Genomic DNA, 72,089 nt, shown 5'->3' with positions numbered 1-72,089 from the left:
CGGATGTGACGTGCATGCGCGCTCCCGAGCCTCTCTCCTTATATACAGTCTATTGTAGACGGTCAGGGAGTTACGTCCGGTTAAAGGCGCGCGTTTTTCGGCTTATATCTCAGTCAATCTTTGATCAATATTCCCAAGACTCTAATCGTTCGTAGTGCTGGACGGGGCCTTTCGAACGAGCCCACCCCCGAGGTCCAACTCGCCCGGCTCCCCGAGTTATAGCCGTTCGAAATCGGGGGTCCCAGCGAACGGTGATCCGGTAGGGGGCATCCCCGAGGCGTTCGGGCAAGGGTTCCCCTGGGACCTCCTCCCCCGAATTTGAGCTCTCTGGGTCTTTGCGTTCCAGAGATACGAGCGATTTTTTTCTGAGATCGTGACGTCACCGGCGTCCGCAATTTTGCAGCACGCGCCAGATGGTTTTCTGCTAATATCTCCGCGAAAACACCACCAAAAACTATGGAACTTATATGGTTCTTTTCAGCTCGACTAGATGGTCCCAACGAGCTCGGTGCTCGCCGAATCCGTCTAGTATTCGCCGAGATATTTGCGTAATAGACGGTATTGTCTATGAGTTCGAGCACGAGCGCTCTTGTAAAATTTGGTTGCAATCTGAAACATCACCACTAGAGGCCGCTAAAAGTTACATAGAGCACCTTTAATTACTGTAATTTAATTACTTTTCCCTTGAAAAAGTAAAGTAAGGGATTACTCTTAGTTTTTCTGTAATTGAATTAGTTACTTCTGGTGTAATTGCATTAAATATGTTAAATACCAACAACTCTATTTAAAACACTAGTGGATTTAACATCAAAATTTAATATCTAATGATAAAATGTATGTTTTTAATGTAAACTTTGTTTAAATACTTTGGTCAGTTCAAGAATAATTTATTTTATATTTATTTGAAAGAATTAAAATAGCATTTCATGTCTATCTTTGTATTGTACTGGTCAAAGTTGATGTGGGATTTAGAATATAATAAGTGCCATACTTTTTGAGAGCAATTAGTACAATAAACTAATTACACTGCTAAAGATGTAATTAGTAGCTAGTAATTAATTTGTTTTCTTCCCCAACTTTGATCACCATTACTGTTTCAAAGTTTAGTGTGCTGCCTTTTTGTCAACTATATAGTGTAGAATACGTACAGTAGCATCCAACACAACATCCTAAACAAAATAAAACATCATAAATTACCGATTTGGAACATGTGCATCCTACAAATAGCACTTCTCACATAAAGTGCACGTTTCTTTATGTTATATATACATATGCCTGAGGGCTTTACTGGGTGCCTGAACATCAGGGAGAGCTTTAGAAAAGAATTAGCTGTGTGAGTTTAAGACATCCAGCGGCCTCATTGTCTCTCTGAAGCTGCTTCTATCAGGCAAGCCATGTAATCCCAGGAATTAGGCCGAGATGAACTATGGAAAGATGGATCACTGTGACCAGTACTACTGGCCAATCCTAAAACATCTGGACACAAATATCCCTCAATTCTACACTTACATTTTGTGCAGAACTAAACTTAAAGAAAAGCCATCAGCACCTCAGCCAGTAGCAATTCAACCATCATACTATCTGTTTGACCAACCAATGAAAGTGTTCAGGAAACTAGTTCAAACTAGAGTTGGCAACAAAAATAAATAAATTGTGACACTTTGAGCAGAATTGTAAACACCTCTAATTGGCCATTGTGTTCACGAGCTCATCGGATATGTCTATGATTGGCTACAATGATCAAGGCACAGGAGCGTTTGAGAGCAGACGGAAGTGTTTGAAAGTGTTTTTAAAAAACAGGAGCTGGAGCACACGCTCCCGTCTGGATCTGTGCAAGCGCTCGCTGAAGAGCGTCATTGATGTACTTTTACGATATGTTTTTGAAGCGCTGATCGTTGTAACCAATCACAAATATATTCGATGAGCGCATGAACACAATGGGCAATCAGAGGGGTTTACGATTCCGCTCAACAGCGCTCAAACGAGTCATATTTTTTTTTAAATTTCAGTACCAACTTGGTACCGAAGTCGGGACTTTTTGACAACTCTAGTTCAAACATTCATTATTTTGCTATTGTTAGTGGGGCAGAAACTACTCAATTTAAATGGCTAGATAGGCCTATAGCAAGAGGAAACCTGTAAGGCAGCATTCAATAAAAAAAAAACTGTCTGACCTGAGAGAGTTTCTTTAAGGAAATGTACCATTTATGAGAGAAGCTCTGAGTTCTTATTATTAACTGAAACTATTAAAGGGTTAGTTCACCCCAAAATAAAAATTGTGTCATTAATTACTCACCCTCATGTCAATCAAACCCGTAAGACATTCGTTCATCTTCGGAACACAAATTAAGATAATCTTTTTAATGAAATCTGAGAGCTTTCTGTCCCTCCACTAACAGTCTAAGGCACAACTACCACTTTCAAGTCCCAGAAAGGTAGTAAAGACATCATAAAAATAACCGTGACCCAACTGGTTTAACCTCAATTTGATGAACGACACGAGTACTTTGTTTGTGCCAAAAAAACTATTTACCACTTTATTTACAAAATATTCATCTTCAACGCTCGTTCATGAGAGCACCACAACGCATGGGTGTTGCGAAAGCAGACATTGTTGTGTGAACGTGTGTTTAAAATAAAGTGGTAAATTATGTTTTTTGGGGGGGTTGTAGCAAACAACGTTTTCGTGTCACTTCATAAAATTGAGGTTAAACCACTGACTGGAGTCACATGGATTACTTTTAATGTATACCTTTCTGGGGCTTAAAAGTGGTAGTTGCGTAGCTGTCAATGGAGGGACAGAAAGCGCTCAGATTTCATTCAAAAAATCCTCTTAATTTGTGTTCCGAAGATTAACGAAAGTCTAACGGGTTTGGAACGACATGAGGGTGAGTAATTAATGACAGAATTTTCATTTTTGAGTGAACAAACCCTTTAAAAATACGTTTTCGTTAATTAAAATAAAACTGAAAGAAAATATAAATATTACATGAAAATTTTGAAATGTTGCCTTGGCAACTAACTGAAATAAAAAAATTGGACTAAAGTACGAAGTACTAAAATTACTACAAGATAGACATTTAAAGCCAAGTAGACGTTTATTAAAAATCTGAAACTAATTTTAAAAAATGACAAAAGCACAAAATTACTGAAACCTAAACTAAAAACAAAACAAGTATAAAAAATAAAAGCCATTTCAAAATATTAATAAATACTATTAAAAAAAAAATTTTATAACAACATTCTAAAATAAGACCAGAGCAGCTCACCACACACAAAACAGCATTGTACAGTCTCACAGCTACATATTAACATACATGTTAACGCTTGAAATCATTAGTTTGTGTAAACAGTACGACGCCCACAAGGCTGACTGAATAAAAGACAGATGGAAGCATTACACGACGAGAGACATTCATTTACCAATTAAGGCGTTTTTCATTGTGACGCAGACATGATGGAGTGCGAGAAAATTCCTACACTGATGTTCACAGACCACATCCTACTCATAATATTTGTACATAGACACCTTTCTTCCACTGACAACATTTTTCCATCGATTTTTCACCATGTGGGCGACTACATTTCCAAGCTGAAGAAACATTTTCAAGCATCCTAAATATTCAAACACCCAGACAACACAAATTAAAACGTGATTAAGATTGAGAAAAGATGACAATATATGCTACTTTTGCTATCACTGACAGAACATTGTAACTATGACACAAACGCGAACAACCAGCAAAAGATACACGTAAGTCGTGTCATTAAGCCGTTAAACCCCAAAAAAAACATGTTATATTTCAACTGGACCTGTACTACTAGATGTTTTGAGATAAACACACAAAGTAGTAAGGCAGAAACATACTTTACACAAGTCCACAAAAACGTAATGGTAATAACCGTCAGTACTCTTGCTCAACTAAATACACGTCAAGTACCAAACACTTAAAAAATAAAGCGTTACGATTAGCAATTTCTTGTTGAGGGATTGAGAGTTGGCTTAACTTTAAGTGCATTTTAATATTTTGAAACAATGATATTATCATATCAAAGAAGATTCAATGTTTTAGAGTGCTATAAACACAGCAAACCACAGCTCATACTCACAGAGGCTTGTGCTGTTGCTTTCCCTCCAAAATGAAGTCACTTCCTGTAGGATGACGTCATGAGGGAAGTGACTGTTGTTATTTAAAAGGATAAAAGACAAACAGGATGGAAAGTAATATTGAGGACGGGAAAAAAATTAAAAATAGATGAACAATTATGACAACATTTCTGAGAAGGTATGAACATATTATTTCAAGCATATTGATTTGAGAAAGAAACACTTGAATGAAAAAAATAATTCTTAATGATTTTTACTAAATAAATTGTCAGTTTTTCATGTTAAAAGTTAATCTGCTCAGACCAAAATAAAATAATTTATGTGAAATACAGTGCATCAGTCACTTAAAGCAGCACTAAGTAGGAATTCCGTTTTTGTCAAACAGCGACCCCTAGAGTAGCTGTGGAGTACTTGTACTGTCGTGAATATCAGTCACGCAGAGATGGCTCGCACTCACGGCCGGATCCCCTCCCCCTGTACACCGGTACCTGTTCAGTAGGATGGACGCTGTAACGAGTGGAAATAAGGTATGGCCCCTTTAAGAGCTGCGCGCGCCCTGTTTAACTGTCGGCAGTCTGTATTGTATGTGCGCCTCGAACACCACATGTATACGGCGCCGGGTTATTTCTGTTTGATGCTCATTTTATCAGAATTTTCCGTAAAGCAATTCGTTACCTCGCGAGACCTGATATCACACGATACTTCCTAACACTGAGGCCGGCGGCCCGCCGGCCCAAAGTTGCAAGGATGGTTTTGCGCCTCACAGGCACCAGGGGGGTGCGAGACGACCACCATTCAACAGGAAATCAGTAATATAAACATTACAATGACTCCAAAGCTGCTCGGTTAAGGTAAAAAAGTTACTTAGTTCACCTTTAACTGTGTCATTGTGATAAACAACAATATTGTTTATTGTATTACATTTAATAACATTGTACATATTATCTTTATACAATATAAAAATAGATTTACAATTCATAAAATAATGTTTTTAATATATTGTAAAAAGACAATATATTAATAGTATAATAGTTAATAGTTAATAAGAAAATAGTTTTTATAATATTTGTAAAATAAAAAATTGTTTTAGTTTGTAAAAAAATATTTTTTATATATTTTTTAAAAATATGACTTATTTTTGAGACAATACTTATCCTTTACATTAAAACATATGCACAATATTTTTTAAAAAAATTAAAAAATAGTTTTCAAATGTATAAAATTTTTATATCTTTTCAAATAAAAATATGACTTCTTTTTTAGATAATATTTTATCCAATATATTAAAACATTATAAGCACGAGAAAAAAGAGCTGCCTAACATAAATGACTCAATATCATCAACCATAAACCACATCCACGTGATACTGTGGCGGTTAGTAGTGTTCACACCAGTAATTTGCAACAGTTTATCTCCTCATTAGTGAGCGTATAACAGTTCCAGCTTGTTTCCAGTAACTTGTGCACTCTGCATCCATTAAGTTTGTTTTATATCCAGGCAGGCATAAATACACTGTGAGTGAACCGGGGCAATCTGATATCTTATACGACTGGAAAACAGTCCCGGTTCAGGTCCAGAATGGTAGATCATACAGGAACTAAAATGAAAACAGGCATAATTCAATGAACAGCAAAACATCCTTGCGGACACCATGAGCAACCAATGCCAGGAAGACGGGCACTGTGGACGCATTAGAGTAAAGATGACATCAGTCAAACAATTCAGACTTATTTGAAATATGATTATCATAACAATAGCCTATAGGCCTATACAGATAATGTTTTCTAAACATGCATACAGAGACAACAGGGCACTAAACTTCACGTATCAAAACAGCATGTGCATTCTTGACGGCTGATGTTTGTCTCTTCGACTCCAGAGTGTGAGATGTGTACAGCAGCACTGTGTAATCTCTGGTAATGAAACATCAGCGTCTGCGGGCCGGCGTTCATTCCACGGCGAGCCTCTTACCATTGCTAACAGCTCCTTCTAGTGGTCAAAATCTCAGAGGTGAAGTAAATCCAACAGCAAGGCCCATACCGACACTCAGCCTTGTACAGCTGGGCAAAACAAGAGACACCATGCATGTATGAAAAACACAGAACAATCAAAAGAAATAAAATATCATGTCCAGTCCTTTAAACTTGGTATCACACATATGACAAAGCAATTTTTAAGCAAAACAGAGCAACTCATTTCGCCACAGTGATGAACTTTACATATGGGACATGTGCAAATGCCATTTTGGAGCACTCTATAAGGCAAACAGGGACATGTAAACAGCAGAGAGACACTTGGGACACCGAGCGAGAACAATCGTGTCTGTTAAATCTCATCTTTTTCAAAGTGTGGTTTCAGTAGTTCAAAGTTTGGAACAGGTGGGTGTAGATTGCCTATTCTTCAACTACCACCAAGACCACTGTAATTAAAGCTCAAACGAGACTTGGCAACTCAACGAAAGCCTCTCTGCATGAGAGAAAAGAGACTCTAAGCATTTACCACAGTTTTTACCACACACCTCAGCTGGTTTTAATTTTGCACTGCAGTGATTTGTCTTCATGGTTGCAGTCAGTAGCTATTCCTGCACATGTGAATGTTGCTTATAGGTTTCTAGGGGAGACCAAGGTGAACTGTAACCCCGTTAGTTTAACCATTTAGAAACAATACGTGGATGGAATCACTATTGATGATTGCCACTCTAATGAGAATAGTTGGAACTTGGTTAGATACTTTCACATCTGGCTTTTTATTCGATTTGTGATCACGTCGATGAAGATTACATGACATTTTATCTGAATCAGCAGCTTCTCTTGTCAAATTTGATTTAGCATTCAAACAAACTCTCTACCTTTGGAGAGTTGTGACACAACTACTCTAAAAGATTTCCTGTGTGACTGACACTTGTTAGCATTTTATCTATGTTGTATATTTAGAATGAAAATATGTATATGTTCACTGTTTTGAATTAAAATGCTTCAAATGAGGGTGCGGTGGTGATTGAAAAATGGCATAGTCGTTATATAAGTAGGCTATTTGATTAGTTTTCTATTAGTGCTACCGGTAGGTTGTATAAACAGCACACTTTGTACTTCACACTAATTTGAACAGTTTGAGGATAAGTAATAGATTTCAAAACGACTTGAATTTGTAGAAGCCAAACATGGGAATGATATAAAACAGTTTGAGACACATACAGCAAAACAATACAGAGTTACAGACGTTGAAACAAAACACTCCCCGTTCTCCCCTACTCGTACATGTTCTCTGCGCTCACTAATATACGGGTGGTGCCTGCAGCAGAGCGCTTTAATCGTGCTCTTTTGTGTGTATACTCCATAAGGCATGTAAATGTGAGGAAGCGTCTTTATCATGTCACATCCATGTTGCCTTTAGTCGCGTTTTGTCTTGAATCTGTTGGAAAGCCGCTGAGCTTCGCGCACGAATCTGACGCTATACCAGCCACAAAGTGCACGGACGATCTCAGAGGATCATATCTACGATTTTGCATGGATTTGTGTTTTGCTCTGCGCTCTTGGCATCACTGCGTAAAAGACTGATCCTATTGCCGAGGGGGGGAAAGGCGCTGGCGCTGCGCCACGATCTGGCAAGTGCGCCTCCCTTCACCGCTGTTTGGCTTATTCATAGTTAGGGGTTTGGGTTTGGCTGTTTTTAAAAAGGCAAGCACTGCTGTGAAGTTGATCAGTCTGCTCAGAAAACTTCCAGAGGGGAAAGTGTTTTGGAATCGGAAAGTCCAGAATTTCAGTGCGCAACCAATTGCGCACAAACTGGACTATTGGAGAATACCTATGTGATTCATTTATTTTATATGTATTTATATGAAAATCCACCGGATTGTTCTTTATCACCTTTTTAAGAGACTATTTTTAATTGAATAATTTTTAAAACACCACAACCAGTGCTTTCACTTTGCATGCGGACTTTTCCTTTGAGTCGAATCTGAGCCAAACGTTCATGCGTTCTCATATCTAGTTTTTTTTTTTTTTTTGTTTTTTTTTTTGCCATCGGACCTCATTCACTTTGACACGAAGTATGGCTCTTCTTGTGCTGGGTACATTTCTGACGGCGTTGTCCATCAGCGGAGGCTCTTATGTGCCGTGCGAGCCGTGCGATCAGAAGGCGCTCTCCATGTGTCCTCCGGTCCCGGTGGGCTGTCAGCTGGTGAAGGAGCCCGGCTGCGGCTGCTGCTTGACTTGCGCTCTGGCGGAGGGGCAGGCATGCGGGGTGTACACCGGTACATGCACGCACGGGCTGCGATGCCTGCCGCGCAACGGTGAGGAGAAGCCGCTTCACGCCCTGCTACACGGCAGGGGAGTGTGTACGAACGAGAAGGGATACAAACCACCGCACCCACCTATTGGTAAGTTAACTGGAAAGCAGTGCGCTTTTGTTGCACGGAGGCATTGTTGCGTTGAGATCGTGTATCTGGTGGGAACTTTGTGGCTTGGGCTGATCCAGTTTTATTGCGTGCGCATGTTTCTGCATGAGCTTTTCTGTTGTGGCCGGTCTGTGCTGCTCACTGCTGTTTTCCATCATATTCCAGCACTGCATATTGTTAGGATTAGTGAAACCTGTTTGTGTTTCATCCAAAGCCAATCATTAACAAACGATTTTCAATGCAATCTTTACGCTGCAAAGGCATTTACAAAAATAGTACCGCGTTTTATGGAAATGTACCATGGTATTAATGTACGTATAATGTAAATAGTCAACCATTCCGTTACCATTGTATTATAATCTGGTACTTCCACATTTGAGTGCTGCGCATTATAAGTATTAGTGTAGATTATTTTATTCAAAGCCAATATCAACAAACACTAGCCTACAACTAAAAGTACCATGTTTTTGGTCATGTACTATGGTACTACCATGTTTTTTGGCATCTACCATAGTATCATTATTGTTTTGGACGTACTTGGAGTTCCAAATAAATGCCATGGTTGGAGTCTCAAATAATGGCATTACTGCCACAGTACTTTTTGTAAGAAATATTGTAAAAACAAAAATCGTACTGAAGCTACTTATGTATATAATGTATGTGCACAGAAATAATTTGTGGCGAAATGTATGAAAAATCTGATTGTGATTAAAAACATTAAACTATAAAAGATAAACTAATATATATATTCTATCTTAACAAAGTTCAAGGCTGCTCTGATGCTGCATTTCATTGGCACAGAAGCAAAGCAGCATCAGACTCACCAGAACTGCATAATTTAGTATGTTGCTCAGAACTGTGTAAAGAGCCACAAGAAAGATGCATAACTCCATACAGTCTTGCTTTGTGCATAGTTAGTGTTTGATTTGGCAGTGGTGCTCTATTGACATTAGTGACTCCTCCATTGTTATGATCACACCTCTCATCATTGTACGGTGTACCCACGTCTCATGATATTCTTGATTGAGATTCTAGGTTGCTCTGAATTTAGGTCTAAAGTCTGTGGGTGGTGTTGAGGGATGGATTACCGTTCAAAGATTAAATCCATGGGAAGGAGGGTAACTGTAGTGTGTCTACAAGCCCTCCTATCTGCAAAAATCGCATGTTTATGAAGAATAACCGTCCACAGCATGCATATTTATTTATATTTATGTATTTGGCAAATGCTTTTATTCAGTGCATTCAAGTCATGCTTTTCCCTGGAATCGAACCCCCAACCTTGGCGTTGTTAGTGCAAAACTCTACCAGTTGAGCTACAGGAACAAAAATGGACTATGTGGTTTCAGAATTATATATTTTAGACAACAGCAATGCATGAAACGGAGACAATTTGCTTTATTCTACAAGACAGCACATATTTCGTAAAACAGATGAGGTTTAATTCAGCCGTGGGTGTTTGTACACAAATACAACCCCCTCACACACAGGTGCACATCAGAAACCCGTTTGTCGCTATCTGAAGTCCTCTGATGAGTGCGGTTGCTGGTTTACCCCTTCTGTGATTGCAGTGGGCACACAGTCGAGCCCTTGTGATTCAGCAAAATGTCTGTGGAGCCGATCTATCAAGAGCTGTTCGTCAAGCATGGGGATGAATTTAGAGGAACGGTTCTAGCCTCCCGTGGTATTCGGTTTCAGCCTGGTTTTACTAGCTGGGCAGGACGGACAGAGAGAGAGAGAGAGAGAGAGAGAGGAGAGGGGTGGGGTGGTGTGTGTGTGTGTGTGTGTGTGTGTGTGTGTGTGTGTGGGGGGGGGGGGGGGGGGGTCAAGCGTCCTTGCCCGCATTAGGATTCAGAGCTTTTTGGCTCGTGTCTTCCTGATCCATTTTTATTCCCCCTCAGTTTCACAGTTATGCAAACATAAAATTGAAATACAAGTTTAAAACGGAATCATTTCTCACTCAAGGAACATAACATGTGAATAGTCTCGTACCTCCATGGCCTTGAATGCTGGCACTCACGATTTAAAGATTGAATGTTTTGAGCCAAGTACAAAAGGTTATGCGTCGCCATTGATGGATTGGCAAATTCTGCAATTGTGTCAATGATCACATGGGAGACTTTCTGTTTTGACATGCCATGTGGATCTTGGATGCAGTTGCCAACAGATATGACTACAGGCTACTTTTCCGTTAAGTCTGTGTTAGCAACGATTGCACACCACGGTCTGAATCTAAGAGCGTGCAAATAAACAAACGTATAGAATCGGGCCAAAAGAAGTTGGCTGTTGTATTCGGTTACTTCTGCATCTCTGATTTATGCGTTTTATTTACCCACCAGAGACGTAGCCATAACTAAACAACGATTACAAGGGAATGGAACGCAGTTGTTCTTCTATTGCCTGTCTGTCATCAAATTTTTATATTATGCCACTGGCCAAACTCACAGAAACGTAGACTTGCTTGTATACGTATACCCATACTGACATTGACAGATATATGGATCGCTTCACTGAAAAGGATCTGAATAGATCTCTTGCACTTTTTGAAAGTGATGCCTAGCTTTTGAAACTTTGTATAATCTGCACATTGGTTACTTTTAACCATTTTTTTTTGTTTTACCATAAGTCTACAGCGCTCGTATATCAAGTGCCCTGTCATCCTTTGCAGAGGTATGCAAGCAGGGAACCTATTTAGCATGCTTGAATGACTTCTTCCAGTAAAGTTTAACAGCAATCTGCCCAGCGTGTATTTGTCATTGGCACCTGGAAAGCTAGTGAGTAACAGCTGTGAAGAAAATCAGCTTGCACAGTAGTCTCGTCTCTGTCAGAAACGTGATTCCCAGGCTGCGACATCCTCACGCTGGGCCCTGCTTAAATAAGAACACATGTTAGGCTGACCAAAACAGTGAACGCACAAAAACAATCTATTTAATCTATGGGTTTACAGCTCACATTTAGAAAATTAAACATACAGAATGTAAGCAGACAGCAGGGCTGTAACCATGTGGTTTAGCAGAAGACGCCGACCTGTTGAAACCTCCTGTCATGTGCTTCGGGGTGGTGGAGGGGGAGCCGCAGTGTCACGTTTCTTTAGGGAAGGAGAACAAAAGGTGCCTAATTTCTTGCCTGCAGCACAGGTTCAGATGTGGTTCCAAAGTGCTGCCTCAAATTTTGTGCCCTGCAGGATTCTTGAGAGGATAGATAAGATACAGCACAAGACAATCGTTACTTTGCTGTAGCTCTGTTACAGTTGTTACATTTGGTTGTTGAGGATCATGGGAAAGGTGATTTGGAGCTTGGACCCAAAATTTTGCTTGCTCAGAATAGCCGATTTATTTGAAAATGATTTGAGAAAGCTCATTCTATGAGTAACACACACTTGTTGTGTGTGCATAGGTCTACATACTACTGTACATATACGTACAGTGTACGTATACATACAGTACATATTATACTGAACGTATAAGTGGGTGAAATTACCCCCAAGTTTGATATTATGTTCATTTATATCACGCTAACACTCTAACTGCTGTGTACTATAATGTGTACTATAGTAGTCTCACATCATATAACACTCCATGCGTACTATTACTTACTAAACGAATACAACGAGTAGTTATGACGCTAAATTCTGAGCCGCAAATGAAGCCAAGGCACTCGAGAGTTGAAGTAAATGTATGCAAAAAGCATTTATTTTATTATACTTTCTTGACTTGTTTGGGACACGTCTCGCGCCGCATTTTCACATTACTGCTTGTTTCTTTGTCGCTCTCATGTGTAAACAATGTAAAGCAGTCCTGTCCACTGATAGTCATGCAAATATATCTACCACAGTTTAAATGGTATAGCAAAATCTCTGGCTGACACAGTTCTACCATCATAACAACCAGTCGTACTTCCTACAGTTTAAAACCTTCAATATATCCTACAATGAATCCTTCTCATGGGCATTTTATGATTTGGGGCTTTTCAGTGTCAGTTAAAAATCTTTTTTTTAAGGCCCATTTTACCTGTAGAAAATCCGAAGGTGTTTTTCCACTTTAAGCCGCACATGAACAATTGCATATCCCCTTTAAATGATTATATAGAAAATGAAGAATAAACAAGTTAATAAATAAAAGATAGTTTAGAAGAGGAAAGATTGATACTCTTGACGGAAAGATGCCTTGAGCTTATAGACAGTATCGCTCTCTTGCCATTGTCTGAGCTAATTGAAATCAGCGACTTCGAGTGATCCACTGATGTCCTGAAGAGCACCTCTTGAGTTCATGTTTCGGAGTGTTGATGACATGAGACACGGTCAGGCGATGAAGAGGTGCGCACATTTGCTTCAGCCTTAAAGGCATCGACAGGTGTCATCACTTTGCATTGTCCTCCTGAATTACAGGGGACTTGTTTGAATAGTAAGTTATATGACGACTTTCTTGGTTGTAACTGATAGCATATTGCAACATGGAAACTTTTATCCCAAAGTGTAGCTTTTAATGTTACTTTGCACTTTGCAATTACCCCGACTTTAACTCGCATTAGTGCACAGTTGCATTTCTTGGTATTCTTTCTGGTAATATAGCATGCTTATCTGCTACAGCGGCCCAAGCATGTTGTGGACACGGTCCAGGCTTTAAATATTTAGCAGTGGAGTCTTGCCAGGGATGCCATGGTTGGTCTGTGACAATGAATGCAAGACAAAGACAAGCCCAGCAGAAGGGCCTGCTTCAAGAACGACTTTCAAAGGAGAGCTAGTCTGAATATTTAACAATAGCAAGACCTAATTCTAACCGTGCATGCTAATAAGAGACTAAAGGACATGGTTTGAGGCCCCTAAGGATTTCAGAAGCACCTTGTATTTGCATTTCTCGGCTTGTTTGGCTGCACATTCTGAAAAAGAAATCAGACTAGGTGACAACGCAGCTCAAACGGGGATCTGCTTTCATCATTAGCCCCCAAGCTGTAAGAAACTGTGGATATTCATGAAGTATAATTGCCCAACGCACATGTAAATTATTAAACAGAGCCCTATCAGATGCATCTCTTTTGGCCAGGCTCGGGTCCCTTTATCTTAATGAAAAGTTTTGCAAGACCAAGAGGAGAGACACCAATACCTCTTGAGCATTCTTTCCAAAGCTCATTTGAATAGACAGGCTACACGTGATACGTCTGGTTTGGCCTGGCTCCAGGATCTTGGCTGTGTGTCAGATGTTAAACACAGACCCGCTAAACCTTTACAAGCTGGGGACCACGAGCATGGAAAAAGTGATTTTGGTCCTCACTCCGAAAAGCCTGCAACTGAAAAGACGAATTTAGTGGTTTACAAACTCTATAGTCATCGCTGATTTCTTAAACGCGATGCTTTTGGACCGTGCGCAAGGAGTAAAGTCACGAAAACAACCGTAAGGAATTGTTTTTGCCAACCCAGTCATCCTGCACCCTCCCTTTTAAGTCTACATTTCTAAGCCATGTAAATCTCCCTCTAGGCAAACTTCCCTATGACATTTCCATGAGGTGATCTCAAATTCGGTGGCTTCGGGAGCCCAAACCTGCGGGGAAATCTGTACAGAAATTTCAGTCTGCCAAGTCATGGGTTGCAGGATTGATTTCAAAGAGAAAGTACCATGCTCTGATTGTAACTTCAGAAGCCAGGAAACCAATTCCTGTAATGACCAGGCACCCGCCCCATGCGTCTCCAGGTCAGACAGACTCTTTCACCACCGGCCCGCTCCAGAACACCCTGCCCCAGTCCGCAGCAATGTGAAGCACTGGAGCTCAGAGGGACTGCGAGGGCAGTTATCTCAGTCATTTCTGCTGGCTGCCTCAGCTGTCTGATAATGCCCTCTTGGCTGTGTGCGCAAAAAAAATACTTGGCACCCCCAACAGCCTTGATGTTCAGGACTGAATCCGTATGTCCATTTCCATTCGGATTGATTCTCGAATGAAGCCACAATCAGATGCGATATCAAAAAAAATACTTATAATACCAATCTATATGCTTTAATAATCGCTTCGTGTTGTGCCTAACACGATCCTTTACTCAAGTATTGAGTACAATGAAATACTCTACCAATGCATAAAACAATTTGCAATTTGAATAAAACAGCTTGGTGTGTTCATATAGAACGTGCAAAAACAGGAGGGCATTAATCAGAATTTAGAATTGCTACATAAATTTGCATCGCATGCTGGCATCAGGTTTAGTCTGAAAGAAAACAATATAATATTCACTAAATTATATAATTAAACCACAACCATAAACAAATACACCTCCTATTTGGTATTGCAAATATGATAAATATTCATTTATTAGTTGATTTTACTGGTTTGGATGACTAAATGTCAATGTAATGTTATCTCCTGATATTGTATGCTTAGCGTTAATGATCTGTTAATCTCCTCTGGATGTACTATGTTTGGCTTCGCTCTGCATCCAAAGTATTTGACTTCAGTGGAAAGACAATTTATAAGTAGAGGCATGTATCCTGTGGAGTTTTACTATCAAGCTATACGTGCTTGAATGACTTGTTCTGCAATATCTCCACATTTCCCCTGGACACATGTTGGACACAGCCTTAGATTCTTGAAGAAGAAGGTTGTGGTTGTCATGGTGTTATGGTTATTGTGACTTCAAAGTTCCTCTCTGAGCTGTTAAGGGTCCTTTGAAAAGCCGTTTCTGTTCTCACTCATGCACATGCGCTACAATGTAATCAAAGGAATTATTCAGCTGTAAAAACAGAAGCGCATTCAATGTTTAGGCAGTACACCTAAGTGAATTTTAGAAAAATCCCATCAAATAGCATTAGAATTTTGAGGATTTTGTTTCAAGTTGTATAGGGTGTGATAGGTTTGGGGGGGATGGTCATCAGCTGTTGATCCTGCCCCCTCCCTCTGTAAACAAATGCATAGGAAACATTTGGTGAAAAAACAGTTGCTTTAATGTTTACACTCTAGACACTCATTAGCAACCAGGATGTGTAAGAAAAAAGTGTTGCTTTGCAACCTAACCTAAAATACAACATATCACAATAGTCGACCAGTTGTCTGACCACCGACTCCATTACACACCACTTTGTCTGTTGTTAGGATGACAAAAAGTTTTGGTAACAATTTATTTTAAGGTGACGTAGTTACTACATGTACTTATTATAGTAATAACTGTAAATTATCCATAATTACAACAAGTAACTAACCCTAAACCAAACCCTAACCATAACTCTATAGTAAGTACATGTAGTTAATTCATATTAATCAGTTCTTATCTGAGTAAGTACAATGCAACTACATCACCTTAAAATAAAATGTAACCAAAGTTTTAAAAGTAAAATTTCTATGTGTCTCAGTGGTCTTACAGCGCTCGTCACTGTCAAAATAACTGAAATGTCCAATCAAGCAAGGTTGGTACTATAATTTGAATGATACCAAATTGTGCGACTTATTAAGGTTTGCTAATGCATTTTTTAGCTGGGCGGATGATAAAGCGAGTGAAAAAATCCCATAGATTTACATCAAAAGACCTCAGAGACGAGAATATAACAGAGAATAATATTGCTACTAAAAACAATAGCAACGCCCCGGCAAGCACTTTAGCATCATGGCTGTGAGTTTTGCACTTGCACTCACATTTTCTTGCAGTAAAAGCCTAGTTAACGCTTATTGTTTGATTCTCTTTGTCTTAGATCGTGAATCAATAGAGCATGATGATACAGTGAAGCCAGACACGACTGAAGACCAGAGTCCTAAAATTCCCCTTAAAATTCCAGATGTAATCAACAGCAAGAAGCATGCTGCCGTGCGCAAGGACAAGAAGAAACAACAGGAGAAGCTTCGCTCAGTGGGGACGATGGATTACTCCCCCCTTCCCATTGACAAGCATGAGCCTGAATTTGTAAGTTGTGTGACGCAGCAGCTGCAGTAAAATGATAGCTAGCCGTAAACACTGAGGTGATGATGTAACTCACAATGTGTTGGTCTGACGCAGGGTCCCTGCAGAAGGAAGCTGGATGGAGTCATTCAAAATATGAAAGACACCTCACGCGTCATGGCTCTTTCCCTCTACCTGCCTAACTGTGACAGGAAGGGCTTCTTCAAGCGCAAGCAGGTAAGACTGTTGTTTCTTTTATTGTATAACATGGATATTTCAATTTAATATGATCGATTTTTTTTATCATTAAAGTCAGTCGATTTTAATGCCGTCAACGGAAATGGTTAGAAACAAACTCACTGCAGAACCACTGCGCGTCTCTCGTCAACCTTTCCTGAATATATCTGTTTTGAACAAATCGGATCATTCAATAAATCAAATGACTCACACAGATAGTCACTGTCACCACCAACTGGTGTATTGGTGTAATTTGCATACAGTCACTGAAAAATCCCTATCACTAAAAAAAATAAATATATATATATCTCATTGTCTCTTGAATACCATGTGATTCTTTTTATTTTTGGGCTACATGAACCCAAACCAAATGATCAGATTATTTAAAGGGTAACTAAACCCCTGGTCAGAGCCTGACTCCACCCACTGGCAATATTTGAAAAATGCTGGAAAAGTGGGTGGAGCCCAGCGGAGATAGAGGGGATGAACGGATACTCTATCCTGATCGTTTTCAATATTTGCAATTCCAACTCCTGACTCGCTACAGTGGTTTTGACGAAACAAGGTTTTTATACTGCCATGGACGTGGTAGCTCGTACCAAAGGGCGTGGTAAGCTGAAACCTGCTTACGTCAGCTCTCACCGCTACCGTCACGAACTACCGCAAACATCCAATAGGAAAATTCAACTGCAGTAGCCACTGTTCAACCTGAAGAGGGCAGCACTCAGACGTTTTTACACCATATATTGTAGAATTAAAACACTTTATACCCAAATGTCAAAAAAGTTACTCGAATCAATGAACAGCATTAATAAAGCCCCAGTCTTACAGATCATTAACTAAAAAAAGTTGGTTTAGTGTTTAGTTACCCTTTAACAAATTTGTAAAATATTCATACATGTGACCATCACCATCCATCAGTTGAATTCTATAATAATGCAGTGATTTGCAACCTAAAATACACCATATCACACCAGTCGTCTAATCAAGTCTATTCGTGAGGTCCACTCGTTTATTTACATTTTCTGCTCTGCTGGGCTACATTATGCACAGCTTCTGCTTGTTGTGAGGGTGATAAAAAGATTTAAAAGTTACAGTTTTTAGGCTGGTCTACCTCAGTGGTCTTACAGTCTTCACCAATTTCAAAATGACTGAGATGGCCAATCAAATCAAAGAAGGAGGGCGTTACGGTTTACAGAACTTAAACTTGAATTGAAGTGAAACGCTTCAGTTTTAGTGGGGAGAAATTGTGAGGTAGAATGTAATTAGTGATGCAAACTACTCAACCTTTTTGTCAAATGTCACCCTTTTAATTCGAAGGAATAGGCTATCATTTACGTGATTCATGTTAATCATACTTGAATATGACGAAAACAAAAACGAAGCCATTTTCGGCATATTATTAAGAGTGAATGCATGCATATATAAAATAATATATAATATTTGTAAAAAGTTCAAACTAAATTTTAGCTCTTTTTTCCCTTAAATCCCCTTTAAGGGATAGTTCACCCACAAATAAAAATTCTGTCATTTATTACTCACCCAACGTTCCAAATCAAAATCTTTGGAAAACTAATGAGCGGCTTAGTCCAAATTTTCTAAAGAGACACGATTGCTTTTTATGATAAACAGATTGAATTTCGGTTTTTATATTTGCATTTAAACATTCATAAGCTCACACATCAGTTGTGGAAAAACGGAAGCTCAAGCATGTTTCACGTTTGACCTGCGAGAACCAATGAGGTTCATTCTCGTGTTACGCAGGACGTTTGAGCTTCTGCAAGAACCAATGAGGTTTGTTCTCGCGCGTCAAGCGAGCTTCTGTTTATTTTCACTGATCAATGTTTATATGTGATTAAAAGCCTAAATTCTATCTGTTCATCATATAAAGCGATCGAGTCTTTTCAGAAAATTTGGACTAAACCACTCAATTCATATGGATAAGTTTTACAATCTCTTTATGAACTTTTTGAAGCGTCTAAGTGGTAGTTGCGTAGCTGTCAATGGAGGGATAGAAAGCTCTCCGATTTCATCAGAAAGATCTTCATTTGTGTTCTGAAGATGAACAAAAGTCTTACGGGTTCAGACCGACATGAGAGTGAGTAATTGATGACAGAATTTTCATTTTTGGGTGAACTAACCCTTTAAATACTTTAATAAATAAGTAAATAATTAAAAAGACCATTACTACTACCCCCATGTTCATACATCTTTACAGCTGTAGCTGTAATGTTTTTTTATTTATTTAAAGTCTACTGAAGAAAATTAGTTAAATAGTTGCGTTCAAAAAAATGTAGTTTCAAAACTAAATCACTCCCATTATAATCAACACAGTCATGTACACTTGAATTGTACACTCGAATTGACTGTCTTTTTCTAATTACATCACACCACAGATATTTTGTGAATGCATGCCGGTCCTAGTTGAGGCATTCTCATTGAGTTGGACTGCTTGCAGTTATATGACCCTTTGTCCCTTGTCCACCCTGCAGTGCAAGCCCTCCCGCGGCCGGAAACGAGGCATCTGCTGGTGCGTGGACAAATATGGCGTGCAGCTGCCCGGCACTGACTACAGCGGCGGTAACATCCAGTGCAAGGATTTGGAGAACAGTAACAACAACGAGTGAGAATCAACCCACCCTGATCACCAGACCTAGGGCCCACCCTCCTTGTCCTGTCCCACCAGTCTACCCGCCAGTCACTTTGAGATTTTGATGCAAAACGACAAAGAAACACAACAGCTATTACAAATATGAACAATCAGACTAAAAAGAAAATGTTAAAGTGAGATAATCCACAGGAATCGTTTTGACTGATCGCTCATCTCTATCTCACTGGACTCAGCCAATCAGAGGAGCCCCCTGCTAGGGCTGAGTCCCGGCAACAACAACAACAAAAAAAATTGTTAAAAATATATACATACAATTATATATTTTTATAGAAGCTGGGGTTTGAGCACCATACTGTTTTGTTTAAAGTTAACATAAAACAAAAAACTACAAAAAAAAAAAAAAGAATATATGGCATGTTGAATATTAACAGGGCTATCTTGGTCTTTTACATCTTTTGTTGTCAAGGTATCAAAGGAGATAGCAGGAACTCTTACTATTTGAAAAAACAAACAAAAAAAAACATTTGTTTTCCAAAAGAAAAAAAAAGGAAAACACGTGTTAGAGATCTGCTGATACAGTCATCTCTATCTGGCTTTTTTGGTCATGTCAGAGCACTTATTCATTGGGAAACCTGCTTGGAAATGTGTAACTTCACCAAGTTCAGTGTATGCGTGTGTGTGTACGAGTGTGCGTTTGCGTGCACACCTGCGTGAGCAATGAAATACGGCGATAGCTTTCAAAAAAGGAATGTTTTTTTTTTTTGTCTTTGTGGCATATCCCTCCCAGAACGTAGTGAAAACAAGGATCCCATTAGACAAATCTGTTTCAGTGGCTCCAGACTTTGTAGCTTACCTAACATGCCAACCGTGCCTATGTAAACAGACGCTGCCACGCAGTTTTACACGGGTGAGCAGAGCAATCCCGAACGAGAAATAAAGTCCACACAGAGAATCAATCGGTGTCCACGCCTAGAAAAGAAAGGGCCACTCTGGAATAGTTTCGTATCAGATATTGTGGCATCTGGGCCGAGTTAAAATCGAGACAGATGCTGTAACCCTTAAACGCTCCCAGCATTTGCGTTTGAACTTTGACGGACGTTCGCCGTGCAGAGCGGTAGTTTCTTTCTGTCTGTAATGTTTTATTATATTACTTTTTTGCGGAATAACTTTTGTTATGTGCTGTTTCCTTTGACTTCATGGAGGTAATGAAAGTCCACTTATGAGCCATGTTCCTCGACCATGTGGTTTCACTGAAAATAGGTGTAACCTTGGTATATTACCTTTAACTCTAGATTATTGAATGTTTTCTTTTTTGTTTTGTTGTCCTTAACAAACAACCACAACGATCTGGTGCTCAGCAAAGGAGTTTTAGCATTATCAATTTGCATATTTCCATCTGACCTGTCACAGTGACAACTTGCTCATTTGAATGCAGGTCGGACCACTTTTTAAGATCCGCCCACTTTGACTGTTCACAAATCGGTAATAGCTCTTTTGGTTAGCATGATGACACATTTCATTTGTATTTCTGTATTTCATCTAACCACAAGGCACGGTGGAAACAGAAGGTGTGTTTCACTACAGTGACGTTCAGTGTGAGTTTCTGTGTGCGAGTCTCAGTGCCTTCCTACATGCAAATACATTTGAATGGTGACGTGAACGTTACACAATAGCCAAGGGGAACGAAACAACCTTTTCATATTGACGAAGGACCTCAATTGCGTTCAAATATTGCATCAGATCAGATACGAAATCCGTTACACTACATTGTATGTCAAGCAGCTATCAGAAATCGCTCCCTGCACCGAGGCTAAGATAGGGAGATCGTAGTCCAGCTAGCGCTAGCTCATTTACTGTTATTTCTCTTACGAATAAGCTGACGATTGATTTGACAGAGACTGCAAATGTGTGTAATTGCTGACGAGAGTATTTTCAATCAAGCTATACATCAAACAGGGATACTCACCAGTCAGCTCTTGAAGAGTAAGTGAAGCCATTCCCTGCCACAATGGGTCCGTCCGGATCTTATTTCAGGGCCCGAATGATCATAGTTTCACTGCTGGGAGGGGGCTGTAAAAGTAGTCACTAATCTATCCAGATCTCAGTCATATAAATAGGCTACCCATCATAACCAGGCCCAGACGGAATCCGCCCGTCTGCATATTCCATATTTCAGACCATGGAGTTGAGAGAACTACGTTCTTATTGGTAGCTGAAAGCACAATCAAATTAGCCAGAGAACGTCGCATAGAATTCCATGCACAAAGATTCCGTGTGGGCCTGGCTGGAATTTTAAATAACCACGGGTTCGCAGAATGCAACCCTTGCATGTCAAAAAAGAATTGCGAATGACAATTGGCTCTCAGATAGGAGGAGGTGGTGGTGAGTGAGAGAAAGAGTGAGTTCAGGGCGTGCGGGTTAACCAGACTTTCGCAGGTGTCTCGAGTACGTCGTGGAGGCGTAGTCGCCGCAGTTATTGCACAATTCGCCTGGTAGGTGTCTTTACCACAGGGCGAAATCAGTAATCAGAGTAATCCAGGTCCTGATCCATGCCGAAAGCCCCCTCCCCCATTTAAAGAAAGCAGCTTGCACTTAATTCCTTACCTTGCCACACGTTTAGTGCCGTCTCAAAGTGAATCTCAGTTCAGGTACAGGAGCAGGAGCAGGCCTCGGACAGATACCCTGCCTGAGTACCTTTGACAGGGGCTTCGCAAGCCCAAGCCTGAGACCCACATCATCATTCAGTGGGTTTACCAGTAATACAACTCTACCAATCACAGTCTATTCTCCATCTACTCTTAATAGACTTTGCGTCTCAGTGATATCCAGGGAGAAGGAGAGCGGGTGAGAGCCTTAAGCGGTGATCTTGTGCTGGGCCTCCCTTCACAACACATACTGCAAAAATCATTAATCAGTATCTCTGTCTTGTTTTCCTGGTAAAATCATCTGAACGACTTTATAAGTAGTTGAATTTACTTGAAAAGCAAAATCATATCTTGAATTGCATTCATAAAACGAACAACTTTTAGGGAAAGAAAAACAAACTAGTGTGGCCAAAAACCAAAATTTGTGTACTCTTATGTTTCAAACCATTTTTACTCACTTTCTTCCGTGGAACACCAAAGGAGAAGTTTAGCATGATGTCCGAGCTGCTCACTTCTATAGTTTGTCAAGCTTCAAAATGAACAAACGAAGCACCATACAAGTCATAGTCAGTTGTACGAGAGCTTTGTGCAAAAAAAAATAGTTGTTAATTTAAAAATCCTGCCTTGAAAATCTTGCTTGACTGCCGTGTTCACCATTCACTTGTTCATAACGCAGCTGCAAATATCTTCTTTTGTGTTCCATTGAAGAAATAACGTTATGAAGGTGATAATTCAAGACATATTCAATGAGAATAAGCATTATTTTATTCCAAAGTGTTGCTTCTCAAGTCAATTGATCTTGTTTTAAAAACGTCTAGATATTTTTTTACTGAAAAACCAGACAAAAATACACATTTTTGCAGTGCTTCACACTTCATAGTACAATTTTTAGATAGACAGTCTCGGAATCTGATAAGCAGGCACGCAACGGCTTTGGTCACGAGTAAAAAAAAAAAAAAAAAGTGTTTATCTGAAAACCCTGAATGTTATAAGACGATGCACTGTGGCTGAAATTAAGTTGTACCTTGTTTCCCCAGGCCGTAGAATCCATCTGGGTGTCATTGTGAGAATGGGAAAGAAATGTCATTAATGTGATTTTGATCCGTTCTGATTTGTAATTAGAGGTAAAAGACTATCGATTGCCAGGACGCAGCATGTTGCTTTTGTGCTTATCTGCTTTCATCAGATTCCGAATCTCCTACTTGGGTAGACAGCAGTGTTCATAACTTACACTACAGTAGAAACGACAGGTTTTCTTTCTCTGAATGCATAACAGTTTTTTTCTTTATTGATTTTTTTTTTTTTTTTTGTGGATGAGAAAAGACTTGATGATTGACCACCTAAATGTGGCTTAAACTGGCATGTGAAAAAGACCCATTAGTGGCTGGAGGACTCTAAAAATGTTCAGCATTTGGAACTCTTATTAAAAACCAATAAAATGAAAAAAAAAAAACTCAAATTATTAAGAAAGTGAATATCACTGTGTAATATTTATTCAACTTGTAATTTATGTACTCTTTTAACCTTTGTCTTTTTTTTTTGTTATGACAAAGCATTTATTTAAATAAAGTTATGTATTCATTTAAGCTTGTGCAATAAATTTATTTGTACATGACAGGAATTTGATCTCGTTTATGAGAACAATTTAAATAAAGTTTTATCACTAGCCATGGCGGTAACCACAGGATTTTTCCAGATGTCACACCATTATCACACACTGCATGCAAATATAAAGGCAACAAACACTGTGACATTTCAATAGCGCAATCTTGATATGATCATAACACTTACCAAGCACATACACTGCTGCTTATAAATCATCATGTTGGCATATGTTAATTTTCCAAGTGCTATATTTTTTACACTGATCGGTCTGCGCAGCGCCACTTCAAGACGAACACACCTATTGTCAATCTTCCATCATCAATGTCATCATGAGAATATAATGCCAGTAACTTTAGCATGATACATTTTCCACATTTTATAATAATATTGAAGTCATCAAAACTACAGCATAAATGGAAGTATGGGAATTATTTAGTAACCAAAATGTTAAACAAATCAAATTGAAATATCAGAGATATTTAGCTACACTCCACACTTCAGGTTATTTTAGCTTCATGAGATGCAGGACGTTTAAACATTATTAAAGGGGTTCACAAATATGCTGTACATTTGAATGAATGCATAACCAGATTATCATTCACCTAGAAATGTAGTTACAAAAAAAAAAATCATCTGAAAAATGATGATTTAGAGATTTTAACAGATGAAACAAACATGATTTCACTGATTAATTCATACGCTTAAAAAACACATTCTTAATATTTTTTCATTTAAACCCATGCTGGCCCAAATTACTTCGATGCTGAGTGCTATACTGTAATCATTAAAATAAAATTATATATATATATATATATATATATATATATACTGTATATAGTGTAGGGGTGTAACGATACCCTCATGCCACGATTCGATACATATCACGATACTGAACTCACGATACGATATTATTGCGATACTCCAAGACATATGGTAAAAGGTTAACAAAAAATGTACGGTTGATTAAAATCCTAAATTTGTTTTTTACATTGTGGGTGTAAATGAACAGGGTTGAACTTGGTGCTGGTAACCCAATGCACAGGACAATGGTGACACCATAATAAAAATATTGATGATTCTGAAGCTGAAAATACAGAATTATTTTAGACGAATATGCTAGCATTCTGTCACTGGCTAGATATATTTAAAATAATATATGACCTTTTTACTGGTAACAACATAAGACATTTGGCATTATCAGGACCCACAAATATTCCCCCATTGCATTATTATACATTATATTTCAACATTATATATAGTAGTTTAATGTAGTACTGACACTAAAACTCTGTAAACTTGAATTTTCTTCTCACACGGATTTTGGGTGAATTATACACAATACATATTGTCACTATATCCACGATACATATTGATGCATTTTTGTATTGCGATACATTGTGACACTATTGTTACACCCCTATATATACAGTATAATACACACACAGAGTCACACCAATCCATCGGGAATCTGTGACACATGCAGATATTGTTCATCTGCTAATTCAATTGTCTTCATTGTTGAACCAGGATTTGGGTGATTAACAGAGGAGCCCAGAGGAACAGAGCGTTACAGGATACAGGTTTATTTTGGGTGAAGACTTGCTGCATTTAAACTCTGCCCAGAGGCAAGGCACCTGGCTTTCCACAGAAGTCAAAGAGATTGCTCAGGAACAAGGAAGTCATTTACCAAGAGCCCCAACATCAAGGGGGGATCTCTGACCGACAGAAAGGAGTCCCAACTTCTCCATTCAAATAAGTGGGGAAACCAACAGTACGGATAGATTATGTGGAGCCATGTTTTATCACAAAGCTCCAGGGCAAGTAAGCACATTTCATGACTGCTTGGACTCGAGCATCAAGCCAAAGAGGCAAAAGTGCCACTGATAAGAGCCTATATTGCAAAACATTGTTGATAAATGGATTAAGTGGGCATTTCTAACATGTTTTCTTGTGAGTTCAGAGCCAAACCTCTAGCAGCGGCGCTGCTTCTATGCAAATGGCTGGCAAAATTACAAAATATGTGGATTTTATTTAAATATATGGTGTGAAATAAGTACTGGATAGTGTTTGGGGTCTAATGAGACTTTAGTCGCCTCAAGGTAATGGCTAATGCAGACATACAGGTGAAGTTCTTCCTGAGATAACTCAGGTTTACGGATTCCAGATGTGATGGATCAGGACTTTGTCCGCAGCGTTTGTAAGAGACAGATCAAGGATGGGGAAACGAAGCAGACCCGGAGAAGGAACACGTGTCGGCGATTTGATTTGTGGGGCAGTGAACATGACAATTACTATAGCCTTCAAAGAAACTGACAACTGCGTTTTAGACTTCAAAGCACTCACGTCCCTTTTATCGCGCAATTAGTTGAACAACTATAGATGGCTGCATCTTATCACAACATGTGGCTCTCCACACCGCTCTTTCGCCTGAGAACACAATGATTAGAGTTTAGCTTTTCATCCTCGGCCGGTCCCTGCGTGAGGCGCACCGCTGCTGTTCGCTCCTGTGATATTTTTGAGATTCACATTCTGCTTTCTGTTTTAAAGAAGGAATGCCAGCACAGATGTGATAAACGCAGATAAACTACACCAGGGGAAGCTTAAGGTGGATCTCTTACCTTACAATCTCTCCGTAGACCAAATAGAACTGAAATCATGTGCCCTGCCAAAGTACATAAGTTTATACAGATAAAATGAAAAGAAGAGATAAAAATAAATAAACATAGAGAGACAATGACCTTGATAATACTCACAGTCATCACAAGGATAATCTGGCCAATGAATTTCCAAACCTTTTCCATTTGCTTGCTTTTACTGAATAAAGCTCTTTAAAAAAATCATTTTACTTACATCAATTTCCAGCTGAAAAAAATATTGTATATCTATATAATTATACATTTAAAAAATCAAAGACATAAAACACTGTAGTAACATCAATTCAATGAATTTCTTGTCTACCATAATAACGTTTTCGAATCATTTTAATTTGTGGTCTAATTCTATAAATACAAATTAATTTTAAATATATATTAAAAAAAATATGATTTCATAGTATTTGGGATGTGCTGGAGTCGACTTTACAGAGTGCTTGACTCTTGCATAGTCAAACCAAGATCTTGACTTCTTTTTCATTCCTTGGCCTTTTCATGCTTGGAAATCACCAATTTAAAATTCCATAATATTATTGAATGCTTTATGACCATGGGAACCCTGAAAAGGTAATCACCACTTAAAAAAAAACAAAAAAACACTTCAGGACGGGCTTATGATTCATGTGCATGGAAAACGTGAACAAGACAACTCAAAACCCAACAAAGAAATCATTAAAAAAAATGAATCATGTGTCTGAAAGATAATACATTTAATCATGCTGGATTTTATTACAAGAATTTAAAACCAATGTCTATTTTTGCATGCATTTATGGCTTTTTCCATTGCAGTTGTACAGAAAACTCAGTTCCATGCACCATTCGCATGACAGTGGACACAAAGAGCATGCTTTGAGTAATGTACGTTATTTAAAACCACCGCATCTCGTGACACACAGGATACTCAATGAAATACAGAAAAAGAAAAACACGTGAGATGCTGGCATGGTACATGGCTTTGGATTTGCTCAAGAAATTCCCCCTGTCATTTGTGTAAGACTCTCCAAATGCAGAGACCGGCTCTGACAGTTTTACACTGCACCAGATGGCAAGCAATCCTTCCCACCGTCACACTGGCTCCAGGCATGGCACAGCATCGAAACGTTCACACAAGTACACACAAACACACACACATACATGAACACTTCCATCCCATTGCAACCGCTCTGGCAAATCAATATGCCCGAAAACCACAGGGATTGGTTTCGCACTGTTTTCAAACTAGGCCAAACTCGAGCTACCGTAAAAATTTACTGTACCACCGGAGGGTTGGCAGCAATCTATTTTGGAAACAAACCAAAACGGAAAACTCGTAACCCGTGTCTCAGCAAATCTATCTGTGAGGCACCAAAATCACACGAGGGGCAGTCTGTAGCGGTAGTTAGCACAATGCTAACTAGTTAAAGTAAATACATGTAAGCTACTACTAAAGGCGAGCGAGATGTGGTAATACTGTGAAAGTTACTGGAGGTTAATGTGTTAATATATCATAAAGACTAAGCTACAAAAGCAAACGCTGGGCTGAACACTGTCTAACACGTCAGGATCAATGCTAAAGCGCAATCGACTTCTATTTCTGGATTGAGCTGTTCAATTCAACTCTCACAGCAAGGGAGATGATGGGAAAGAGAGAGACAGATGGGGAAGAGATAAAATGAGTAAGAGATATGGGTACTAAATGAAAATATAACTTAATCAAGGGACGTTACAGCTGCCGCCCTTTAACAACCCTTAAATGTCGTTCACATTGATAACGATGCCAGTTTCCAGCGACATGACAATAAGGTCACATACAGTGGCACACAAAAGTCTGATGCGAGGCTACATTGACAATGTTTTACATTGACAAGTACCACGTGGATACTTGTTTAATTTGTGATCAGATTTTCAAAAGCTATGGCTATTTACACAGGCCACCAATGACGTCCGAACATGCAGCAGTAGGAACGTCCTGGACAATCATTGATCTGGGGACCTCCAGCAATAAAACCACTGTTCGTGTGAACAGCCTGTTACAGATCACACCTGCTAACAGAGCAATTTAATCCATTAAATCCCACTGCCCCTATCCATTTAGTTTTGATTTGAAAAAAGCTTGGGGTCATTAAGATTTTTTTTTTTTTAAAGAAATATGATACTTTTATTCAGCGAGGATGCATTATATTGATGAAAAGTGACAAGATTTCAATTTTAAATAAATGCATTTTTTGTTTTGTTTGTTTTTACTTTTTATTCATCAAATAAGTCTGAAAAAAACGTATCACGGTTTCCAGAAACATATTAAGCAGCACAACTGTTTTCAACATTGATAATAATGAATGATTATTGAGCAGCAAATCAGCATATTAGAATGATTTCTGAAGGATCATGTGACACTGACGACTGGTGTAATGGCGTAAATAAAAACAAGTAAAATTCAGCTTGTCCATCACAGAAATAATTCATTTATAATATATTAAAATGGAAAACCGTTATTTTAAATTGTAATAATATTTCACAATAGTTTTATACTGTTTTTTTAATCAAATCACTTATTTGTTCACCCCAGAATCCTAAAACATTCATTTTTTTCAGATTTTAATTAGATTTTGAATTGGATAGGGTCAAGGTTCAGACTTTTGTACACAATTGTATGTTACTTTATTGTTTGCAATTTTCTATTGGACCAACTGAGCCTAACCCTGCAGTTCCCCACAGGTTACAATTGTGACCCAAGAATAAATCATATACTTTCACTAACTTCAAGCTTTTGCAAATGTGTTGCATTGGGCTATCCAAAGAGTAAAAAAATTATGTTTTTTCACATTCCTTCAGAGAACTCTTCAACTCCACATTCAAACATTACACTGGGCAAAATACAACCCTCTGCAGACGAGAGTGAAGCAAAGTGAGGCACAGCCCACTAGCACTGCAGGCAGTCCTGTGTTTATTTATAGGCACTTATCCCACTTTATATCACATTTGTCAATGTCAGCCCTGTGTCCAAATCAAGCCCTCTGTCAGCACATCATTAGTAAACTCTGATCCCCACTCTACAAACACACACATACACCACCTGCATTCTAGCACATGTTCGAAAGACCATGAGAACAGAAGTCTATCAGCCGCCAGGAGCAGGGATGGCCAGATATTGAGTACCTGGAAGCGACAGCAATTATCGATTATGAAAATACACTTAATTGCGTGAACTTCAAAACCTATGATGCTGATTGAAGTTCAGTAATATGTGCCAAAATGGAGCCTCTTTTTCAATTTCTCCTTTGTTTCTGTCACATTTTAGGCCTTTAGTACTTCGCACTCTGATTGGTTAGAGGGATGGCGATTTGCGGTGACCCCGCTTAGCAACTTGCGTACATGGTGACTTTCAGCCCGAGGCAACTGAATGGAAACAAAAGTAGTGGTTTAGAAACACATTTTTAAAATGTTTTGAATGCATGGTCTTAATGCAACACTCATGCGGAAAAGACGCCAGTTTGATGCATATCTACAAACGGCACTTGAGTACTCAAGGTTGATTTATCAGTCGGGTACTCAAGTAGTCAAAATGGCCTCCAGCCTCTCAAGCACAGGTCCTCTCAAATCAGGCAACAAATCACGACCCCTCCGCTTTCTCTGTCAACGAGTCACAATTTTTGGTTTCATAATTTGGGAAGTCAAACTCCTACTTTTGTTCATTTGCAGTTTCTATAATCCGTTTCTGGTGACCAACGGTGCTATAAATGCGCAACCATTTTTATTGGGTCTCCAAAAACAAAAGAGAGAATTAAACGGACACATCTTCACACCGAACAGCTGCAAATGCTGTACAAGCGACTCCCCGCAACCAGATTCAGTCACAAGATTAAAAGGCACCAGATGAGCCTATAAATAGGCAGAAAAAAACAATAACTCAGGGTTAAATTTGGAGTACAGTTATCTGGATTTGAGAAGTTTAACTACCTGTCCTTGAATTGTCTTTGCTGGCATGTGACTTTCCACACTCCTATTGACAATGCAGATCATACTATTTCAAAAATACACACACATACATGTACAGAATTACACACATGCACACCACTCTTGTACTCGCTTTTAACTATCCTTGTTTGTGACCCGGTGCATCTCCCTGATGGAGCGTCTATTTCTGCTGGGCGGTGGGCGGTTCCAGCTCGGGACCGCCATAGAATTGGCTGCAGTTGGGGTCCCCCCTCACTTTGGGGGACGAGGATATCTGGACACCAGTGTAGGGGTTGACGCACCAACACTCGCCCCTCTGTCCGTGGTTGGACATGTGGCACTGGAATACAAGAGAGGGAAGATGATGAGAGGGGTGGGGAAACGGTGGGTGTTGGGGGCTTAATGAAGCTCTTGGGCGAGTACGGGGTGGAGGCACTGGCCCAAAACAGCCCTCCCGCCTCATTTGGCCCAGCACGTCTCATTGACCCCTACTGAGCACTCCCAAAATGAGGTCATAATTGAACTGGACATAGCTGACGCTGAGACCCAAAATAGGCAAAAAACAGATTCTCAATTTTGTCCTCCAATGGCAAAGAACAAAAACTGACAGTTACAGTAATCGCAAGAGGAACAGGATGATTACAAAACAATTAAGTGTGGTGAGGTACACTGTTTTGAGCCCTGGGAACAGGGTTTGCATGTCAAAACAACATACCAATTTACATCTCTGGGACATGTTTGTCCTGGTTTAAGCTGCAACGTGTTATGTCAGGACATAGAAATATTATACCATAATTGTTAACTCACAAAGTTCTCAGTTATCAACTCTGTCAGCAAAATGTCAACTTTGTCTACAAAATGTTTCTCTTAAAATTCCTTTGTTTGGGCTGTCAGTAGATTAAAATTGTAATCTAATAAAGTACATGACATGCTGAATAACTAATCAATAACTGCATACATATTGCAAAGTATACATAAAAGCCAATTATAAAAAAACATAATATAAAATTATATTATATACAATTAAAATGATATAAAAAAGAGCCTAGACAATAGACAAAACAATAGCTTTGTATATATATATATATATATATATATATATTTGTGTGTGTGTCAACGCCTTCTCACGACCAGTAAAAGCTAGGCTAGTAAAAGGCTAATTTGTACGACCTCACTCGTACGAATTCGTACGAAATGTCTAAACCCAGTGATGGGTCGGTTTAGGAGCGGGGTAAGGAGTAGGTAATTCGTACGAATTCATCCGAATTGAGCAACTCGTAAAATATGTACGATTTAGCAAAAATCGCATGAATTCGTACGAGTGAGGTCGCATGAATTTGAACGATTTAGCCACCTCGTAAAATTCGTAAGAATTGCCGTGAGATCGGGTTGGTGTGTGTGTGTGTGTGTGTGTATGAGTGTGTATGTATAAATATATAGATATATAAACTCTATGGTAACTATACAGTATACATTAAGAGTTAGAGCTAAATAATGTATGTATGTAGGTAGGTGGATCAGATCATTTGTTCATCACTTTTAATAGCAGACTTTGGCATCTCATTTGGTATGACATTTTTTCTCAAGAACCTAAGAACCTTCAACAGTATCCATCTATTTGCTTCTCATTTTATCTCATCAGGCTGTAAGGGATGTGTAAGAGAGGTCATTAAGATATAAAAGAGATTACAAAAGAGTTCTCATTAGTGATTCTCTTTCCTCTGAGAACGTCACTACAAAGAAGGGCAAGCCACCCCACAGACAGGTTAGTCATTCAACAAAATTTTCATTAGCTTGTAACTCTCAGCTCAGATACGGTTGCCTTGGCTTTGATAAAACAGCCTTCTGTAGAGAATGTGGGAATGTTTTATACACAGTTTCTCGTTGGCTCCATCTTTGTGTCATTATTGAACCTTCCATGTGGAATTGGATAATAAAACAGCAGGCTGCTGCAGATTGAAAGGTTGTGCAATGTCTCATATTCCTATTGCCCTATAGTGAAATTAACACCCGCCGCCATTCAAATGTGGGTACGTGTTGTTCTAATCTACTGGCCAATGTACCAGGTGACCTGTAAAACATTTCAAACTGACAAAGGACAAAAAGACTTCATAAACTACTTTAATTTCATTTACAGCTTTCCTGTAGCTCAAACAGTAGAGCGTTGGCGCTTGCAACGCCAAGGTCATGGGTTTGATTCCCAGGGAAAGCATGTAAATAATAAGAATGTAAATGTGTACCTTGGAATGCAATGCAAGTCGCTTTGGATAAAAGCGTCTGCCAAATGCATAAATGTAAATGTACATAGTAACTTATCTGATGCATTTCAATTGGTATATTAAAATTGGGCATTGACAAGCTACCACTGTCTTCGAAATATTGAGGTAAGTGTAGATCATCTCACCTGCTTAAGGTTGTACTGTCCTGTCTTGTCACAGTTGGGAAACTTCAGGTCATACAGATTTTCCAGAGGCCCCTTGTTGTCATGGAACGTCATTCGGGAGATGTTCTCTAACACTTTATCCAGCTCCTGCTGACACTGGCTCTGTAAGACAACACAGACATACAAACATATATTTGAGTGTTTCTTTAACTCTTAAAACAGCCTAAAACACTTTTTTAGACTCTCACTAGTTTAATTTGTATACTAACAATGTCCAGAAATGGACATACAAAAATACAGAGCAACTCTGTCATTTTCATATATTTTCTAATTTAACATTTCCACCACATCTCAAATTGTTTAATAGCATTCTATGATGAAAATGACGTTTTTGGAATAAAATGGCAATCTCTTTTGTCTTGCCAAGGCTAATTTCATAGTTAGCATTGTATGTATCCTAAATACACACAATTAAGTAATATGTTCACACTTTTTATATTAAATGCACAAGATTACAGCTTGAGATGCAAAAAAAAAAAAAAATTGTGAGTTTATGCTATTACCGGGCAGTGTTTTAGACATCAGAAATCTCCTTTGTAAGTCGTAAAACAAATGTAAATGTAAAAAAGAATATGCTGTTGATGTGTGATATTTACCTTGATTAAAAGTTTTCTTCACACATTACATCTTTACAATCTTTATCATTTTCAAGCAATTCATATTGAAATGGTTTATGATGATTTCACTCTATTTAAATGATTCTAGTTTAAAAACTATAATTCATATTTTTTATGATATAATAAAATATTAACATAACAGGCATTCACAAAAATAACTATCAAAGTAGCAAACATGTGATGAAGGGACAGAGTTCATTTGACCTTCATATAAAAAAAAAAGAGTTAGTTTTAATAAAAATTCTCGAAGAAACACTCATATAAGGAGAGTGAGATAAACAGCAAGCCGGCGGCTTCATGAAACATTTATGTGGCTGATATTAATCTCGTACTCCAGCTAATTTTCTGGCCTGGTTCTACCTCCCCACCTCTCAACAAGGACAGGCATCAGCATCAAAGACCATTCTTGTCTCCCGTTCCTTCTCTTTTTCCCTGTATCTCTCATGATGGCTGCTCCCTGCTTGGCCCGGGATAAGAGGGCACTGGGGGAAGAGGGCCTGCCAGGGATCTTATCCGTACCGTGCGGATGAAAAGTGTTCCATCACAAAGCAGTGAACAGTCCCCTGCTGTCATCGAACATGCCGTCACCCTGACATTCTCCTTGAATGTCTGCTTTTCATTGGGATATGTAATGGTTACACTACTGATTTATGACCCCCACAGAAAAGTTGTTTATTCGGTTTGGCTTTTATTACCCTACCATTATCACTGGTTTGAATTTTTATTGCCTTGGCTTCTTCTTTTTATTGCATCTACCTTATTTTAGTACTTTCCAACATCCATTTGCTTTATCAACATATCATTTAGCCGTTTTTATTGTAGTTACTATAGCTTTCAGGTCAGCAAAACCAGAACCAGAGTGCTTCATAGTACAGATAAATGTTGTCTCAGCTGTTGTTTGTTGATGGTCACATCGATTGTCTTTTCCCAAACTATTTCTTGCACAATAGAATACGAAAATATGAGTGGACATAGGGCTGTTTTCATCAATGCGCTTAAGGCGTCCTTTAAATAGTGAGGATATGCTAATATGACAATGTAAAATGGGGAAGCTCGATCTAAATAAGTTGTCATGCAAAACCAGGGCGTAAAACTACATTTTTGCCACACCTGCAAATGGCCGGTGACTTCAGAAAATGTACTGGCCACAAATATTTGTTTTTACCAGCCACGAAACAGATTAATCCTAATAAATGTTACAAATTATTTAATCTAGAGCAGAGAGTGATTTTATTAGCCTTTTGTTGTTTGATTAACATTAACAGAAGGACTATTAGGCTGCTGTCACTTTAAGAGCTAATGCACAGATCCAATATATCCTAACTGAATACACATGCGTTTTCTTTCTCAATTATTTACAAAAACTTAAGTCATAACTATGTATACGAGCATACTTGTCAGGTGTTTTAACATAATTTGTCTGTTCAAGCGCAAGAAGATGTGAAAGAGAGCTCAATTCAGTTTTTGCACGCTGTCTGAGACGTGACTTTCTGAGCGCACTTCGGATGTTTGCGCACAGAAAACTTCAAAATGCAGGCACCAGTAATGAATTGAGTTCCCTTTCGCGTCTTCTTGCGGTCGAATATTTAAATTGGCAAGGCTTAAACTTTCAGTGCTGGTCCTTCAACTGTCTTGAGCGTTGTTCACACAATATTGCATTGTTAGAATTCATAAAAATGTTACCAGCCAACTGGCAATTGACACTGTGTCATACCTGTCAATGCCGATTTTAAATCGCATTTGGAAAATTACGAAAACTAACAGACCTACCATTTACTTCAGCAAGTTTTACTTAAAACATTTTTTTGAAGTCAAGTCAAGTCAAGTGAAGGCCAAGTATGGGAACCCATACTTGGAATTTGTCCTCTGCATTTAACCCACCCAAGTTAGTACACACAGATTAGGAACAGTGAACACACACACACTGCAAACCGTGGACACACACACCCGGAGCAGTGGGCAGCCATTCACTGCGGCGCCCGGGGAGCAATTGGGGGTTAGATGCCTTGCTCAAGGGCACCTCAGTCGTTTCCTGCCGGTATTGAGAATTGAACCCATGAACTTCTGGTTACAAGTCTGACTCTCTAACCATTAGCCCACAACTGCCTAAAAAGGTATGAAAAAAGAAAAACGACTTTCCAACTAAAGTAAATTAGCAAGAAAATGTGTCTATTGGCTAAGAGCAGTAGATGATGCCTGATAGAGATGCTGATTGGGGTGAGGTCCTGTTGTAGTGGTCACTTGGCTAAGGATTTAAGGGTCCAGGTAAAGCATGGTACAATTCCAAGAAAAGTTAATTAACTCAGTGGATTTGTGTGATGGCCAAATTCGACAAGCACTGGCCCATTCCTTGTTTCAGCAGAGGCGGGAGCCGTTTGTTCTGTCTTGGCAATCCGATTGTGACTGTTTGCTATCACCGGGTAGTGTTTTAGACATCAGAAATCGCTGGTTAATTAGGTAACTAAGGAAATTATCATATGTTTTCAACTGAAAACATAGCAAAAGTGGCACCAGAAACAGCCTTGATATGAAAAACACTCGAAAAACAGCTTACAGCTGTTTTTGCACAGTTCCAATCATGAAAATAACATACTGGAGCAATAAATTATACATTGACAAACAACCTCAGACCACAGAATTATAGCGACATCAAATTTAGAGGGTTGTACAAAGGACATACCGTAAATCTGAACCCCAGAAAACTGTGTTAGGATAATTCATGTTCAGCTGATACAGAAAAGAGCGTATCTATGCCATAGTGAGAGACAGTGTGTGTGTGTGTGTGTGTGTGTGTGTGTGTGTGTGTGTGTGTGTGTGTGTGTGTGTGTGTGTGTGTGTGTGTGTGTGTACCTACTTAACTATATTTTGGGGACAAATTTGTACCCAGAAGTGACCAAAACCTGACAAAATCTCCAAAAAGCTCCCTTTAGGAATGTCCTCATTTGTAAATCTGGTATAAAAATAAAGTACTTAAAAGTTTTTTTTTAATTGTAAAAATGCATAAAGTTTTGTGTGATGGGTATGTTTAGGGGTAGGGTTAGTGTAAGGGGATAGAATATACAGTTTGTACAGTATGAAAACCATTACATCAATGGAATGTCCCCATTTAGATAGCTACGTAAACGTGTGTGTGTGTGTATTGTGTAAGCCCATACTGTTGTGTATGTGGTGTATTAGTCTGATAACCAGAAGAGGGCACTGCCGTACTGAACACAATGACATTCAAGGTGAATACAGATCTTTATTTCAATCGGTCCATCATTGTCTGTGTTAATCTAAAGGCCCTTAGTTTCATATGACTCGCTTTAGTGTTCGTCAGTACTCAAGAGTGCTGTGACTTCTTCACAGAGGGACACTCACCTGTTTGGGGAGAAGCGTTTTGAGATCATCCTGGGGGCTGAACATCCTGTTCCTCTTACTGTTGTGATGCTGCTTCACAGCCATTTCCTTGTAGTGTTGGTAGTTGTTTTCTTTGCTGGTCTTCTTCATCAGAGGGGAGCGTGTGCTATTTACTTCTCCTGAAGGAGGGAAGAGTAGGTTACAGGATTTGGGCAAAATTCAGAATCTCTCTCTCTCTGTCTCTCTGTCTCTCTGTCTCTCTCTCTCTCTCTCTCTCTCTCTCTCTCTCTCTCTCTCTCTCTCTCTGTCTCTCTGTCTCTCTGTCTCTCTGTCTCTCTGTCTCTCTCTCTCTCTCTCTCTCTCTCTCTCTCTCTCTCTCTCTCTCTCTCTAACAATGCAATATTGTGTGTATATATATATATATACACACACACACACACACACACACATACACTGTATGTAATTAATAATGAAAAGTGAAATATATTACGTAAAAAAATCAGAAATTACATTCTGAATGCTGCACAACTCTATCAGGTTAGATGTTGCTTAACAAATTGACATATTATTTATAGAAATTTGTATTATTGTTCTCAGGTCAAAGACCGCAAGCAATCTTTTTAGTCAATAAAATCAAACCCTGGATCAGTGTCCTGGCAGTGCATCAAAGCATGGCAGAGAAAGAAAGTTAAAGGCTGGGATTAAAGACAGCTCCTGATTCGGATAGGCACAGAGGCCTGTGAAGAGATATGTGCCTTTTAAGTCAAACCATGCCTGGCAAATCACAAGTGAACTACTAATAACAAAAGCAGACTTTTATCCTTATTTAAAAGTAGAGTTTACCCAAAAATTACTTTCATTATATGGGAAAAAAGGACATTTTCAGAATATCTTCTTTTGTGTTGCACAGAAGAAAGAAAACCATACAGATTTGGAATGGCATGAGGGTGAGTAAATGATTTGAATCCTGCATTCTTCTGCAAAAAAAAAAAAACCGAAATGGAACGAAATGAGTAAATAATTATTTTTAACATAAGTTGAGGCCAGGGGCCTCATTTATAAAACTTTGCGTAGGATTTGCGTCAGAAGTGGCGTACGGATGAAACATAGGACGTGCGTACGCACAGAAATATTTGGATTTATAAAACCGTGCGCACGCACATCCTACGCATTTTTCCCTTAATAAATCACAATCAATTCTAAATGTAGCGCAGCTTTTGCGGCTTCATTTCACGCCCATAGTTGCCCATAAATAGTCCGTGAAACGCCCACAAGTTAATATTCATCGATTGCGAAATCATGGCAAACATAGAGAGGTAATCAAAAAAACGTAACTTCACTCAATGTGAAGTAGAAGTTATCGTTGGCGAGGTGGAAAAGAGGAGAAAAAATGTTGTTTGGAGGGCACAGTGTGGGCATTAGCCTACTAATGCCAAAAAGGCACTTGAGTGGCAAAAGGTTGCAGACGCCGTATGCTGTAGCCTCACAACCTCGGACTGTGGCCGAAATAAAAAAGAAATGACAAGCTACAGATGTCGGTTATAATCTACTTGGAAATGGGAAATAGTTCAGCGCAAATGTAATTTCTTGCAGCTTTCTGAATGGTTGAGACATAAGTCATACGTTATTTTATCAAAAATAAAACAAACTAAAGGCATATGCATGAAATACCTGCATGAATAGGCCTACCATGATTCCGTAGCTGATGAAGATATTTTTACTATGAAAACAACTTTCCCCAGTGGACAAATAATACATCTATCTATTTATCTATCTATCTCTCCCTAATTATCTATCTATCTGACTGACTAGCTATCTAGCTATATCTGCTCCGCCAGACGGACACATTGGCGGGAATATCAGTTTTGTACATTTCATTCTGTTTACCATCTTATGTATGAGGATGAATTGTATAACATGCCAATATTATTGCAGAACATATTTCACTTTTCTTTTTGCAAATATGTGTTAATTTGCATTTCTGTTGCAGATCGATCAAACGGGTGTTCGTGTAGGCTGTTAATTGTAATACTTGCTTTAAGTCTTCGTGTTATTTATGAGAGGCAGTATTGCCATTTATTTTACACAACGGTCTACAGTTTCACACACTTTCACGTGTTTCTTCCATCTGCCGACGGTGTCGCCATTTCTCATTTCACCCGTTTTTGTGCGTACGGCTGGGTCAGAGCTTGCGTGAAGGACCGCACATTTTACCGTCAAGTTTGCTTTTTATAAATACCAATTATTGCGTAGAGAGCGGCGTACGCCTTCTTTTGTGCGTACGCAACGTTTATAAATGAGGCCCCTGGACACTATGCCAGACGTCAGGCTGTTTTTGAGAGTTGGTCGGCTTCGTTTTTCGGTTTAATCTTCCGCACCGTTGGCTCTAGTCTGACGCCATCAGGTTTTTTGAGCCGATTCAGCATGTTGAATCGAGAGAGAGAGAACTCTGATTGGATGTTCAACTTCGCGAACGAGTCAGTGCACGAGAATAAAAGTGAAAGTGATGAAAGCGAGCAAAGAAGTCAAGACAGAAGGCTGTTATAATTTACAACATCTTACCTGAGCAATTGAATGCATGAATATTTTCATAATAACATGAGCCGACTAGAATGAAAAAAGTGATCAGCGTGATTGATATTCAAAATGGTAAGCAAGCGCTGCTTTGTTTGCGGTTTTGTATGCAGCCCTAGTTTTGGTTTCCCTTTTTGAATGACAAAAATAGACTATTATTGATACCCTGCTGATATAGACAGATATTTCCTTGCACACAGACGCAGAGCGCACATGCTAGCTGACAGTCACCTGACCTTTAGTCCTTTAGGTGTGTTCAAGTGCAGCTTTTTGGCCGAGACGCAGCCAAGGAGAGGTGACAACACTGTCAGCTTTCATCGCAGCTAGTTCTTTGATGTCGGCTTGGTGTGTCCCAGGCTTTACATGTACCTCTTGGTAACATCACTTGCACAAAGCGGGTCATTTGGACTCTAGCTGGCCCTATGAAACTCTCGCCTGCATTCAGATGTGTTCTAGGTCTGGCCCATCGACATTAAAAAGCAGAAACTCAGGCAATGAGCCCAGAGCTGCTCGCATGATGTCAGCGTAGGGTAAGAATGAGCCTAGAGATCTGAAGGAGGGTGATCGCTCTGAGCATTGTCCAGCACTGAATACTGTGGTCTAAAGTTTCAAGCCCAATTGTGAGGAACAGACCTAAGAATAGTGTCTGAAATAGCGGGTGACTTCGCCAGAGTTTGCCTCACTGAAGACATTATTGGCGGGCGTGCTTCAGCAGACACCTGCCATTACATATCCTCAGAAGCATCCCTGTTCCACACTCTCATCCCTGCGCCTACACCAGCAACACTTCCCACTCACAGTTCCTCTCTCTTTCCAAAGGCTTAGTGTGTGGGCTGTGCGGTTGGGGAGTGGACAGGAACTCTTTTCAGGGCTTGGGCCGGTTTCTCTCTCGCTTCTCCCAAGGAAGCATGACATGCTGTTGAAAAGTCAAGTGCGACTTGTGAATTTACATACTGACTCTGATCCAAAACCTAGTGAGATATCTATGTAGGGTCTATGTAGAGGCATTTTGAGGCATCATTGACATACGTCCGGCACAAAACCTGTTCCAACAAAATTTGTGTTGATTTTCAAAAACACAGGCAATCCCATAATGTATTGAGCTCAGTGGGGGGAAAAAAACATCTAATTATGGTGGACAAAGCAAAAATGCAAAAAAACAAACACAATGGATTCAGTACCAAAAAAAAAAAAACCGGTCCAACATTACATTTCTGGACCAATATTAATAACTAATAGTTTACTCTTTAAACAGCTTTAAAAAAAAAAAAAGAACTTCCCTTGACTCAAAATCTGTGAGAAAATCTATCCCGCGGTGTTGGTTAGGCTGCATTTTTAAGACCTTGGAAACATTAAGACATTTGAATGCTAATAATAGTAGTATTTATCATTTTGAAGTACTTTACAACAACAGCAGCAACATCATATACTAACATAACATTTCTGAACCGATATTAGTGACCAATATTTTACCCTTTAAACAGGAGCTAATTTATTTTTTTAAAAAGACCTTCACTTGACTCACGTTTCAAAACCAAGAATCCGAGCTCAAAATGAATCTGTTCATCATATACACTCACCTAAAGGATTATTAGGAACACCTGTTCAATTTCTCATTAATGCAATTATCTAATCAACCAATCACATGGCAGTTGCTTCAATGCATTTAGGGGTGTGGTCCTGGTCAAGACAATCTCCGGAACTCCAAACTGAATGTCAGAATGGGAAAGAAAGGTGATTTAAGCAATTTTGAGCGTGGCATGGTTGTTGGTGCCAGACGGGCCGGTCTGAGTATTTCACAATTGGAATTCACAATTACTGGGATTTTCACGCACAACCATTTCTAGGGTTTACAAAGAATGGTGTGAAAAGGGAAAAACATCCAGTATGCGGCAGTCCTGTGGGCGAAAATGCCTTGTTGATGCAAGAGGTCAGAGGAGAATGGGCCGACTGATTCAAGCTTATAGAAGAGCAACTTTGACTGAAATAACCACTCGTTACAACCGAGGTATGCAGCAAAGCATTTGTGAAGCCACAACACGCACAACCTTGAGGCGGATGGGCTACAACAGCAGAAGACCCCACCGGGTACCACTCATCTCCACTACAAATAGGAAAAAGAGGCTACAATTTGCAAGAGCTCACCAAAATTGGACAGTTGAAGACTGGAAAAATGTTGCCTGGTCTGATGAGTCTCGATTTCTGTTGAGACATTCAGATGGTAGAGTCAAAATTTGGCGTAAACAGAATGAGAACATGGATCCATCATGCCTTGTTACCACTGTGCAGGCTGGTGGTGGTGGTGTAATGGTGTGGGGGATGTTTTCTTGGCACACTTTAGGCCCCTTAGTGCCAATTGGGCATCGTTTAAATGCCACGGCCTACCTGAGCATTGTTTCTGACCATGTCCATCCCTTTATGGCCACCATGTACCCATCCTCTGATGGCTACTTCCAGCAGGATAATGCACCATGTCACAAAGCTCGAATCATTTCAAATTGGTTTCTTGAACATGACAATGAGTTCACTGTACTAAAATGGCCCCCACAGTCACCAGATCTCAACCCAATAGAGCATCTTTGGAATGTGGTGGAACGGGAGCTTCGTGCCCTGGATGTGCATCCTACAAATCTCCATCAACTGCAAGATGCTATCCTATCAATATGGGCCAACATTTCTAAAGAATGCTTTCAGCACCTTGTTGAATCAATGCCACGTAGAATTAAGGCAGTTCTGAAGGCGAAAGGGGGTCAGACACAGTATTAGTATGGTGTTCCTAATAATCCTTTAGGTGAGTGTAAAGCGATCGTGTCTCTTCAAAAAATTTGGACTAAACCGCTCAATTCATCTGGATTAGTTTTACGACCTTTTGAAGACGACCAAAAGTCTTACGGGTTTGGAACGACATGAGGATGAGTAATTAATGACAGAATTTTCATTTTTTAGTGAACTAATTTAACTACCACTTAATTTTCTGACAAGTAAAACCATTTAATTTAATATGAAATGTGATCACTATAATCATGATAAAAATCCGTAAAAACATCATACAGATAGAATAATCATTACATATATCATCTATAAGGAAAACTGAAAAGAAAAACAACTCAAGGTCATTTCTGCTCTGGTTGTATGCAACCACCCATAATCAAACACTTCAAATCTTTCACTACTGATTTGGTTTAATCTATGCATACTTCTTTAATGAGCTTAAATGGCAGGCTCTCTCCAGGATTTATCGAAATGCAGAGGTCTGACGGCAGGATTATAACTGGTTGTATTGGTTTACATTACACAATCTACTGATATACAAACATGCACTCTGCGACATGCAACATGAAGCTCTTGTAACCAGTAAGCTATGGTCAATTTGTGGATGAACTGAGGCCCACTGCATGCTGGGAAAACAACCCAAAGACACTGACATTGATTGAAACCTCTTCGCAGTTTACCCATCTGGTTAAACATTTACAGAAAATGCTCTTTCAACCCACACGGCTATGAAGAGGGAGCCGAGCAGCCATGTTGTTTTTCCAAACAGGCTGCAGTGAGCACGCTGGCTCTCAGAATGTGTCTGCATAAAAAAGTAATGCAAGAAAAACATAAGCAGCTGTGATGCCCGAGAAGCCGGCTTGTATTTGGCGCTTTTTCTTACTTGCATAACCATGTGGCCTTTTGTAAAGGTTGTAACTTCAAGGACTCCCTGTACCACGGCGGCACGAAATAACAGTGTAGAATGTAATTTAATTTCCTTTCTTCTGTGGAACTACACGACTCACAGGAAAGCTATGCCAGTGTCCGGCAAAACAGGACCAGGTGTGGGAGAGTTTTGCAAAAACTAATTGTTGGTTTTGGTGAGTTCAGATTGGCTTCCCTTGGGCATGTACAAGAGGTTTTTGGAGTTCAAATTTGATACAGCTTTTATTTGGCCTGGCACATCGTACGAATACTTGCAATAGAGTTTAAAGTCCCCCTGAAATCAAAAAGTTTTTTGGCTTTTAGTATGAATATGTTAGCCTTCCTGTAATCTATAAGCTAGTGTGCTCCAAAAATGAAATTCTCATTTAGAAGATATAAGCATTCAAAACTTACAGTCTCTCACTTCTGCCAATATGGATCAATGATTTGGATGACATCATCACTCTGCACTTCAGCTTCTCATCAGATTTTCTGTCCAATCAAATGCTCTCTAGTATCTGAAGCATCCCGCTCCTTACACCATAAATAAACGCTGAAGCTGCGGCTGAAATCGGTCACTTGTTCACACATTTACTATTTTCTACATGGTGAATGGCGCACTGTGCACTATATAGGGGACAGGAAATGATTCAGGCAGTGTAAATATGCTTTCCATTGGGGCGAATGAAGTCTTGTTTCACGTTAATGTCACGTGAAACGCTGCAGTGCGCACACAGTCTGCTCCGGTCCAGAGACTTGATAGCACAGAGCAGATCATATGTGTGAGTTGGCGTATACCAGAAAACGTATCGGACCCATTTGAATTCTGCAAAGAATGCTATATTTTAACACAAAATGGAGGAGAAATGCATTACAGAGCACAACGGCTCATCAAAGAAACTTCAAATCTCATTGGTTCTTGCTGAAGCACAAACGTGCTGCGTAACACGAGAATGAAACTCATTGGTTCTCGCATGTGAAGCTAACATGCTTGAGCTTCCATTTACCACAACTAATGTGTGAGTTGATGAATGTCAATAAAATCCTAAATTCAATATGTTCATCATATAAAGAGATCGTGTCTCTTTACTTTTTGAAGCCTCAAAGTGTCAGTTGCGTAGCTGTCAATGGAGGGACAAAAAAGCTCTCAGATTTCAACAGAAAGATCTTCATTTGTGTTCCAGAGATGAACAAAAGTCTTACGGGTTTGGAACGACATGAGGGTGAGTAATAAATGACAGAATTTTGGAGTGAACTATCCCTTTAAACTAAACTGAAAACTGATAATATAAATATAAAAGTAAGGGTGTCACGATTTCGATTTTAAATCGAAATCGACCGAAATTAATTCAAAATCTCGAACTTCGAATTAAAAAATGGAATCGTCGATGCTGCCACGCCCCCATGTCACGTCCGGTCGGCGTGCCAAGCGGGAAAAAACACGCATGTTGAAGTGCTGCGAGTCTGGTCAACCTCCTCTAACTTAGCTACAGCCATTCAAAAGATAGCATGGCAACTGCAGATCCAAATTAAACATGATTTAATGACTCATAAATGTAAGTACACATTGATGGCCTAAGACACGAAACGAGCGGTTTGTGTGAGAAAACGAACAGTATTTATATCGTTTTTACTAGGGATGCACGATGATATCGGGACAACATCGGTATCGGCCGATAAAAGCTTAAAATGACCATCATCGGCCGATATGAATATTTCTGCCGATGAGCCTTGCCGATAGGGTGGCGTGTTTCCTATGCGCACGTGACGACTGTGAACGAAGCATGAGCGCCAGCAACTTAAACTTCCAACTAGGGGTGTGCGTCTCACGGTTTTTGATCGTGCTTTTGAAGAAAAATCAAAGTATCGTGCATTATATCAGTTCAATTCTGGCGCCTTCATCTCAACATACTGTACAACGCGACGTACATTCACATCACATCACATCACATGTAAACGCAGAGGTAGAGTTACACTCACGGGACACTGCAATTCACAAAAGTTCATTATTTGCATGTGCGTCAAAGTCTTGCTAGTTAAACATGTCATTCACGTGCTGATGCGCTGTTCTAACATGCGCTTTTCTGAGCGCGTACACCCAAAGCCTGTCACAGCACCTGCATACTGGACTAAGTTATCTTTCGAGTCTTATTGCGCTAATACTGTCAAATACACACAAGGTTTACATAAAGTTGATTATGTCTAAAGTGAAAGCAAACAGAGAAGATCTACTTGTCAACTGCGTGTATATTAGACGCGTCGCGTGCAGTTCTTAAAGAGACAGTAATAATATGCTGCCGCTTGTCCTTAAAGAGATACTGCACCCAGAAATAAAAAATCTGTCATTATTTACTCACTCTAATGTTGTTCCAAACCTGTATTCATTTCTTTCTTGTGCTTAAATATACTATGGAAGCAGTAACGTGCTGTGAAGTCTTGTCATGGGTAGGCTGTGACCTATCAATGTGGCATATTCACAGGGGCGTTATTTGCCGCTGCGATCGGTGGCGCTGTTACAGTGTATCTCGTGGCTCACGCAGTCTTCACATGCACGCGCGCTTCAATCCGTTTCGGAGACTTTTTGTTCGTTCCGGTGAAATCACAAAACAAAAATGTACACAAACGTGTCCCTGCTTAATATAATACAACCACTGATGAACATATTCGGTTTTGATGAGAAAAAATATATATATATATATATACGAGTGCGGATTAGAACCCAGAACCTCTGACATGCTCGGCAAAAGTTCTACCACTGGACCATTAGATCTACCATGGACATCAAATTGTCAAATCTATATATTTATTCACGTGATTCATTCATTTATACACACATACGCGCACACACATACACCTGTCCCACCCACTTTTTAAAACAAAGTTAACCCACTGACTGTATATTCATTCAGGTAATTTAGCAACCCAAGTTAATATCAGGCATCACCACATCGCTGCCTGCATACAGAGCAAAGTCAGAATCGCGGATTGAGTGAGAGCGAGTGGATCACGTGATATGAAGCAGTCTCGGTCTCTGCCTCAATGTTGATAATTCAAAACAGCATGAGAACTGACTGCGCATGCGCACATCTCCGTAAACTACGTTCTATGGACCAAAGAGGCACTTGCGAACCTCTGCCTCAATGACCATGGCCTTGAATTTCCTGCATGAAACAATGGTTTTTAGGAGCAAACTATGGCAAAAGGAGTATTATATAAGTATTCCTGATTTTTTTTGTTACAAAAATTAATATTTGGAATAAAATAAATGCAATTAATAATGTGGTGAATTAATAAAGCTCTTGGGATTAATAAATGTAATGTCAGCATTTCCTTTGGTGAGGCACTGCCTACCCTGCCTACCCTGACCGCACGTCCCTGTATGGAAGTCACTGGAGTACAGCAACTGTTTGGTTAGCCACATTCTTCCAAATAACTTTTATTTTCAACAGAAGAAAGAAATTTATTTGGGTTTAAAACAACTTGAGAGAGTAAATGATGACAATTAAAATTTTTGGGAGAACTATCCCTTTAATGTTAATAAAACAACAAAACACAAAGAGGAAATCACTCACTGCTCTTGACTGAGAACTTTAAAAGAAGCTTTAATAAGCTTTTTGTGCACTTATATATCGGTATATAAAAATACAAATATATCGGTATCGACATCGGGCAAAATTAGTTTGAAAATATCGGCCAATATCGAATATCGGCCAAAATCCAATATCGTGCATCCCTAGTTTTTACCTCTTGTAACCACAGCCACGTCCAAGTGATCTGAGGGCGCGGACGCTTCAGTCTGTGCAAGCGTTGGAAAGTCATTAAATCATGTTTAATTTGGACTTCTCTGTGCATACTCTTTGAGTTGGTGAGTGACCATAGACCTGCATTATATGACTGACAGACAAGAACGGTTTGACCTAAAAATATCAAAATTGAAACTACTGCGGAAACAAAGACACCTACATCTTGGATGCCCTTGAGGTAAGCTAAAACATACCAAAAATTAATTTCAAAGTGAACTATCCCTTTAAAATCTCCCGGAATCTAGAGTGAGCGAGCAAGAGACAGCGAGACAGAAAAAACTGTGCTCCAAACCGTATAGCACGCGCACGCGCAGAGAGGGAGAGAGCGAGAGACCTTGCGTATGTGCCTCATGAAGCGCATGTAAGACAGAGAGCATCCTGATTGTCTGGTTTCGGCTTTAAAAAAAATAAATGTAAGAATCGAATCGAAACGTGACCTTAGAATCGAAAATTGAATCGAATCGAGGATTTGGAGAATCGTGACACCCCTATATAAAAAAAAAAATGTAAGAATCGAATCGAACAGTGACCTTAGAATCGAAAATTTAATCGAATCGAGGATTTGGAGAATCGTGACACCCCTATATAAAAAAAAAATGTAAGAATCGAATCGAACCGTGACCTTAGAATCGAAAATTTAATCGAATCGAGGATTTGGAGAATCGTGACACCCCTATATAAAAGATCATTCAAAATATGAATAAACTATAGGCCTATAAATACTAAAATAACATTGGAAGAGAGCTCGGGTTTGGTCCAAACAAAGTGTGAAAACAGCTGTAAGAGCTAGCTGACTTATTTCCCCAATGCTTACCACTTCTTCTACTGTTCTGTCCTACAGGAACTTTCACTGGTGTCCTCTATCTGTCCTCTACATCATTGAAACATCTGTTCGGTGTCTTAGTATTTCGCACTCTCTCTGATTCCACTTAAGAAAATCGTTCTGAGAAGTAATTTGTCACCATCCTCTGGGAGCACTTCCCCGTTTTTTTCACTCCCCCCATTTGATGAAAAAGCGTTTAAGATTTCATTCAACCTAAACTAGCCTCCCTGAGCCTCTTCTCAATATACAGTGGATCGTGCCAGCACATTTCTCTGTCTTTCTCTTCAACTCTCCCTCTCTCTCTTTTATCTTTTCTGTAATTGCATATGCAAAGACTAAACAGCAATGTTGTACGGTCATAAATCAGAGGCCTACTGAGGGAGCCTCGATGATTCAACAGCCACTGTGCACGAAGGAAATGTTCTCAGCAGACGAATGAGATTCAGTCCTCGATTCTGCTTTTGAGTGTATGTGCTTCTTCTGATCATTTATATATACTAAACACAGATTTCAACAACAAAAAATGTAGTACGAGATGCCGGTAAATGAAGCACTGCTATATAGGTTTCTCACGAGTCATGCAGGCATTCAAAGGTGTTACACGTAAATATACGGAACAAGAACTCAATAACTGAAATCAGTGAAAATATGCCATCACAGCATTTAAATAAACATCAAATTGAAAAGTCCTGTGTCCACTTTTTATAATAACAACAAACAACATATAATGTATAAAACAGAACATGCTCACATTACAAGAAAATATCAATATATTGTGATTAACAGTTATTTCAAATTCATAACACTGACATGTTCAATAGTGCAAAGTGTAACAAAACTTTCTCTTTCACTAATATGCATATCCAAATTTAGCGTGCGTGCGTTTACATGACAATGATGTACTAAAACCGGGAAAGTTTTTCCTTTGCTTTTTTCCACGTACAGACACTGTATTATGCTTTCCAGGCCAGTAGGTGGCGATGTTACTTTGTAAAGAAACGCTATGCGCCTACAGACTTTATTTATTTATTTATTTATTTATTTTTTATACTGTAAAATACTTCTTTTTTTTTATTATTAACTTCAAATTCAGAAAAGGGTACAAATCACAAATAAGTAATCAACATATACATAACAATATACAAAATGCGCCTACAGACTGAACATGTAAAACACATGCGCATGACGTCACAGTTTTCACAAATTCGTGTTTTTGTATAGTTTACACGGAGAGGATGAGACACTTTGAAATCCCTTTTCAGAAGCTTGCGTTTTCATGCCCACAAAACACTTTTGTTGTGTAAATGAACGGCTAAATTTTTTTTTTTTCTATTTTTAGTTGAAAACAGTGACAGGTTAATATGTTATATGCGTTAATATGAATGATTATTGTAATTTCAAACCTGTATCTTTTTATTTATATATATATATTCCTGTGTTAATCATCAGCAAGCAATTTGATAATCAGTTAGAATTTGACAAATAGCATTTAAGTTTTAGACTTTGAGGAAACAGCTTGAAGTCAAGTTTTCCTCAGGAAATGCCTTGGATTCATTTTGTCATGCAGTGTTGATCTATCTTCACTTGGCACCATAGCAACTACAGCCTCCTGAGTGTCAAGAACTGCCTGAGCTTGAGCATTTGACAAGTAGTTGAGCAACAAACTTATAAAACTAAGCGCAGTGCTAAGCTCGGGTCTCAGGAATATGCTTTGCTATGTAAGCTACCATTAGTTTACAGAAATAATGTCCACCCTCCATGATGATCTCAAGCCCCCCCCTGCGATGATCTGGACGAGAGGTATTAATACAGCCTCACTGCTACTAGAATTTGTTTTTTCCAGATATTTTAGAGTGAGTAGACCTGTTGCAGTCGACATTGACATTTTCAATTGTGTATCAGTCAGGCAGGCAGCCAGATTTATAGCAAGTAGTGAAAGATAGCTGGATGTGTCAGACTGTGTATTTTGCTGACGCTTCATCGTCTCTCCAGTCTGTGGGGTGGGTTGTCTGGGATGGCCTGAGGTAAAAAGAGCCCAGGAGTTTTTTTGTTATTTCAATTGCTTGTTTGACACCCATGACACTCCAGATGCCATGGGGTAAAAGTAAAGTTATGGCGCCTACATGGAGCCTTTCTGGTGTCACAGGTCTCGACAAGCCGCCGCCACCCAAGGCACTGGAAAGGTGTTGAAGAGAGCGTGTCTCTGCATATCAGACCCCGGAGGGTTCCGAGGGCAAAACACGTGATACAAGGAGAAAGAGGAAAAGACTGAAAAACAAACATGAGATATAAACCGCAATGGTATTATGGTGGCGAGGAGGCTGGATTTTCTGGAGGGAATCGGTGCAAAAGTTTACATTTGCATCTTTCTACTTGCTTTTATCTAATGACCCATGGCTGTCTTTGCAATCCCAGTGTCCATTTTATTTTAAAGTATATTGATCAGTATAATTTCCGATTTATCAGACTTATTTATCAGACAGATGTTTCCAGGTTTTGTGTCATTTTATTAGAAGCAACTTAAAGTACATTGACTGATGTCCACAATGAGCAGTGTAAAAATAATTGCTAATTCAAAATATTAATAAATAATATAAATAGTATATAAATAATACTACAATAACACCATCTTGTAAGTATATAAATAATACTACAATAACACCATCTTGTAGCAAACCTGCTGTTAAAGTAATAGCTGACTCAAAGGTATTTATTAAGTCATTATTTACTCACCCTCATGCTTTACCAAACCATTATGATTTTCATTCTTTATGAAGCACAATAGATGAAGTTAGGCTGAATGTTGATGCTGCTTTTTATGCCACACAAAGAATTTTTTAACGCCAAGACCCAAAAAGTATCATAAAAGTGGTCTATACAACTCATGCACTATATTTCAAGTATTCTGGAGTCATATGATAATTTTGTGTGAAGCACAGACTAAAATTACGCCATTTTGTAATAAAACACAAGCTGGACTAAAAAAAAAAATTAACTTTGGTTGAGGGGTGGATTATTGAATAACAGCTTGTCTGTCTGTCTGTCTGTCTGTCTGTCTGTCTGTCTGTCTGTCTGTCTGTCTGTCTGTCTGTCTGTCTGGATGGATGGATGGATGGATGGATGGATGGATGGATGGATGGATGGATGGATGGATGGATGGATGGATGGATGGATGGATGGATGGATGGATGGATGGATGGATGGATGGATGGATGGATGGATGGATGGATGGATGGATGGATGGATGGATGGATGGATGGATGGATGGATGGATGGATGGATGGATGGATGGATGGATGGATGGATGGATGGATGGATGGATGGATGGATGGATTGTCAGAAGCGTCGGGCACAGATGGAGAGACTCAGGAAGAAGTTACAACTTTTAGAATGAAACTGGACGTTTCTGAATGGTAGTGGATACATTTATGTAGTTGTTGTAAAGTTAAGTTGATTCAACTCATCGACTAGCATCTACCATTATGTTAATATAAAAAATCTTTCAGAAACAACTTTTGTGCAAACCCAGAGTTGAACTGACACTCGTTTGTGAAGCAATCCGGCGTAAAAGGATTTGCGCAAATATATAACACTAACGAATTTCATCGGCACATTTCTTTCATAAAAAGAAATTCAACCACGGTGTCCTCAGTGGCTCAGATGCCAGGAGTCTATGGAGACTATTGTGTTCATTGGTACATCCAATAACAGAACAATTGTAATGTTTTTGGCACAGACATTGTATATCTCTAGCTGCTACAGCGAGGAAACAGAAATGGCGGACTGCTGTGGCTCACACAGGGCGAGATCTATGCTAATAAAGCAGATCGTCACCAGTCATGGGCGGAGCTTCCCCCTACTCTCTTAGGAGAGAAATCTGGAACCGCTCGTTTGGAGAGACTGTTTATGATTTATGGGGATTATAAAAAGGAGTGGGTGGATTTTTACCATTATAGGCTGGTTGTTTACTCACACTGTCGACACACATGTGTTCAAACACCTTATAAAAGTGAATTTTGCATAATAGGCCCCTTTTAAGTTCCATGCTAAAGGTCACAATGATAGAGGTCCTCAGATGTGTACTAGGAACATATTAGATGAATAATGGTCATTCACACACATTGCAAAATAGTTATTTTCGAAATCCATATTGACTAAACATATTCAAGACTTCTTGTAGCAGATCCGAAGTCAAAGCCAAGGGAGCATTATGCAAGTCGGCATCTGTGCACCGCTTAAGTGTCATTACTAAAGATGTTCCTCTCATCAGGTCCTACAGCACGCTGGATCATGTCTGAGGCAGCCGCTCGACATATGAACAACGCTAACTACAGGTGGTGCAATCTGCTCACAGTTGAGGCCACGCACAAATCTACACTCAGCGCAATGATGCCAGATGATTCTGAATCTAATTCAACAGACTCAGTGCAGAATGAGCTTTCTTTTGAGATGCATTGTGCCAAATCACCACAGTTAGTTAAGGCTACACTGATGAGTGCACACTAATGCAGTAACAACACAAAATGAATACCTCTCGGCGTGTTGCGAACACAAAGATGAGGATCAGAGGTCCTGCATGTAGCACCTTGTAGTGAGTTTTCATAATTGCAACATTCATTCAGAGTTCACTGCATTAATTAGCCTTAATAGACAACATAATCGCTATTCATTAGATCAGCATTAATTTGTGTTTTCTTTTCAGCAGAAACAGAAGTACCGGGCCAGAATGGGTCTAGCCTTTGCTAGCAAGATTTCCACATGACTTTCAGTAATCATACTTACTCACTCACAGGACTTACTGGTTTGATGCTGATTTTGAATTCTTCCCACAGAAAACAGTGAGAAAAGAAAGACCAATGTGCTTATTACTGACCGGAACAAGCGCTGGAACTGAAGATCGGACCAGTTTTAACAAATCAGATAGCTATCTGGTCAGTAAAAACACATGAAGTGACCCAGTGTGAACTGGCTATTAGGTGATTATAGGCTAAATGTCCAAGTTGAAGGGTGATTTTTGCACACACACACACACACACACACACACAAAAAAAGTATCATAATAGTCCATACGACTCATACACTATATTTCATGTGTTCTGAATCTGAAGCCATACTGTAGCTTTGTGTGAGGATCTTGTGCTATATGCAAATTTAACGGAGTTCACGTCAGCGAAAGCAACAGATATGAGCTCCATTTTATTTATCATCAGCTAGTTTCAAAATCAAGGGGAGACATAGGAAAGAAAAATCCATCTCGAATGCGTTTTGAAGGGCATATCAGATAGCTATCCGATCAGTGAAAATGCATGAAGTGACCAGGTATAAACAGGCCCAAAGAAAATAATACAGGGCCAGAAAAACATGAAGGGGAGTAAAGGTGAATTTTTATTTGAACTATCTTTAGAGCTGGCAGTATTTTCTCTTCATTAGAAACCTGCATTGGAAAGGGCTGGAAATGAGCAGATTAATTGCCGGTGCTGGGCAACCCTGTTGCTTTTGGTATCCCAAAATACACCATTCAGACAATGCTCAGACAGTATAGTGGGGCAGATTCACAATGGTGCTTGCAAAAGTCCAATTTGTGCAGGGCGACATTAGCCTTTCACCCCTGATTTCTTGGAAAATTCAACAACACAACAGTATAACGGCTGCCAATTTGTTTCAAAGCAGAGGCATTTGGCACAGTTTAGACATCAGTAATTTGAAAATTCTTTATTTTATTAGAAATCTAGGTCACATATTTCAGTTGTATGGCAAAGGTTTGGAAGCGCTCATCCTGGCCTCTAGAGCAAAAGAGACGGCCTCTGATGATACCCAAATGAGATCTGAATAATGATATTATCAAGGCAAAAGGCAGCATTGTGCAAGATACATTAGGACTGTGTTCCTACAGCCATATTCAGAAAGGAATAGTTGACCCTGAGAAAGTTTCAGTTTCAAAGAAATGCCTTTTTTCCTCGTACAACCTTGTAAAAAAAGGAGGGATGAAACTACTGTTTTCTGGCTAACTCAATGTGTTTAGTGATCCATGTTGTCAAAACCCTGGAAAAAATTGATTTAAAAAAATAATTGCTTCTCTGGGGACCACTGGATTTTAAAAAGACAGAGAGAGAGAGGCTGATACGAATAAAACGAGAAAGAATGGCAAACACGTCACAGTGTCAACAGTTTAACAGGTGATTTGTTTGCTTACTGAGGAGATCAGTGGACCCATGGTCAACTGAATTTCAACACTGGTCATCCCATTGCACCTTGGTTTCAATAACAATGTTATATATCTCCAATTGCTTCTAAAGCAGGTATAAAGAAGCAGACCTCAAAAGCCTAAGGCTGCTGCTGCTTACTGATCTAATCTGACTGTATTACACCCTAAGGACCATAACAATAAAAGCATGGATAAAGCACCATCTAACCTACGTAAATATAACAGAGTTCCAACAGATTTTTACAATGAATTTCCATGTTTTCCAGTTGTTTGTGACTACCAGATAAGCTTAACGTAACTAGAAGAATTTGGGCCTGCAGTGACTACAGAAATGTCCATTATTTTTCCAGCCACATTCCCATCGGCAGCAACCTGCAGCAATGAAAGAACTGAACCCAGTACACACACACACACATTAATATATATATATATATAAACTCGTGTATTCCTTCTAAGATACATAAGTAGAGTGCTTAAGAATAAAATAGCCTATTATTTATTTCTTAAGGCATTTGCCTATGTTTTAAAAGTTTATTTTATCAATTTCTAGAAAATGAAATATTTGAACAACTGTCCAGAAATGTCCATGACTTTTTAATATTGCATTAATTCTCATGACTTTCCCAGAGAAATCTAAATTTTGACAATGTCTGACATTACCATGTTTTCCATGACTGTGAGAACCCTGATATAAATCAAGCATGTATGAGCAGATGCACCAGAAGCAGTTCAGACAGAAGTTGGTGATCTAACAAAGGGGCTGTATAAACAATCAAACAAGATGGTGGAGAAAAGGGTGCCAGAACAAAGACCCTGCACTGATTTTTGACTCAGTGTTGATTACCCAAGTCCTGACACATGGAGAAAAGAGGAGACATCAAAGTGCAACATCATCCGTGTGATATACTTGTATGCGTATATTTTGTCAGCGGCTGTGCATCATTACATGTTCACAAAGTCTTGAGACTCACCACTGTGTCCTGACTCCTGGTTGGTCATGGTGGGCTCCAGGTCCACTTTGTTCTCGCATCGTCCTAGTCCCTGTATCAGCTGTTCCAGTGGTAACTCTGAATTCGCGCTAGGGTAACACCTTAAACCGCTCCCGCATCTCGGCGTATAGACGCCGCACAGCTCGCCCTTCTGCCGTGCGCAAACCGGACAGCAACCGCAACCCGGTTCCCTGACAATCTCGCAAGAGGTGGTGATCTTGGGACACGCCGCCTGGCGCTCCGCGGTGCAGCTCGGGCAGCGGAACACGATCTCCCCGACCGAGCCGTGCAGGAGCAACAAACTGCAGAGCAATGCACAAAACATGCCTTTATCTTTAAGACTGACAGATGTCGGGATTCTGCAGGCGACTTCAGGTGGAAAAGTAAAAGTGCGTTTGGGGACAGGTGAGGTTCGCCGGAGAGCTCTGCTGGGTCCTATTTGCTGTCATGTTACTCCGACGTGACATCACGTCAAAACCTAGTCAAAGTCAAATGAAGAGTCGATATAGTCGGACTGCAGGCTGTTTCATCTGCGAAAGATACGCTGTTTTAGATGAATGTTTGTTATGATTGATTCTACTATCATGTTTCTTAAGTTGAAATGACCATAGTAACCATATGTCTGGGCTAGCCAAAACAACAGCATTCGCCTTCTATGTTTATTGTTCTAACAATACAACCAGTGTGCGATTTAAACATTGACTTGATTGGAAGAGAATTTTATGGAAGCTTGTTTCTGAATAAAAATTAAAAGAGGTAATTGTGACTTTTTATCTCACAATTCTGACTTTTTTTCTCGCAATTGCAAGTTTATATCTCGCAATTCGGACTTTTTTTCTCAGAATCGCGTGATGTAGGCTAAACTCGCAATTGCGAGTTATAAAGTCAGAATTGTGAGATATAAACTCGCAGTTTTTCTCGCAATTGCAAGTTTACATCTCGCAATTCGGATTTTTTTTCTCTTAGAATTGCGTGATATAAACTCACAATTGCAAGTTATAAAGTCAGAGTTACAAGATAAACTCACAATTCTGACTTTTTCTCACAATTGCGGGATATAAACTCGCAATTGCGAGATAAACTTGCAATTGCAAGTTATAAAGTCAGAATTTTAAGATATAATCTCACAATTCGGACTTTTTTCTCACGCTTGCAAGTTTAAATCTCGCAATTCTGACCTTTTTCTCGCGATTCTGAGTAGTTATCTCGCAATTCTCACTTTTTTCTCAGAATTGAGTTATAAACTCGTAATTGCTAGTTATAAAGTCGAGTTGCTGGGAAAAAATACTTTATTCTCAGAATTGTGAGATACAAACTGGCAATTGTGACTTTATAACTCGCAATTGCGACTTTATATCATGTAATTCTTTATAACTGGCAATTGACTATGCAATTAAAAAAAAAAACATTTCTTTTTCTGTGGCGGAAACGAGCTTCCATAATTTTCTGTGAGTATGTGATTTATACATTTATTTGATTGGAAGAGAATTTTATGGAAGCTTGTTTCCATAAAGCTTGTAACGCAAACCACTCGAGCGGCCTGGTGCACACAAATTTATTGACGTGATATTTGTGTGACGTTTTGTGGTTACTAAAACTGTGTTTGAAAACCATTCAAACTTATATTAGCTACTTATACATCAAAAAAAGATTAACTACTTTTTAGGAACTTTTTGTGTTTTTTTAAGGGTGTTCAAGCCTTAAAACAAATTAAGAAAATGACAGAAAGATTCTTTTTACACTCTCCCATTTTCATTAACTTTCAGTAACTCTCCCATAACAGTTTCTTTGGTGTGTTGACGAAATCTAAATAGTCCACCTGTTTTATGTCCCCGACCCCTTGTACTGGGTCTTTGTGTGTGGTGGTGGTGGTGGTTGCTTGTTAAATTGGCCTATAAGAAATTCAAAAAATGCTTATTTTTTTCTTGTTGATCAGATTATTTCAGGTCTACACCACCCCTTTCAATTAGTTCAAAACTTCATTGGGTTCGAGCTCAATCGTATTAAATGAGATTTTACAGTCTGATTGAGCCATCAATAAGATTATAAATGGATTATTTGGTTGCATGTAAATGTAGCTACTGTGGGACAGGTTATGCACCGAAGTTTAATACTTAAAGTTAGGCGTTTGTTCAAGTTTCGTTCAAACTGAACCCTGAGCAGTAGTAGCAATGCTTGCGTTAGCATTGGCCTACCAATAATTAATTCTTAATAATATTTAAGCTCCTTTGCTGATGTGTTCCTTGTTAATTAGTTTTGGCTGCCAGGACTGTTATATTTCTGGACTTGGCAGAAAAGGCTGGGCTTGACAATAACAGCTGTACTTAATTTATTATTTAGTTTATTTCTTTCTGTTTCCAAATCACGTATCTCTCTGTATGTGAGTCAGGAGCTGTACAGCTAAACAGGCTTCTGTTACCCCATGTGTCTGTCTCTCGTGGTTGCTGTAGAGACTGAATGTTGTTGATCACTGTTGATTTATGAGCACAGAAACAGCCGCTGACTGAGTAACTCTAGCCTGTAGTAACAAGCTGTCAGGCATAAGGATTCTTTGTTTAATGGATTGTCTATGATTCTATGGCTTATTCATGCCTGTGCGTCCCCGTGGCTTATGAGATAGACTTTGGAGACTTAAGGCTGAAGTCTCGATTAGCCCTGAATATACAAATCACTGTATATCATCAGGAAAAAAACACATGCAGTCAAATTTGCTTAACAAACCATTTGTCAGATATAATGTAGTTTTTAGTTTGCTTTCTGATGGGAAAGAATAGTTTATTGATTATGCCAATTATTTTTGGACTAGTGGTATTTCAGTTCTATCAAGGGAATAGTTTACACAAAACTGAAATGTATCGAATATTTCTCTATTACATGAAATAAAAACTCAATCTATTTTCTAAATGCGTGTTATAGATTATATTGTAAACAATTAATATGTGCATGTTTAATTTTGAAAAATATTTTGACCTCATAATTTAAAATCAAAATGTCATAACTGGACCTTCCGGTGAAAACGGCAAACTTCTCTCTAATGATGTATGAAGTGCTTCTCCAATCATTTAGTCCACTTAAACCCCGCCCATGAAAGCTGTTCATCTGCCTACACTTTTGAGTGCCACGCCCACATCTCATCATCCAATCAACAACTGATTCATTGAACCAAATCACTGCCCTAAATTTTTTTCTTTTTCAATGATCTATCGGCTGTACTTCAAAATATGTATGAAAAGATTTGTCATTACTTCAGTTTCATCGCAACTTTAAATTTCGGTCTGTTTCTCACACAAAGTTATCACACAAAGTTATCGTATAACTTCAGAACATTCCGAATATAGTGCAGAAGTTGTATGGACTGCTTTTAAAAAAAATTTGTTCGTTTTGGAGTTTGTATGAAAAAGAGCTATATTACAAATCTTCAAAACTTCTCCTTTGAAAATAAAAAGCAACAAAACAGTTTAGACTAGAGTAAATAAATAATGGGAACATTTTTATTTTCAGGAGAACTACAGTATTCCTTTAGGAGAAGATGGAGAGATTGAAATGGAGGGAGGGAAAGAGGTGTCTCTTATTTTGGAAAAGCAAATAAATGGCATGAACCTGAGCAGCTGCCGTATTACACAATGTCTTTCCAAGGTCACCAACTGGAATATCAAAGAATTCCCACTGAGCAGCCAACGGACCTGGTCTATGTATAAACATCCTCAGAGTCCATGTTCCTGTGCCACACTAAATATGACATTTATTCTCACTAAAAATAAATCTGTGTGTGTGGGAAAGTCTTAAGTGAAGTTTTCCATAATTAGACATATCCTCAACCAAACATTAGGCACAGAGATCCAGGAAGACAGCTAAGGGTTGAGCAAACTGGCATCCAGGTGAAGGGACACCTGTTTCATGCTACCAATACACGAGGCAAGAGAGCATCAGGAAAAAATGCCTTTTACACTTTTCCACTGTTAACAAGCTTCCTGCATTTGACCCATGGGTAAATTCTGGGATTTCCAGGCGGATGTTGTACAACTTAGCAAAGGATGAAGTCTGAACCACCTTGGATTGGTCTGTGAGGTAACGTCTGACGAGTTGGTCCCTCAACACCATCTCTGAACTTCCTTTCTCTTAACACACCAGAATCTGGCACGGCTTTTTCCACAAGGAAGTGTATACGGAATCTATGGTGAATAAGCATTACAGATTTTATTTCTCGCCACCGTTAGGGCCAGCTCTTCATGTCATGTTTTACTGCAGCTTGGGTTAGTTATTATTAGGCCCAGACGACCTTTATTCTGATTTTCAGTGTTGATTTTGAGGAACCATGCAGCGCAATTCTCCAAAATGGTTTTAACAATGTCAAATGTGTTAAACGGATCTTAAAGTAGTACTCTCTTTGGGCGTACTTTAGATTCTGTATGGGCCTAGTTATCCAGCTAGGATACAGTATATTCCATGAGTAAAACAATAAATAATAGTGTCCGTGTCCTCATTTTTGTTCTATTTTAGGAGATCTCCACAACTAACTTGCAGATTTAATTTTACACTTCATTTGTCCTCTGCAACTTTCCTCCCAGATCATGATATGTGGACATCATTCTCTCTCTGCATTCTCCATGTTTCATTAATTATCCGGCCCCCACCGCACAGTAATTTGTTTGGCACTGGTGAACTGCGGCCAGTCAACTGAAAGGGTTGAACCCTAGGCATTGCCAAGATACACAGTCTCTTCTTTGTGTCCAGATATAAATAATTGCATTGAGTGTGGAGAACTGCCTGGACATCTTCCCTTCGGGTTTCTAGGAAGAGTGGCAGCAAAGACCAATGAGATTTGTCTGGCTCATTGAAGGACTGGAGTCTGAGTGCCACCTGGAGGATTAAGCCTGGGAAGATCTAATGCAGGTCTAGAAGGTTTTGGGTTTAAAGGGTTTGTTCACCCAAAAATGAAAATTCCGTCATTAATTACTCACCCTCATGTCGTTCCAAACCCGTAAGACCGGTCATGTGTGTGATGCTGACCAGCGTCGGCCAATAATGAGCCGACGTTCTGACGTAGAACCCAGAAGCTCTGCACTGTTTACACTACGTCAACAGCGTAGGAGAATGACGTGGAAGAGAAGAGATTGTTGAATAATGTTGTTATTTGGGGGTTGCGCACAAAAAGTATTCTTGTCGCTTCATAATATTAAGGTTGCACCACTGTAGTTACATGGACTATTTAAACGATGTTTTTAAACCCCTTTCTGGGCCTTGAAAGTTGCAATGACGTTGCTGTCAAATTTCATAAAAAATATCTTACTTTGTGTTCCGAAGATGAACGAAGGTCTTACCGGTTTGGAACGACATGAGGGTGAGAATTTGGGGGTGAACTAACCCTTTAAGGACTTTCCGTATAAAGTCTGTTCCACATTACAGCTAATTTTGGCCCAAAACTGTCCCACTTAGACAGAAATGTACAAAGTGTGGACTAAGTACAGATGATTTCAGTTGTGGTTGCAGATATCTTGTTTACTTACTAATTTGTGCTTCACTTAGTTTCTTACCGAGTATCTTTCAATGATTTGGGGTTCGACTAACCTGACAAACTTTTCTCAGAAGCATTCATTCTCTCAACCAAGCACACAGTTTTCCGTGCAGATCGGGAATAACCTGTGCGCTCTTATCTTATTTATTCCTGTGGTGCAAAGCTGAACTTTCAGCATCATTACTCCAGTCTTCAGTGTCGAATGATACTTCAGAAATCATTCTAATATGCTGATTTGGTGCTCAAGAAACATTTCTTATTATTAATGTTGTTGTGCCGCTTAATATTGTTTAAAATGGCATACATCTTTTTCTTAAAAAAAAAAAATGTTTTCTAAATTCTTCTGTATCCTGCTATCTGTTGTGTTCACTAGGAGCTCAAAAGCAGAAGTCTTCTTGCTTCTGACAACTATAATGTGAATAGATTTACTATATTTCAGGGTTCATATTTTTCATCCCAGTCTAAAGAGCTGTCACTTGTTTTTCTGACTGGGAATGTTTTGTCAACAAATTTTATCGGATTTGGACCTATTCCTTTTAACAGTTGGTTCATTTTGAGTAGAAGTCAGGATGCATACCCACACTTCTTGTCTCCGGAGGCTGTCCATGTCAAACCATCATTAAAACTCGTGGGAAACGTGGTTCCTGTTTTCCCTTGAGTCAGATTGATAGCTGGTCTATGGCTCCTATTATTATGTACGAGTATTTCCTCTCTTATGGTTTCCTGTACAGTAGATGTGTTTCCAATAGGAGACATATGGGGGTGGTTAATGATCTGGGCTGGGTTCAAAATGCGGAAGGGAAGGATGACTCTTGAAATGGGCAGCTTTTTAGTTTCTTATCACCACTGTGCATTTGAGTAAGGAACAAGTCTGTCAGTCTAGTTGTCAAAAGCAGAAGACAGCCAGTTGGAGTCTTATCTCTGTCAGATGAAACATGATCCATTGTTTTCTACCATCCTTATTTCTGTGCTGATAAACTTTTGCTGTAAAAAAAACAACTATTTTTAGTTCAGTTATTAAATGTAATCTATTGTTTTGATGGCAAAGCTGCATTTTCAGCATCATTACTCTAGTCTTCAGTGTCACTTGATCCTTCAGAAATCATTCTAATATTTTTGTCGAAACCATGACATTTTTTCAGGATTTTTTGATGAACAGAGTGTTCAAAGGAGGATTTATTTTTTTATTAGAAACCTTTTCTAACATTATCAATGTATTTACTGTCAATTTTGGTCAATTTAATGCATCCTTGCAGAATAAAAGTATTAATTTCTTTAAAAAAAAAAAACTTTTAACTTTGTATCTTCTTAACTCTTTCCCCGCCATCATTTTCTGTTAAAAGTTGTCAGCCAGCTCCAGCATTTTTGGTAATTTTCACAAAATTTCATGGCCCCCAGACTATTTTGTTGTATAAATATCTGAACATGCAATATATCATAAGAAAGAACAGAGCCTCCAAAAAAAAAAAAAAAAAAAAATTTATTCTAGCCTTATGCATTCTTTTTTCTTTTCTTTTTTTATCAACACTTGTCTGTGGGTAAGTTTCATGAAAAAAAAAGATTTTGAACAAAAAGCTTTTTTTCAAAGATTAACGTGCACAAGTAATGCTTTTATCACTTGTTTCTGCTCCTTTATTGTCTGTGTTTTGGTCCGGAGATCTTTCCAAAATTCCATCAATGGCAGGGAAGCGCTTTCTCATAAATAAGGGGAAATTCTGTCAATGGCGGGGAAGCGATGACTCATAAATAAGGGGAAAATTCTGCCAATGGCAGGGAAGCATTTTTTCATAAATAAGGGGAAAATTGTGTCAATGGCGAGGAAGTGTTGTTTCATAAATAAGGGGAAAATTCTGTCAATGACGGGGAAGCGTTGTTTCATAAATGAGGGAACATTACGTAAATGTCGAGTAAAGAGTTAAAGAAGTTGTCATAAAAAATATTGTCTTAAAGAAATCTTTGAATAACTATCATTTGGATATAATTTCATTCGTTCAGGGGAAATCTGACATAAACAATGGACAATATATCTATATTTCATGGATTAAACTCTTTTTTGGACAAAAGGTGTTTTTGGATGTTGCTCAATGGACCCTTGTCATGGACATTTTACCCAAGTGCGACGGATTGGATTAATCTCACGATCGCTATTTCATAACAAAGGTATAAATAACTGGTCACAATATTTCTGCCTCACAAAGTTGTTTCTTCATCGTTGTATCTGATGAAGTTCAGTGCACAAACATAAAGTTGTAACTTGATTGAACTTAAAACTTAAAGGCAGCAATTAAACTTGAAGAGGGTTGACATGTTTTACAATGTGTTTATTATAAAATATACTTTGCTTCTGACACTTGTAGCAAAATGATTAATTTGTGCCTTAGGGCCAGTGAACATGATGGCAGGGCAAGTAAAAATGGAAACTACAGGCGTGACTGAGCCAGCAGAAAAAAATCCTATATTGTTGAGACCTGCAACAAGGTCCTAATGCAGATCCAGCCTGTGTGTTTGTTCAGAGGCTAACGGGATTACGCCTGCATTTCACTAAAATGGAAATGTTTTCATATAACCACTCCTGGAAATTGTTCCCATCGCAAATGGCTTGTGATTGTGGCATGTGTATGTTGCCTAGCAACTCCAGATGGATGTGCATTAGGTAAATCATTTTACGCCGTGTGAAAATTCAGAATGGCGCTGAAAGGTATTTTCACAGCATTTATAGGTGTCCATCTTTCAAGCGGTTGTCTCATTGAAGCAAATTTAACAGTGGAGCAGGAGAATGTTTCCATTGCTCACGCTGGACTGTAATTGAAGGGAACAGAGAAAAGGATCATCTGGACTTGCTAACACCCAGGACGAAAACTTGGACTGATGAGATGAAAGAGGTGAGCAATGTTTTCCAGTTCCACTTTAATTGCGTTTTAAAATTAAAAGAAACAATAAGGCCCCGCTCTGTTCTGCTTTCCAAAGAAAGCACCGAACTGAACGTGGGGTAGATGTGGTCACCTTGGACGAAGAATGGACCTGGTCTCAACACAGAGGAGTTGGTTGCAAATCACAAAAGCAGTTTGGCAGAAAGGACAAGGCTGGTGTCACTCTTCAACCCTGGAGAATCCAGAATATATTCCAGTACCTCAACAATTTATGTGAGTCAAATCCGGATTAGGCGAACACAATTGTTTACAATGTTTTTGCTGAGTTGTTAAGCTACCAGAATAAACTCTTTCAGTGAGATCATTACTTCTTTGAAAACCTTAAACTTCAAGAGGGATAATTAAACAAACTAATAATAAGGAAGTGGCTTAAAGTGTTATGCATCACTCACTAAAAATGTCCTAATTCATTATGAGCCTTTCATATTGAGCTCTCATTAGTTTCAAGACATCACTCTGTCTCAGTCTGACTACTGACCGCCTGATGTCTACTCCTGCAAATGAAAACCGGAAAGCAAGAAAATGGCAAGCTCCAATTAGATTCCTCAACAGCAACACAACTTTTGGCAGTTTGTTATCACACAGTCCATCAAAAATCGTTTTTAAAACTACCAGGTTAATAGAGTGAATGCTTGTGAAGAAGATAATAATAATCACTGGATTTAATCTTTTGCATGAAATTGTGAAATTATCCACACTCACGTATAGTTCTGCAGTGATGATTTATTTTTGTAGGGCAACCCAGAAGCATCATCCTGGATCTCTCGACAAAAATAGGATTTTTCCATTGACTTTTTTGATTGAATATTGCAGAAAATAAGCTCTGTGCCCAAAAGACGTTTATGATTCTCACACGTTTTGTTCATCAAGATAATCTTCACAAATCAACACAACTTTTATGAATTTTGAGACCTCAAACAATCGCCTGAAGTAAAAAGCTAAAGTTAGGCTATAAGGGAACAATACCATGGTCTCATCATTTTAGCACCACCAGCTTTAAGCTTAAAGGGATACTCCACTTTTTTTGGAAAGGGTTAGGCTCATTTTACAACTCCCCCAGAGTTAAACTGTTGAGTTTTACTGTTTTTGAATCCATTCAGCCGATCTCCGGTTCTGGCGGTACCATCAGGCGTAATGATATGACGCAGCGCCTGAAAATAGTTCCGTTGTGTTGACGGAAGGTAGCCTATTTTCAGGCGCTATAATGAGAGTATAGTTCCTAGCCATATCAGCCTAAAAAATCGCAACTTTACATTTTCCGTCGGTCTTAGTCCACGATGTTCTACAGAAGAGTCAAGGTTTAAATAGGAAAAATATCGAAACTCTTTGGTCATTTTTTTTTAGAAATGCTAATGGTCTTGTCCACTTCAATGATGTATGCTAAGCTATGCTAAAAGTGGTACCGCCAGAACCGGAGATCGGCTGAATGGATTCAAAAACGGTAAAACTCAACAGTTTAACTCTGGGGGAGTTGTAAAATGAGCCTATTTCCAAAAGAAGTGGAGTATCCCTTTAAGACAACTCTTTCAGTCTTAATGTGAAAAACATTTTCCCTGATAGTTCAGGTTAGAATAGTTTGCAAAGGTTTAATTATAAATACAACATGACTTTAAAAGTGACTATTGTCAGGTTTATGTTCTGTTTTATTTCATCACGTTGTTTCTGAATTCTAGTTTCTTAGGGGCTTATAGAAGTAGTTATAGAAACTCAGTTATAGGAACTAAACACCAGGGTAGTCCCTCGAGAGCTAATTCGCACCACCAGTAGGAACTCTGAATTGACTTAATCAAGCCGTCACTCATGTCCTTGCGTTCTGGTTGTTGTGTGGGACATTTATTTTGACCGCTAAGAACGCCAGAGCCTGAGCAGACATCGCTCTCATTCTCATTCTTTATTAGTTTGCAATCTGTTTAACAGTCCTATCTAAAACTTATTAGATAGAACTGTTAAACAAAGAAAGTAAATGGTATACAAAAAAAGTAGTATAGCGTTTACTGTGTGGTTGATGCCCAATGCAGCTAGCTGAGCAGAAATATATAACCAGAATTCACTTGGTCCCATCAAAGTAGCTTTGGATTTCCTCCTTAGTGTAAAGGGTTGAGAAGTGCCTGGACTTCAGTGTCGGTCCATCTATCGCTGTATTCCATGTTTGTGGAGTATATAGGCTACAAACTGTATGTTTACACAGCTTTTTCAAAATGGCGGGTGCCAGTGTTTTGCATGCGTTCGGCCAACCAACATACACTTATGTCACTGGTAGTTCCTATTGTGCTGGTTTAGACCATAATCTGAAGTAGGAGCCCGAGTCAAGTAAATAAAAAGGTTCCTCTGGCGCGAAACCTCCTATTGAGTTTTTGTTCCTGTCTCATGAGTTCCATTGGTTTCTGATTGTCTTGTTAGTTTCCATAGTTACCGATAATGTTTGTCACCTGTTTCTTGTTTAGTTGCTTGTGTATATATAAAGCTGTGTTGGCCTCCTTGGTTTGTTGGTTATTGTTCTTGTGTTAATGCAAGCTGTTATGTTGTCTTTTGTTTCTCCTGTGGATTCTTGTGAGATATTCAATTAAACTGCTATTTAAAGAACCCCTACTTCCCTTATCTACACTGCTACGTAACAACTATTGAATACATTTGTTTTCCTGTTTGGCATGATGACATTTAATATCTTCGACAACCTCTGTATGTCACCAGCAGTTGCAAGGAACACACAATGAAGATGAAGATCAGGTATAATGTCTTTAATAATCCACTCAGAAGGTAATACAAGACAAACCACTATGCAGAAATGTGACCAGACAAATAAACACTGAGAAGACTGCAACTTAAATACAAAGCAAATGAGGGAAATAATGACAAACACCTGTGATGATTAATGAATCTCCATAGTAACTAATATGTGGCGGGAAACTAAAAAAAGGAACACATGTGACTGACACATGTGAATAACAATGTTCGTGACACTGTAGTCCAATTTAGCCACTTTTAGCAACCGTCTTTTTCAAGACAATTTAAAGGGATAGTTCACAGAAAAAAAACATTAAATGCTTTCATTTACTCTTAAGTTGTTCCCAACCTGTATGAAAATCTTTCCTCTGCTGAACAATATGGGTTACCAAACAGTTAGTATCTTTTTTTTTTTTTTTTACTCATTTAAAAATCACAAGGGGAAATATATAACTAATAAGACGTGAAAATATATATTGAGCTTACAGACCTTATTTCAGGCATTTAACCAAAATCCCATTCAAAACATGCATTGACTTCAGGACGATGTAACCGGAAATGCTAAAATGCAAACTCGTTTCTGGATTTTAGCCTACAAAAATACATAATCTATCCAGCACTCTATTTTGCACATTTTCCAGTTATTTATTTTGTTTTGTATGCTGAGATTGCTGTGCCTTTGAGCATCATCTATTTCAGATTGCCTTGCCATTAAACAGCATGTAAAAACAAAACTTAGTGATCAGAATAATCTGCGAAGTAGACCAGACTTGTTTAAAGTCAAAACTCTGGATACTATGCCTTAAATAATGTAATTTAGAATATGAACTAAAGACATCCATCCTGACATATGTCAGACTCCAGCAGGTTTAACATTTCAATAGTGCGTTTAGGTTTCAGCATGCTGTCGAAGTCATGGATACGGCACTTACATTTATTCTGCACTATGGGAGGCCTTGTATACGTTCCAATGTTGACATAACAGTATGTGGGAAATCTGCTGATGGTGTTAACATTGATCTAGGGTTCCCGGGGGTGATGCATTTATATAGAGTAAGGTCCAAAAGTCTGAGACCAATACTAGAAAGGCTTCTACTTTGCATTTACGTACATTTTCGTTGCAAATTATATTATGAGCATAGCAGGATGACTGAAAATTGATACAACAGAGATTCAAGTGGCATTCCTTGATGCAGTAGCAGATTGTTTTAAGTGACGGTTTTCCACAAAACTCCCTAGCACATATGGCTATATTTAGCAGAGTAGCATGACGGTTTCTCATGCAATGCCTTCTGAGGGCTCAAAGGTCACGCACATGCAGAGGTCTCCTGCCTTGCCCTACACAGACGGAGATTTCTCTGAATTCCCTGAATTTTTTCACAATATTAAGTATGGTAGATGGTGAAAGACCTAAATGCTTTGCAATCTTGCATTTAGAAATGTGATTTTTGAACAATTTGACAATTTTCTCATGATATTTGGCACAGTGATTAGCAATGATGACCCATGTTTACATGCAAAGACTGAGATGTTCGTTTTCGATCCCGATACCCTCACCTATTACCAAATCACCTACTTGTTTCAAAAGCGTTTAACTTGGATATTCTATAAGCTTTTCACTTTTATTTTGGCTTTCTTTTTTTGGAGTGTATAGCATCCATCAAAATCTAAATGTGTTAAAATTTGCAAAATACAATTCAGTGAACAAATTGGAAATATTTTCGTTGTACTTTTGTCAGTTAAATAAAGTTGAAAGAGAATTAACAAATTCTTGATTTTATTGCATTTTACAAAATGTCCCGACTTTTCTGGATTCGGGGTTGTATATCTGGGAACCACTATATGGAGCAAAACTGTTGTCATGGCCAAGACAAATGTGTGCATCAAAAATATTGCATTGAAAATGAAATGTCTGTTTTAGCCAATGTACATTGTAGTTCTTAACCGAACAGTGAAAGATAAGACCAAGCGTGTAAAATAAGCTCTTTGAGTTATTAAATTCTGCCCTTTTTGAAAATATGTGCAATTTATTTTGTTTATTAAAGGCGACGGAGTGCCAACTCCACACTCGTTCTTCTGTTGTACAAACCCAAACCTCAACTTTGGAGAAGCATTAAAACTCAAACAAAACGCAGGAGTTATTAATGCTTTTTGGCCGGGCTTCAGACAGCCGTCTTGTTTTATGGTTAGAATTCGGGGAAATGATTTAATGGAAAAGGTTCAAGGCACTACCCGGCTGATTCAGCTTTCCTTTTTCCTCTGCTGTTTCACTTGCATACCTAATTCATGTTTACAAATGTTTCTCCTCCACAAGCACACACACACACAAATAGATCCCCACTTTCCTTTTAGAGGTCATGGAAAGGTCTGCCCTGCAGGAACTGATTTATGAAATGCGCATATGCTGCAAAATGGCATGGATGGGAAACGTGCTGTTATGAATCCCTGAACTTTTTTTCTTCTTCTTCTTCTTTTTTGTTGTGTGCTTGGCACCATTTTATCATCATCTCTAGGATTATGCAGACCAACATGCACCATGACAGAACTCGTAAATGTGAGTTAAACATCTGCATGATTATTCATAAAGATAACTTGCTTCATGGCATTGTATATGTGGCCAGTAGGAAGGGGATTCTGGGGTATATGTGCATGACACACAACTCTTAAAGTCAGCAGGACCTTCTTAACTTTCCAAATCACTTTCCTGGTCTTATTTCGAACGATAGGTGCATGGTATTAATTATAATTTTGTCCCATGCAGGTCCTGGGAATTTTTATCAGATAAAATCAAGTCATATCCTACAAATATCCTGTTTCACTTAGAAAAACATCACTTTATAGAAGTAAAATGGGTTGGAAAGTAATTTGAAGTTTAGTTTAAAATAGACAGAAAGAAAAAAACATTCAGTAGCAAAAACTATTTTCTATTTATTTATTAGTGTTTGTTGTGCTTATTTTATTATCTCTACCTTTTATTATTATTCTTATTCCCCCTTTGTAAAGCTTAAGCAGTTCTAAAATGTATTTTTTAATTCTGACCATAAAGTGGCTTGTTCAGTTTTTTTAATACAACAATTATTTTATTTTATTCTATCCACTTACAGTTGCAATTCTTTAACAATATGTAAAGTATGTAATGTAAAAAATGCTGTTTAATATTGACTTCAAAATGATTTTCCATAGTTTATCATTCTATTATTCTTATTTTTTACACAATTTTTTTTATCCTCCTGCAATGATTTTGCCATATATATTAAATTATATCATGCCAAAAATGCCATTTAAAATTGACTTTAGAGTGATTTATCCATAGTTATCATTTTATTATTATTATTTTTTAATACCAAAATTATTTTATTTATTGTCATGCAATACTTTAGCGATATGTAAAGTATGCCGTGCCAAAAATGCTGACTTTAAAAAAAGTATAATTTCCCCTGCGATCATAGCAATATGTACTAAAATATGTCATGCCAATAGCAAAATGAATTTGAAATGAATAGCCAGACTTGGTGTGAATGTTCATTGTGATCAGGCCTGGGACACACTGGAACGTGGATCACATGCCTGAGAACGAAAGGGAAGGACACACAGCAGCCTGGGAAAGGAAACAGACGTCCAGAGGCTTAGTGGCTGTCATTGCGAAAGCAAATTCCCACTCTAATTAACATCAAGAGTTTCAGTGACTGCATACATGCACTCTGTCTCTCTCTCTCTCTCTCTCTCTCCCTTAGTGTGGATCACAGCACAGGCTCTGAAGATACTTGAATTTACCCTCCAGCATAAGTAGGTGATGTAATCTGAGAGGCTGCTCCGAAGGCGAGGTAAGTGCAGATTTTAAAAGCTGGATTTGTATTGAAAAAAAAAAAAAACATATATATATATTAACAATAGCAGGTGGTGCTAAAGATCATGCAGAAAATGTCCACCTGTTAGTGATGTGGGAATGGCAAAGCGTTGGTCTTAACATTCGGAGTATTATCCATGTTGTACAGATGGCTGTACACATCTCAACCATTTAGCAATGAGATTACATAGAGCGCAAATGTTCTCCTGCTTCTCAGATGTTTCTCCGGGAAAAAAAGGACTTTAGTATTTTTTAAATGTCTTCTCTAAAGTCTCAGAAGAGATCTTGATGTCTCACATTTGCCACAAAAAAACCCCAACTAAGTCTGCAATCAAAAAAGATCAAAGAATCAAAGATATTATTATAAACTCAAATTATTCTCATCAAATTCATCCAATAGCACATCATTTGAATTGCACTGTCACAAATTTTATAGCTCTTTCCCAGCTAACAAAAATACGTTCTAATAATGTTTTGCTAACTTTCTCCTTAAGTTATAAAAGCATTATTTCTAAATGATCTCTGAACGTTGAAAACTTCCAGTTGTTTAAATGTCTTAAAAAACGTTTTTTGCTAAATGTTTCTACAAACGTTAATGGAATAGTTCACCCAAAAATGAAAATTCTGTCATAATTTACTCACCCTCAAGTTGTTCTAAATCTGTATATGTTTCTTTGTTGTGATGAACACAAAAGAAGATATTTTGAAGAATGTTGTCAACCAAAGAGTTTCTGGTCCCCATTGACTTACATAGTATATATATATATATACGTATATATATGTGTATTTTTTTTTTTTCAAACTATGGGAGTCAATGGGGCCCAGTAACTGTTGGGTTCTTTAAAATATCTAATTTCCTGTTCAACAGAAGAAAGAAACGCATACAGGTTTAGAACAACTGAAATGATGAAATAATTTTTATTTTTGGTTGAACTATCACTTTAAGGCAACATTCCATTTTATCATTCTTCAAACATTACGGGAATGTTACTTTTGAGTGTTCTCTGAACATTCAGAAACAAGTAGTAGCATTTTCAAAATAGATGAACATCCAACTAAAATGTTTCAGAACAAAAACACTATGAACAATGTATAAAGCGACATTTTTATGCTAACATTTGAGAACATTATTATAACTTTAAATAAACATTATTTGTTTTTCCTTTGCATTTTCCGTGTACAGACGACAAAGTTGTAAAAAAGATTTCTGTTCACACGGATCCACGCTGTATAATTCATGCCAGGCCAATAGTTGGCGATGTCACTTAGTAAAGAAACACTAAGCACCTGTAGACTGAACATGTGATACGCATGCGCATGACGTCACTTTTTGTGGTTTACATGGAGACGATAACGGTATCGGTTTTAAAAACTTGCACTTTGAAACCCATTTTCAAAAGTTTGTGCCCCCCAAACCGCCATTGTAGTGTAAAACCAACCCGATCTCACGACCAATTCGTCCGAATTTGACGAGTGATTAAAAGATGGCTAATTCGTAACAATTCGTACGACCTCACTCATACGAATTAGTAAGATTTTTGCTAAAACGTACATATTTGACGAGTTGCCCAATTCGTATGAATTCGTATGAATGACCTACCCCTGACCCCGCCCCTAAACCTACCCATCACGTGGGTTTAGACAAATCGTACAAATTCGTAAGAATGAGGTCGTACGAATTCGTACGAATTAGCCATCTTTTAATCACTCGTCAAATTCGGACGAATTGGTCGTGAGATAGCGTTGTGTAAAACGCATAAAAATTCAGTTGAAAATAGTGTTGTGTAAATGACCCCTAGATTTCTGAGGTTTCCTGTCAACAAATCCCCCCTTTTTTGTAGGAGAAACATCTGAGACTAAATTGATACTTTAATGAAATTTAAAAGATCTCCATGTAGTTTCCCATTTTATTCCTAAATGTCCACCTTTGAAACATATGTAACACTAATGAATCATAACTGTATGTGTTCTCCATTAAGTCTCATGAGTTATGAAGGAGAAGTCTCTGAGCAATATTTTCCTTTGGGTTTGAGACTAACTTTCCAAAAGCCATTTGATATATTTGACTGTAATCTGAACCCTTGTTTTTGTAAATAAAAGGTCTTTCACACATGTTTCATAATGAAGGATGGAGGGTGTAAAACAAATGTGCAAAAGCTAACAAGTGCTTGCGGGAATAATGAGCCTTTTTGGAATATTTTGACACTGTTTGAGCCCAGCTGAGACACATGCTGGTGGAAAGATTGTTCCATTAAATCAGAGCCAAGAGAAAATGTGCATCCTGCCCATGTCAGTAAAAGTCAAGCATACTTAGAAGATATAAATCACCAAATGTGGGAGACTCATCAGAGGGGAACTCTAAACAAGAGCTCTGGAAACATGATAAAGTGAGCAAATGGACCGCAGCCATAACGATGTCAGCCCGAACAAAGAGACCACTTAAATATTGTGCTTTATGAGACCACCTCCTCCACCTCCTCAGCCTGCCGTGGCTTATATTTCTCATCAAGATAAAGAATATCCTTTGGGCCAGTTTCACGGATCTGTTTGAAAGGCATCACGCCAT

At 38.7% G+C, this 72,089-nt stretch overlaps 2 protein-coding genes across 3 annotated transcripts; one reads left to right on the top strand and one right to left on the bottom strand.

Moving 5' to 3' along the window:
* Positions 1–7,493: 7,493 nt before the first annotated feature.
* igfbp5b (insulin-like growth factor binding protein 5b) lies at positions 7,494–19,676 on the top strand. 2 transcript variants are annotated; one of them, XM_056264002.1, is made up of 4 exons: positions 7,494–8,487; positions 16,254–16,378; positions 16,472–16,591; positions 19,084–19,676. In XM_056264002.1, the coding sequence occupies exons 1-4, from the start codon at positions 8,160–8,162 to the stop codon at positions 19,216–19,218; spliced, it is 708 nt and encodes a 235-aa protein (XP_056119977.1). In that variant the 5' UTR covers positions 7,494–8,159; the 3' UTR covers positions 19,219–19,676. The 2 variants fall into 2 exon arrangements, with proteins under 2 accessions (XP_056119977.1, XP_056119976.1); XM_056264001.1 differs by having other exon boundaries at positions 7,513–8,487; positions 16,170–16,378.
* A 10,074-nt stretch (positions 19,677–29,750) lies between these two features.
* Positions 29,751–54,991, bottom strand: igfbp2b (insulin-like growth factor binding protein 2b). The gene is made up of 4 exons (XM_056264000.1): positions 54,490–54,991; positions 36,457–36,614; positions 32,441–32,581; positions 29,751–30,376 (listed from the first exon to the last, which is right to left on the bottom strand). Exons 1-4 carry the CDS (start codon positions 54,830–54,832, stop codon positions 30,218–30,220), a joined length of 801 nt encoding a protein of 266 aa, XP_056119975.1. The 5' UTR covers positions 54,833–54,991; the 3' UTR covers positions 29,751–30,217.
* Between the last annotated feature and the right edge of the window lie 17,098 nt (positions 54,992–72,089).

The sequence above is a fragment of the Rhinichthys klamathensis genome, unplaced genomic scaffold (genome assembly GCF_029890125.1).
Source record: "Rhinichthys klamathensis goyatoka isolate OS25496 unplaced genomic scaffold, OSU_Roscu_1.1 h1tg000212l_1, whole genome shotgun sequence".
Classification (NCBI taxonomy): domain Eukaryota; kingdom Metazoa; phylum Chordata; class Actinopteri; order Cypriniformes; family Leuciscidae; genus Rhinichthys; species Rhinichthys klamathensis.
This window is presented reverse-complemented; position numbering and strand designations above follow the sequence as displayed.

Excerpts from the sequence above, each read along its gene's own strand:
- igfbp5b (XM_056264001.1), top strand. The coding sequence starts at position 8,160 with ATGGCTCTTCTTGTGCTGGGTACATTTCTGACGGCGTTGTCCATCAGC. Across the intron at positions 16,379-16,471 it reads ACAAGCATGAGCCTGAATTT|GGTCCCTGCAGAAGGAAGCT; the intron begins GTAAGTTGTGTG and ends GGTCTGACGCAG. Across the intron at positions 16,592-19,083 it reads GCTTCTTCAAGCGCAAGCAG|TGCAAGCCCTCCCGCGGCCG; the intron begins GTAAGACTGTTG and ends TCCACCCTGCAG.
- igfbp2b (XM_056264000.1), bottom strand. The coding sequence starts at position 54,832 with ATGTTTTGTGCATTGCTCTGCAGTTTGTTGCTCCTGCACGGCTCGGTC. Across the intron at positions 32,582-36,456 it reads AAACGCTTCTCCCCAAACAG|AGCCAGTGTCAGCAGGAGCT; the intron begins GTGAGTGTCCCT and ends GTTGTCTTACAG. Across the intron at positions 30,377-32,440 it reads GACAGTACAACCTTAAGCAG|TGCCACATGTCCAACCACGG; the intron begins GTGAGATGATCT and ends CTTGTATTCCAG.